At 46.8% G+C, this 68044-nt stretch overlaps 12 protein-coding genes and 1 pseudogene across 14 annotated transcripts; 7 read left to right on the forward strand and 6 right to left on the reverse strand.

Moving 5' to 3' along the window:
* LOC8079533 (peptide-N4-(N-acetyl-beta-glucosaminyl)asparagine amidase A) lies at nt 60–1865 on the forward strand. Its single transcript, XM_002454921.1, has one exon. It carries the CDS (start codon nt 60–62, stop codon nt 1863–1865), a length of 1806 nt encoding a protein of 601 aa, XP_002454966.1.
* Nucleotides 3245–5570, reverse strand: LOC8079534 (peptide-N4-(N-acetyl-beta-glucosaminyl)asparagine amidase A). Its single transcript, XM_002457108.2, has one exon. The coding sequence runs from the start codon at nt 5357–5359 to the stop codon at nt 3545–3547; it is 1815 nt and encodes a 604-aa protein (XP_002457153.1). The 5' UTR covers nt 5360–5570; the 3' UTR covers nt 3245–3544.
* LOC8083092 (peptide-N4-(N-acetyl-beta-glucosaminyl)asparagine amidase A) lies at nt 14390–16870 on the forward strand. The gene has a single exon (XM_002454922.2). The coding sequence runs from the start codon at nt 14742–14744 to the stop codon at nt 16494–16496; it is 1755 nt and encodes a 584-aa protein (XP_002454967.1). The 5' UTR covers nt 14390–14741; the 3' UTR covers nt 16497–16870.
* LOC8079535 (protein ALP1-like) lies at nt 22224–23802 on the reverse strand. The gene has a single exon (XM_021457755.1). It carries the CDS (start codon nt 23769–23771, stop codon nt 22425–22427), a length of 1347 nt encoding a protein of 448 aa, XP_021313430.1. The 5' UTR covers nt 23772–23802; the 3' UTR covers nt 22224–22424.
* LOC8084312 lies at nt 24327–25735 on the reverse strand. The gene has a single exon (XM_002457110.2). The coding sequence runs from the start codon at nt 25638–25640 to the stop codon at nt 24327–24329; it is 1314 nt and encodes a 437-aa protein (XP_002457155.1). The 5' UTR covers nt 25641–25735.
* Nucleotides 26320–28851, forward strand: LOC8084313 (peptide-N4-(N-acetyl-beta-glucosaminyl)asparagine amidase A). Of its 2 annotated transcripts, none has more exons than XM_002454923.2 (2): nt 26320–28326; nt 28693–28851. In XM_002454923.2, the coding sequence occupies exon 1, from the start codon at nt 26408–26410 to the stop codon at nt 28235–28237; it is 1830 nt and encodes a 609-aa protein (XP_002454968.1). In that variant the 5' UTR covers nt 26320–26407; the 3' UTR covers nt 28238–28326; nt 28693–28851. The 2 variants fall into 2 exon arrangements, with proteins under 2 accessions (XP_002454968.1, XP_021313428.1); XM_021457753.1 differs by having other exon boundaries at nt 28703–28851.
* LOC8079536 (protein MALE DISCOVERER 2) lies at nt 28748–33626 on the forward strand. 2 transcript variants are annotated; one of them, XM_021457751.1, is made up of 13 exons: nt 28748–28887; nt 29063–29929; nt 30052–30184; nt 30495–30566; nt 30681–30824; nt 30897–30983; nt 31078–31157; nt 31252–31722; nt 32014–32204; nt 32303–32435; nt 32517–32674; nt 32813–32998; nt 33072–33329. In XM_021457751.1, the coding sequence occupies exons 2-13, from the start codon at nt 29815–29817 to the stop codon at nt 33327–33329; spliced, it is 2028 nt and encodes a 675-aa protein (XP_021313426.1). In that variant the 5' UTR covers nt 28748–28887; nt 29063–29814. The 2 variants fall into 2 exon arrangements, with proteins under 2 accessions (XP_021313426.1, XP_021313427.1); XM_021457752.1 differs by lacking the exon at nt 28748–28887 and having other exon boundaries at nt 29815–29929; nt 33072–33626.
* On the forward strand, nt 34109–37893 carry LOC8079537 (glutathione gamma-glutamylcysteinyltransferase 1). Its single transcript, XM_002454925.2, has 6 exons — nt 34109–34801; nt 35075–35238; nt 35524–35575; nt 35657–35884; nt 35983–36489; nt 37386–37893. The coding sequence occupies exons 1-6, from the start codon at nt 34325–34327 to the stop codon at nt 37479–37481; spliced, it is 1524 nt and encodes a 507-aa protein (XP_002454970.1). The 5' UTR covers nt 34109–34324; the 3' UTR covers nt 37482–37893.
* LOC8080495 (glutathione gamma-glutamylcysteinyltransferase 1) lies at nt 40541–44581 on the forward strand. The gene is made up of 6 exons (XM_021456726.1): nt 40541–41112; nt 41245–41408; nt 42069–42120; nt 42208–42435; nt 42515–43072; nt 44148–44581. Exons 1-6 carry the CDS (start codon nt 40627–40629, stop codon nt 44229–44231), a joined length of 1572 nt encoding a protein of 523 aa, XP_021312401.1. The 5' UTR covers nt 40541–40626; the 3' UTR covers nt 44232–44581.
* On the forward strand, nt 46529–48462 carry LOC8080496 (CBL-interacting protein kinase 5). Its single transcript, XM_002454927.2, has one exon. It carries the CDS (start codon nt 46864–46866, stop codon nt 48229–48231), a length of 1368 nt encoding a protein of 455 aa, XP_002454972.1. The 5' UTR covers nt 46529–46863; the 3' UTR covers nt 48232–48462.
* Nucleotides 50349–50901, reverse strand: LOC8080497 (annotated as a pseudogene).
* Nucleotides 53201–55250, reverse strand: LOC8084314 (putative CBL-interacting protein kinase 13). The gene has a single exon (XM_002457112.2). It carries the CDS (start codon nt 55155–55157, stop codon nt 53613–53615), a length of 1545 nt encoding a protein of 514 aa, XP_002457157.2. The 5' UTR covers nt 55158–55250; the 3' UTR covers nt 53201–53612.
* On the reverse strand, nt 59269–60914 carry LOC8084315 (peroxidase P7). Its single transcript, XM_002457113.2, has 3 exons — nt 60394–60914; nt 60094–60288; nt 59269–60003 (listed from the first exon to the last, which is right to left on the reverse strand). Exons 1-3 carry the CDS (start codon nt 60841–60843, stop codon nt 59428–59430), a joined length of 1221 nt encoding a protein of 406 aa, XP_002457158.2. The 5' UTR covers nt 60844–60914; the 3' UTR covers nt 59269–59427.

Genomic DNA, 68044 nt, shown 5'->3' on the forward strand with positions numbered 1-68044 from the left:
GAAGCGCGCCAAAGCACCTGGGGTCTCTCGGTCTCCTCCACCCTAACGCACCAGCAGCCATGGCCAGCTCCTACGTGCCCTTCCTCCTCGTCTTTCTCATGGCTTCCCTTGTCCCACTCTCCATCGCTTCGCTCCCTCACAAGCTCCGTCTCTCTGCCTCTGACGTCGCCGCGCTCAAAGCTGTGGCGCCGCGCTCGCCGGCGGCGGACCAGCCGACCATCTTCTTCCAGGTGGACCGGCCGCACCGGCCGCCGCCGGGCAGCTCTGGCCCGTGCTCTACGCTGCTCCTCTCGCACTCCTTCGCGTACGCCTACGGCAAGCCCCCCGCCACGGCTGCCTACTCGCCGCCTCCATGCCTGACGGCGGCCGGTGGCCGCGCGTCTGCGATCTCGCTCGCCGTCCTCGAGTGGCGCGCCACGTGCCGCGGCAACCAGTGCGGCCGCGTCTTCGGCGTGTGGCTAGGCGGCGCCGAGCTCCTCCGCGGCTGCACCGCTGAGCCGCCCATCCAGAGCGCCGGCGGCGTCGAGTGGACGGTCTCCAAGAACGTCACCAAGTACGCGTCGCTCCTCGCGGCCCGAGACTCCACCACCCTCGCCGTGTACCTCGGGAACATCGTCGGTCAGGAGTACAACGGCGTCTTAAACGCCAACGTCACGCTGCACCTCTACTTCCGCCACACGCCGCCGCCGCCGCAGCAGCAGCAGCCCGGGCTGGGCCCCGCCGACGCCGTCGTTCCGATATCGCGGAGCCTCCCGTTGAACGACGGCCTCTGGTTCGAGATCCTAAACGACTTCTACGACGCAACCGCGAGCGTCACGGTGCCGACCAACACATACCGTGCCGTTCTCGAGGTGTACCTCTCCTACCAGTCCGGCGACGAGTACTGGTACGGGAACGCCGACGACGGCCCGTTCCGCGAGGTCGTTGTTCAGATCGACGGAGACTTGGTCGGCGTCGTGTGGCCGTTCCCCGTTGTCTACTCCGGCGGCATCGACCCCATGCTCTGGCGACCGATCACCGGCATCGGTTCGTTCAACCTCCCGTCCTACGACATCGAGCTCACGGCCTTTCTCGGCAAGCTCCTGGACGGCGAGAAGCACGAGGTCAGGTTCACGGTGACCAACGCCATTGACACGTGGTTCGTCGACGCCAACCTCCACCTCTGGCTGGACCCCAGGGGCACGGCCACGGCGGCGGGCATGATCAGCTACGACGCGCCGCCGCTGGACACGGCCACGGCGACTCTGCCCGATGGCTCCGGCTACATGACGGCGTTTCGGAACGTCTCCGCCTCCGGATGGGTGCAGACGCGGTCGTACGGCAAGTTCACGGCGACGTGGACGCAGAGGCTCGGGTACGAGAACACCATGCGCTTCCGCGACAGCTACTTGAAGCCGGAGGTGAACCAGACCACCGACGCCTACTCCGCCGCCCACGTCGCGGACCGCGCCGGCGGCGTGCTGTACTCACAGGAGGCGCAGCAGAGCTTCACGCTGTACAAGTTGGTGGACGTGGGGAACGCCGACTTGGAAGCGTACAGCAGGGTGACGAAGGTGCGGCTGGGGTTCCGCGAGGAGCGCGTCGCCGCCGGCCGGTCGGGGTCCTGGGCCCGGTCGCTGAGCAACTCGCAGGAGTGCGCCGGCGTCGTGGACGTCGAGTACGGGGAAACCGTCAGGGAGTCGTGGGACGCGCACCAGACGTACAGGTACGAGGCCTCCGACGCCTGCTACTTCCGGAACGTGACCAGCCATGGAAACGACGTGGTGTCCGACCACTCCGACGAGGCCTGCGTGAAGGGATCGCCCGCCGGTGGCATTGCGGAGCGGGCGGTGGCTGCAGGAACGCCGCAGCTGAGCTCCTACTAGGACTGGAGCTGACTGTCCAGGGATATGCATGGTTGTCCTTTGGTGCTTCACTGAATCACTGAAAGAGCGAGCTACGGACCGTACATGTGTGTATTGGTTTATTTACCCTTTTCGCAAAGTGTAGACTATCATAAAATGTATACATTGGAATAAGAGGTACGGCCGATTTGTAATGTCCTAATATACTGCTATACAGGCTGGTGTAAACTAGATATATACTGAAGTCACACAGTTTTATTATTTATATTTCTCAGGGCACCTGATCTCATACAGTGCGTAATTATAGATACACATTAAGATGTGTGCACAGCATAAGAGTATTGTCTTTCTTCTCCTGTGTATATATCTCTACACGTATCTATTGGGACACAATAGAGCACATAACCTTAAAAGTAAGCATAATAACAAAGGAAAAGGAGTGTGCTGTAGCTTCCGAAAAAGTCGTTGTGAGCTGTGAAAAAGTTGTTGTAGTTTGTGAAATGTGAAAAAGCTGAAAGCCGTTTGGTTGAATAGATTTGAGTTTTGAAAAAGTTGTTGTCCGCAACCCCACACGTCATTCATGGCAAGTGGGTAATTTTTGTGAAAACCTATCCCTAGTTGCCGTGAAAAAATGTACTAGGAGGAAGTTGGTGCCTTTGGTTGGATTTTGAAGCGGTAGACTTAGAAGCCAAACAAATGGATATGCTTAAAGCAACTCTAGTAGGGCACCCAAATCAGGGCTCCTATTTTTGATTTGGGTGTTTTTCCCCATTTTGTTTCAACTCCAGCAGCACACCCCAAACAAAAGTCTCCAAATCCATATGAGTAGACAAAGACATGGATATCCACTCGTCATTGGGTCAAACCTTTCTTCCCAATCCTCCACACACACACAAGGAACAGAGATCCACGGGGAGGAGCATAGGCAGCGGAGGTAAGGGCAGTGGCCTATGGCCCGTGCAGGGGCGGAGCGATGGCAGGGTTTGCTCGTGTTGCTGCGACCAAATCCTATTGGCGCGGCGCCGGAGATCCCAGACAGGCTCACAACCGCGCTCGCATGGCTGGACCATTGGAGCTCGACCTGTCACTTGTCCGCGCGACTACTGGCCACCGGTGACTGACCTTCTCGAGGCAAAGAAGGACCCTGAGCACACACCGCTAGAGGGAGATCCCCGAGGAGTCTCCTGCCGCTTCGAAGGGTAGGGAGGAGGCCAGCGCAGTGGAGGGAGGAGCCACTGTGTTCGTCGCTAGATCCACGATTTTCATACGAGCGCAAGTGAGGAACAACCGGATGAGGGTCCTTTGGTGAGCCCCCATTCTTCCATAGTCCCATAGGAATGAGGTCTGGAGGGTGAATATGGTGCCCACCCCAAATTGAGAGCTTTAGTAGAGGCCATGTTGGAGTGTTTTTTTGTCTGAGCACTCATATTTAGCTATGGGACCTTAAAGATAAGTGGACATAGGAATACTAGGGGTGCTAGCCCTCCTCCCTCCTTCACTAGATAGGGTCACATGGCAATCTAATGACGCTATTTGTACTTTGATTTCGTTTTCTCCTCTCACATTATATCTTGCTATGATTGACAATTAGGTTTTCAATCATATTTTCCAATTTTTCTCAACTCGTCTCCATGGACCCAGAGCTCAGGCAGACTATTTATTTGTTTCAATGAAAATCATGCAGGAGGATCGGGCAACGTTCAGTTCCGGACCAGCCCAGCCTCGTCCGCTCCGGACGCCGCCGTGACGCTGCCGCCGGCAGGGGCCCCGCCACCGCCCTTGGCGCACACCTCATTGGCCTGGTCCGACGCGATGCTGTAACCTCTGCTGGCCACGTTCCTCAGGTAGCACCCGAACCCGTCGGTGGCCTCGTACCTGTACCTCTGCCGCGTGCCCCACGACACTCCCCCCTTCACCTCTTTCACCACGCTGCTCTGCGTGGTGCGCAGCGACCGGTACCGGGGCCCCGACGACCACCGCCCGGAGGACACCGTCGTCTCGTCCAGCCCGTGCGTCACGGTCACGCGGTCCGCTTCCGAGTCCAGGTAGAGCGGGAACTCCTGGCGCGCCTGGACCGAGTAGCACGCGACGCCGGTGCCGTGGTCCGTGGCGAAGACGACGGCGACGCCGGCGTGCGTGACGGTGGTCTGGTTCACCGTCTCCGCGGTGTCGTCGATGACGGCGTTGGTGTTCTGGAACGTGAACGTCCGCGTCGCGTTCGTCGTGACGTTCCCGTACGACGACCTCACCCATCCGGTCGCCGAGATTTGGCGGCTGGCCGTCGTCGTGTGGTACGTCGTGTCGCCGCCGGAGCCGGACTGCATCGACGTCGTCGTGTTCACCACTAACTCCGGCGCGACGTAGGCGATGAGGCCTGCCGTCGTCGCCGCGCTCCCTGGGTCCAGCCAGAGGTGGAGGTTGGCGTCGACGTACCACATGTCCAGCGCGTTGGTGACCGCGAACCCGAACTCGTGCGCCTCGCCGTCCAGCAGCTTGCCCAGCAATGGCGTCAGCTCGACGTCGTAGGTCGGGAGGTTGAACGAGCCGATGGCGGTGATGGGCCGCCACAGGAGAGGGTCGATGCCGCCGGTGTATATGACAGGGAACGGCCACGCGGCGCCAGCGAGAACCCCGTCGACGCGAACGGTGACCTCGCGGAACGGGCCGTTGGCGGCGCCCGGCGTGTTGGTGTACCAGTACCAGAACTCGTCGTCGCCGTGGGACGAGGCGTAGACTTCAAGAACCGCGCGGTAGGTGTTGGGTGGCAAGGTGACGCTCGTGGACTGCACGTCGGTGGCGTTCTGGATCTGGTACCAAAGCCCGTCGTTCAGAGGCAGGCCTCTCGACATGGGCACGATGAGGTCGGCGGGTGCCGTCGCCGGCGGCGGCGGCGTCCTCGTAGCAGGCGCGCGCCGGAAGTAGAGGTGGAGCGTCACGTTGGCGTAGTACACGCCGGTGTACTGGCTGTTGACGAGGTTGCCGAGGTAAACGGCGAGGGTGGAGTTGCCGGCGGCGAGGAGGGACGCGTACTTGGTGATGTCCTTGGAGACGGACCAGACGATGCCGTTCGGCCGCGGCTCCGCGGTGCAGCTGCGTAGCAGCTCGGCGCCGCCGAGCCAGACGCCGAAGATCCTGTCGAACTGCACTCCCTGGCAGGTGGCGCGCCACTCGAGGACGGCGAGCGAGATCGCCGAGGCAGTGCCGCCCGCCGCGGCCAGGCAGGGCGGCGGTGAGTACGCGGCGGTGGCGGGCGGCTTGGTGAAGGTGAACCCGAAGGAGCTGGAGAGCAGGAGCGTGGAGCACGGGCCAGAGCTGCCCGGTGGCGGCCGAAGCGGCCGGTCCACCTCGAAGAAGGTGGTCGGCCCTGACGCGTCGGTCGGGGACGACGGTGTGCCGGCATCGAGCTCGGCCGTGTCGGCTGGGGATACGCGTAGCTTCCGAGGTGAGGCGACGACGGTGGCCGGGATCAAGGAGAGGAGGATGGCAAGGTGAACGCATGAGCATGACACGGCCATGGTTTCTAGAGGAAAGGCAATGCATGCAGTGTATATGTCGCGTGGCAACGCGGCTCTAGCTAGAGTTCGTCTTAAAAGGAGGATTAGGTGGTGAAGCACCGAAGCGTAGCACTCTTTAATTTGCAAGGTAACGGGAGTATCCTCAAAACAGCTTCGACTTCACTGTTTTTAGCTTGTTTTCGACTTTTTAGAAGCTGTTTCGTTCCTTGTATACTCGTGTAAGGGTTTTTAGTAAAGCCGGTAGCCTTTCCTAAAAAGGCCTTGGACTGCGATCAAAGTTCCATATTAACTCTCTCACTGCCTGTTCAAAGTTGGTTGCTTGGCTGGAGGAATGACAGCAGCAGCGGATTGGGATGGCACACCTACAAGGCGAGTTGCTTGGCATGCTGCAACAAGCCGTGGCACGGGACCTTGTTTCTATCTGGTGTGCTGAGGTGTGTGGTCTTGGTTGGTTCTATCTGTTTCTGTTCTCCGCCTTGGATGCCAGGTCTCAGCAAGTCTCCAGCAGTTCATCCAAGGAGTGTCCATACTGCAATAAAAGAAAAAAAAAATAGGTAGGGGGCTTCCCTGCCGTTTGCGTCAAAAAAAAAAAAACACAGGCACATGAGACAGTACAAGAGAAGTGAAAGTTTTGAAGTTTCTAGCAAACGTCTGCAGAGACCACGACGACCTGAACATGGTACAGATTTTAAAGCTGCCTTCCTATGCAATTAGGCAATTAGTGGTGAACTTGTACCTCAGGTCAAGCGGCAAGCGGCGAAGTAGCAATCGGCCAAACAAGGATGAGATTCTGTGTTTTTGTTCACCGAGAGGGGACAAATCAGGATTCAGAAATGGACAAGGTGAATGATCACTATCGTGCAATTATCCAAAATGGAACAATGGAAATCAAGTGGCAGGGTTCGTTCGCTGCGCTCACCCGAATGGTTTCTGTCTGGGCGGCTGGGCCTGCGTCTTCTATAGTCCTGTGGTGGGATTTGATTTCTAATATAACCTACTGCGTACATATGTACTCATTTGTAGTGCTACAATTTGAAAGTAATTGTACGAACTCTCATTTTGCTATACATTAGGGTCATTACTAAATTGTGGAGCAAGAGATGAGAACGCTTGATCTACACGATCGAGAGCAAAAGTTGAACTTAACTCTCTTATAATGAATGCCATCTTGCTATTTCAACAATGTTTTTTAAAAGACCAAATTCTATTTCAATAAGGACCATTTTGCTACACTTTTCTCAGTGATCCATTGGACTGACTGGCCCGCTCCAACGAGTCGTGCAGTTTTTCTAGTTAGAATATTAAAAAAAATCAATTACCCCCCTTAACTATTGCGGTTGTTCAATTTTCCTCTCTAACTACAAAATCACTTTTTTTTAGCTCTCACAACTTTTGAAACCGTTTGTTTTTGCACTTTTAGTGATGATTTTACTGATGTTAGGTCACATTAGAGCAACTCCAAGAGCTTGGCTAAAATTAGTAGTCAAATTCTATTGTTTAGCCATTTTGTAAAGTAGAAAACTTCTTAAAAGAGAAGAGATCCACAACAGTCTTGCTATTTTACAAAATCATATAGCTTGTGTCAGTGGTCGGCTATATATGGCCACCGAAAATCAAGAAATAGCCAACTTTTTATTTTACAAAACTAGATAGCACATCTGTTGGAGTCTATCTTTTATTATGCAAATTCTAAAATAACCTCTATAACAAGAATACCCAACCTGTTGGAGTTGCTCTTAGAGAGGTAAATCGTACTAAGTCGAAAGTTCAGCATAGACAGGAAATATTTTTTACAAAAAATATTGAAAAAAATCATAAAATACTTTTTTAGAAAAATATCTAAGTACTTTTACATGCGAAATAATGCAATTGAAAAATATTAAAATCTAGTTCAATCTTAAAAAATAATAAAAATGACCTCAAAAAATTATGTAACTAGTTTTTTTCCTTCTAAAATCATGCTCTATTTTATGGTGTCTAGCATGAAATTATTTGAATTTTGATGGACACAGTTTCATGTTGATTTGCTAGTAGTAAAATCTTGTTATCTATTTAATTCGTGGATATTGATTATTCGGACTATGTAAAAGCGCTAGCGGAGCATCGTCGTGACCATATGCCAAAAAATGTAAGTTATGGAAATATATTTTGTTAAAAAAATGAAAGTTGCGGGAGGTGAGATTGACCGCTGGATTCCGCCCAGCGATCATTCGCCGAAATGAATTTGGGTGATCGCACCTGCATCCCACTGTCCCTGCAGCAGCGGCATGCAATGGTCATCAGAAAAGGGTCTTTAGATAGTATTTAGTTTGGGATGTTAAAATTTAATAAGTACTATAATATTTTTATTTTATTTAATAATTAGTGTCCACATGATAGAAGTTAAAAAAATAGCACAAATCCATTTCCACGAGCGTTCAATTCTTTCCCTTTGAGCGAACGATTCCGAGACGGATGTGTGCTGTTGTAGGTGCGTCACATTTATTCCTCCACCGAACATGCGCTACCACAAGTGCATTCATCTTTATCTTTTTTATATATTTTCTTATTTTTCCTTTATATTTTTATTCTTTTATATGTTAACCAATTTAATTTTATTTGCACTATTTTGATCTCTTCTTTCACCTTTTCTCTTCTTCCTATTTTACTTAATCTTATGACCATAAATTGTATAAAGTTATGTATATAACCTGTTTTTTCATATGTATGCTATCTAATTTAGTTAATTAACTTATTATACAAAGTTATATATCTAACTTGTGTTTTCATGTGTATGCTATCAAACTATTTGATTAACTTATTGTACAGAGTTATATGTATCTGTCGGTGTTTTCCCCCCGGGGGGTCACACCAACGAGTAAATTTGTATGCGTGCTCCCTTTCCCGGACGGTGATGCAAGAAGACACAGAGATTTATCCTGGTTCGGGCAAGAGAAGGCCCTACGTCCAGCGGGGGGGAGAGAGTTTGTATTATCTTGCACCTAGGTGCTTGTACAGGGGTGAATACAAGCGTGGTATGAAGTGTGGAGCTCTACTATGTGTGAGCGTGGTCTCTCCTGCCGTTCTATTCCTGAGTCCCTCCTTTTATAGTCCCAAGGAGAGACCCAGGGTACATGTATAGGCGTCAGAATAGGAGTCGATAGCAGTATGGAGCGCTGACCTACTCGAGGCTTCCGTACCGGCATGGCCTCGAGTCGTCCCGTCCTAATAGCCTGGTGATGATTACGCGTGCCCTTGCATTCCGTTCTGCACGCCGTCCTGGATTGGTTTGCCTGATGTACGCTCGTACGACCCGACGGCAAATCCGGCGGAGCAGTTGGGATGTGGTCAGTCGACGCCCGACTTGTCTCCTGGATGGGTCTCTATCTGGTCAAGGGTCGGACGCCGTACGACGTCCTGATGTTGAAGCGCTGACTTTGGCCATCTCGAGGGGGTCTTGATTAGACACTCCATCTCTGTTTCCCACTTCCTGACACGTCTTGGGCCGTTTGGTGGGGAAGGCTGCAAAAAGATCGATGGGACAGGTGCCTGTTCCCTATCACGCCCTCCGTGACCCATGTGTTAGGTGGGGAGGCACCAGGCGCATTTAATGCCCCGGCCCGCGTGCGCGCGTTAGGCGGCGGCGGCGTCCTTGCGCTCGACGCCTCCCGATTCGCGGGAGCCTGTTCCGTATTCGACGTTGACCAGAGCTCGACGTCTGATTGATTCGCTCGACGCTATTTCCGTCTTCGAGGTTACGGACGTCGATGGTCGTGCGTACGTGCGGACGGAGCGTCGAATCGAGGCGCTAGTTTTATGTACGGATGGTTTCGTTATACGCGTTGGTGAGGGTACCCCTTGTTGATACCCTCGACAGTATCTAACTTTTGTTTTGTGTGTATGCTATATAACTTAGTTGATTAACTTATATTATACAGAGTTATGTATGTAATCTGTCTTTTTTATGTGTATGCTATCTAAGTTATTTGATTAACTTATTATACAAAGTTATGTATCTAACTTATGTTTTAATTTGTATACTGTCTACTTATTTGATTAACTTATTGTATATAGTTGTGTATGTAACCTATCTTTTCATGTGTATGCTATGTAACTTCTTTGGTTAACTTATTGTTCGAGTTATATGTACTTTTATGTGTATGTATCCTAACTTATTTGATTAACTTACTGTATAGAGTTATGTATGATTAACTTAGTTGATTAACGTAATGTATAGAGTTATGAATGAATAGTTTCTCAAATGAAAAGAAAATGTTGATGAAACCTAAAGAGAATGTTCTATAACTTAGCACATTAAATTTATTCTTTTGAAGTTATGTTGCGTAACTTAGTTTGTATAAGTTATGTGCGAGAGAAAATAGAACGATATGTTCGTGTACACGTGCGTGAAAATAAAACGAGATCAACGCGTCTACACGCGCAACAAATAAAAAAAAATACTTGCTTACCGAATAGGGAAAGTGGTGGGATTTGTTTATTTCTAAAATAAAAATTGCTGTCGCTATCGGATCGTTCGCTTGATTCGAACCGGATGAACGTTCGTGATTTAGTCAGGTAAAAAAAAAAAAAAGCCGGAACCAAACGGGCCCGCAGCTATTGGTTCCTTGGATTGGACTGGAGTCTTGATTCGTGATATGATATATCCAAAAAGAGAAGGAAGCAATGGAAAGATGGAGCGCACACCTCACGCTGACGGCCCTCATCCTGGTATATCCTCGACAAATCCATCCCGCTTAATTAGCCCAAGCCAACAAAAGCCCAAGAGGCTCAGTCTTGAGGACCACGCGTGGTCCCACCTGTCGTGGAGACCACGATCCGATTTCCGTTAGGCGAGCCGTCGCGGTCGAGCTTGCTCTCTTTTGCATGCCTGGGGTCCCGCTCTCCAGGCCACCGCCGGAACCGGAAGCTAAGCTAGAGCGCCATCGAGATCGGGTCCGGGTGGGGCTCGATCGGCCGGGCTGCTGACCCCATCTGATCGTCCAACCACGGCGCGTCGCTGCGGTAGGTGCGCAGCCGCCGTCGGGCCGGGGCCCCGATCCATCGACGCATCTCATCCCGTCTGCGCGCGCGCGACCTGCGGAGCATGGCCGACCAAGAGCTTCTTCTTGGCTCGGCCTCGTCGTCATCGGGGCCGCTTGCGTGGCTGCCCCGGCCAGCTAGCAAAAACTCGGACTCGGGACCGATCCATATTATTATTTATCTTTATTCAGTAGTCATCAGAGAGCAGCAGGAGATGAGAAAACCAAGCCTGGATCTGTTCCAGCCTAGCCTTTTTTTTTTCTTTGGACGCTACGTACGTACGCGAGTAGTGGTCGCCAGCGGATCCATCGATGATTCTGCCGGAGCGACCACGTACGCCTTCGTGATCAGCCTCGAGGCTCTGCGAGTGAGTGGGAAATGATCTGCAGCCATGCACTAACATAATGCATTATGCCTGGGTGCGTAACTGCTAATCTAACTACCCCACTCCAGTGGTGGTTGCACTAGCTAGCTAGCTAGCCTGCTGAGCGTGCATGTGCATGCATGAGTGTATTTATTTCATTGTTTGTGCTAAAAATCCACGGAGGCCGATGCACCATTTCTGCAATGCACAAGCACAACAGTTTTAACCTCGTCCGTACCCATTGTCCTGTCATGTAGTAAAACCAAAAAAAACACCATCCTTATAGTACTACTTCCCGATTCCGCGTGCATATATATATATATATATATATATATATATATATATATATATATATATATATATTTCGAGATCACGACTTCACGTGTTTTTTATTAAGAAGAAGAGCCAAAAGAAACGGCAGGTAACCGAAACAATGAGTTCGCAAGTAATCCAAGGATTACCATAGAAACCTAGAACACAAACAAAAGCAAGAAACATGAGGGGGATCCTCCACCTAACAACCCCAACAGCTAAGCCAAAAACAAGAAGAACAACTCAACACCTAGGTAGCCAGCAGTGTTCGGAGCCGCAACATAAAGGACAACTGACGGCCATGCATCCGTCCCCACATCTTCAACCTCAACGACCAACCCAGCCGGAGACGCGTCCTCAGTGGCAAAGCGAACCAACCGACGGCCAAGCATCCGTCTCCACTTCAGCAACCTCGACGACCAACCCAACCGGAGACGCGTCCTCAGTGGCAAAGCAACCATCCGACGGCCAAGCATCCATCCCCACCTCAGCAACCTCAACGACCCACCTGCCGGAGATGCATCCTTGGTGGCAAAGCAACGCACCTCGGCGACGAAGCATCCGCCGGGAACACCTCGGTGGCAAAGCATCCACCGGAAAGAGCACAACTGCAGCTTCAACAAACACTAGCCAGCAAACCTGAGCGGAGAGCAGCATGAAGCACGAAAAGGCTCGGCACGACGCCCGAGGGACCATACGGGCAGCAGGCCACGCGTAGAAAGAACTTCGGCGGCAACGCCTTCAAGAAGGGAAGCGACGCGGGGAGCGCCGCCGTTGCCGGCCCATACGGGCGAGGCGCCCTAGTTCCTTGCAACCAACAACCCCATAAGGGACGAGCGCTGTCGGCCGAGGAGGGGTACGCAACGACATATGCCTCCAACGAGGAAAACGACGCCCCGAAGGCGTCGCCATAGTCGGCCAGAAGGCACGACTTTCGCCTAGCGCCACCCACTCGTGCACAGACCGCTCCAAAACACCGACCACGCCGCCATGACGCCGAAGGCGAACCGCTCGAACATCTGCCCACATCACCACGATGCAGGGAGCGCACGAGGCGAGCCGGCCGCCGCAGCCGTCCGCCGCCAAGCAGATGACCACCGCAGCCGTGGAGGGAGTGCCGAAGCCTTAGCAGCCGCCCCGAACGAGCCCAACCGTCCTGCACCCCACCCCGACCACGCCGGAGCCCAGACGGACGCCAGGCAGGCCGGCCAACGGAGGGAACAGGGGGAGTCACGCCAGATCAGAGGCCGGAGGCCCAGATCCGACCGTCACACAAGCCGCCGACGCCGGGGACAGGACGGGCAGGCCGGCGACGGAGGAGAACGGTGGGGGTGGCAGTAGCAGCAGAAAAGGGGGGGCCGGGGGCCCAGATCCGGCCGTCCCCCGGCCCAGGCCGCCGACGCCCACCACCACGGAGGAGCCCGTTCGCCGAAGGACGGGTGGCTGGCGACCGAACCCGGAGCCGCTCCAGAAGCCCTCGTTGCCGAGGTGGAGGCCGAGGAAGCCCGGCGAGCGGAAGGAACACCTCCAGGCACAGCCGCGCGCACCCGTCCGTGGCCCTCAGCGCCTCCGCCTTCTCGTCCGTGAGCCGCGCGGCGAAGCCGGTGCTGCAGGCCCCTAGGCCAACGGGGGAGGGGGAGAAGGGGAGGGGGGAGAGGAGCGTGGGGGAGGAGGAGGGGGGAGGGAGGAGCAGGCGAGGGCGGGCCGCCGCCGCCGCCAGGAGGGCGGCGACGGCGGCCGGAGCGTCGCGGCGGGGGTTGGGAGCTCTCGCGTAACGGAGAGAGTTCCGCGTGCATATATGTGACCATCATATAGCTCTTGAACGATTTCTCATTTTTCTCAAAATTTAGACGCACTGCACCGTTTCTCCAGCGTCGCGAGGGAGCATCTCTTAATTAATTCGTGGACCTGAAACACTAGGAAATAAAACACTAGGTTAAAATTTTTGGCCATGTCTATCAGACGTGTCCACATTGAGCCAGGTATATTTCTCAGGTTTTCTGTGTTAATTAGGTAAGGTTTTTTTTAAACCTTTTTCAAGCTATTTCGGTGGGACTGGAGATCAAAAAGTATGATCTGAGCCCTCTTATACATTGGTTGGTTTTTTTTCCTTTGACAAGTCGGATGACCAATGATCAAGTATTCAAGTTTATCATTGACATTAGCTTTACTATACTTGCTAGACTAGCACCAGTACGCCACATGTTCAGACTGATAGATGCTGAGTTGTTCATTGATTTGTGGCCAGCTGGACAGCTGGTGTCTTTGGTCTTCCGACGAGGAGGAGCGACCGACAGTAGTAGCTATCCGGTGGGCCGTGCCGTCCGTCATGAACAGAAACAGGAGCCGATGCCAATCGAGACAGTTTCTGTTTAGGTAGTAGTAGTAGTAGTACAGCAAAATGCAGATTATTTTCCAACCACGAGTTTATTTACACACAATATACACGCACAAGTGTGTGTGTGTGAGAGAGAGAGAGATCCTGCTAATTAATGATGATGATGTCCGACGCAGTATTGACTCATCTTTTGCAAAGTTGCAAATGAGTGGAACCTGGGAGTGCACATGCAGCTGTTTTGGGTCCCTCGCACTCGCGCGCACGGATATTAAATCTTCTCCGAATCGTTTGGTGGCTTTTTATTCCGGATCTAATAAGTGTAACGGAATGTTTTGTTTTAATTTATCAACGGCAGTCTGCAGTACTGCATCGTATTTTTTTTTACCAAAAAAAAACTGAGGCCCCGTTTCAAATACTTGAGTTTTTTATATGTTTAAAATTTCTAAGTTCCAAAAGGTCCTCGACCTGACAGGCTTTATTACTTTAGTGTTTACCATCCAGTGAATTGGACAATCCATATGTTTTGTCAAGTCAGACATGTTAAGCGGCCGAGGCGTCGCGCAAGATAGCGCATCTGATCGCCTGTGACGGCTAAGTAGCATGATTAGTGAGTAATACTCAGTAGCTCACAATCTCCTTATGCTAGGGAGGCTAGAACCGATTGTATCACACTATGCCTCTAGTGTGTCATTTTGTAACGTGTGGTTGTAATTTTTACTTTTTCTCAATCTTAATATAAAGATACACAAACTTTTTATGTATTCGAGAAAAAAAATAAAACATGTTAGAATTCAGATACAGCCTTGAACTAGTGAAGGGAGGGAGCGTCTTTTCTTCTGCACAGCACAAAACGGGGGTACTTTGCTGCATTGTAAAACCTTTGGCTGTGTTTCGTTGGGGGAACATCACCTTCCCGGTGCTTTAAGCACACGATAAAGTCATAAAATTCTGTACTTGCCCTTTTTCTGTTCTTTTTCTATTTATTTTTGTGTTTAATCATAATGGGTTTATACTAGTAGACAAGTCGAAGTGTCCCAAAAGCCGCATGATACATCTACCTACCCAAGTACTTTCCGTTGCCATTATACGCCACTCACAACAACATACATACCATACTACATACACTTTGTTTATGCCGCCTACCCTCCCAAGATTGTAGATAATGACGGATATTATTGCTCCGGGTTTATTTATTTTAATTTAATTTATTCATATATAATTTCGTCGCTGCAATTCGCCGGGTTTAAATCCTCAGCCTTCACGCGGACACTACCACCATGCAACACGCCTCCCATTTCGGGGCTTTTCCCTCCACATCTCAGCCAAGTGAGGACTGAGGTGAGCTAGCCATGCCGACTGCCTCCTCTGCCCACCGCTCACTCCTCCTCTGCCTCTGCGTCGCTCTGCTCTCCAACTCGGCCGCCGCCTTGCCGTCGCCCCGGGACCTCCGCTTCTCCGTCGAGGACATCGCGGCGGTGGAGGCCGCGCTGCCGCGCCACAGCAGGCGGACGTCCTCCAAGACCACCTTCTTCGAGGTGGACCGCCCTCTCCGCCCTCCCAGGGGCAGCTCCGGCCCCTGCTCCACGCTGCTGCTGTCGCACTCCTTCGCCTTCACGCTCACCAAGCCGCCCGTCACGGCGACGTACTCGCCGCCGCCGTGCCTAGCATCCGGCGCGTCGTCGGTGTCGCTCGCGGTGCTCGAGTGGCGCGCCGAGTGCCGCGGCGCGCAGTACGACCGCACCTTCGGCGTGTGGCTCGGCGGCGCCGAGCTCCTGCGTGGCAGCACCGCGGAGCCCCGCCCCGGCGGGGTGGTCTGGTCGGTCTCCAAGGACGTCACCCGCTACGCGGCCCTCCTCGCCGCCGGCGACGCCACGCTCGCCGTGTACCTCGGCAACCTCATCGACGACACCTACAACGGCGTCTACCACGCCAACCTCACGCTCCACCTCTACTTCCGCTCCGGCGCGCGGTCCTCTCCGCCGTCGGCCGCCGCCGACGCCGTCGTCCCCGTCTCCAGGAGCCTGCCGCTCAACGACGGGCTGTGGTTCGTCGTCCAGAACGCCACCGACGTGCAGTCCGCGCGGGTCACCGTGCCGCGCAACGCGTACCGCGCCGTCCTCGAGGTCTACGTCTCGTCCCACGACGCCGACGAGTTCTGGTACATGAACACGCCCGAGCAGAACGGGCCGTTCCGCGAGGTCACCGTGCTGCTCGACGGCGACGTCGTCGGCGCCGTGTGGCCGTTCCCGGTGATCTACACCGGCGGCATTAACCCGCTCATCTGGCGGCCCATCACCAGCATTGGCTCCTTCAACATGCCCACCTACGACATCGAGCTCACGCCATTCCTGGGCAAGCTCCTCGACGGCGAGGACCACGAGCTCGGGTTCGCGGTGACCAACGCGCAGAGGTCGTGGTACGTGGACGCCAACCTCCACCTGTGGCTGGACCCCAAGAGCACCAGGACCACCGGCGGGCTCGTCGCGTACGACGCGCCGAAGCTGGCCGGCAGCATCGTCTCGCACTCCGCGGACGGCATCGACGGCGAGTACGAGGCGGCGGCGAGCCGCAACATCACGGCCACGGGGTGGGTGAGCTCGTCGCGCGGCAACGTCACCACCACGTTCGCGCAGCGGCTGAGCTTCGCCAACACGAACGTGGTCAGCGGTCAGGGCAGCGCGCAGGCGATCAACCAGACGACGGACGCGCTCACGACCGTCACCGGCGGTGCGGCGTCCGCGTCGGCGCAGCAGCAGGTGCACCAGAGCTTCCCGCTCTACATCTTCCTGGGCGGCGACGGCAGCGGCACGTCGTCGCAGCGGCTGATGCGGCGCGTGGAGATCGGGTTCGACGAGACGCGGTCCAAGGGAGGAGGAGGAGGAGGAGGAGGGGCGGCGACGAGCACGCTGCGGAACGCGCAGGCGGCGGCGGCGGAGGTGACGCTCCGGGACGACGCCGTGGTGGGCGCGTCGTGGCGGATGCATCAGACGTACGCGTACGGCGCCAGCGACGGCGGCTGCTACCTCAGGAACGTAAGCAGCGTCGGTTACGACGTGCTTTTCGACCATCATGACGCGTCCTGCGCCGGTACGCTCGGCCGCTGACGCCTGTCGCCGACAGCGCCTTGTCGGCGCCTCCGCCGCGCGGGCCGGTGGATAACGGCCGGGGAAGCGACATGGGTGTAAATGGAACGCTGCACCGGTGGACGAACTGTACTGGCTTTGGCTCGGCATGGCCTGGCCTGGCCCACATCCGGTCTTCAATTATTAAATACTGTCCTAAATGATGGGTCATTTTCATGTGCTAATTAGCTTTTCAATAAGAAAAGATGTGATCTGATGCAGCAAGCAGTAGTAGACCTGTAGTACAGTACAGGTAGCCCAAAATGTAAAGGAAACAGCTGGCTATGTAATTTAATACCACTTGTTTTTATATATAATATAATCTGTAGTAAAATAGGAATTCTTTTGACGAATTATATTTTTATATACTACAGTATGTGCTTTGGATAGTGATATTATGTTATGTTACCTGTATGTAGAGGTAGAATTCTGCGGATTTCAAACATGCTCTTGATGAAAAAGGCTGTTATACCTCCGCCGAAATGAAAATTCAGCACAACGGAGTCTTTAATTATCGGTCCCATGTTGATCTAAATCGGCGTCAACAATACAGAAAGACAGACGTGACATGACTTGGTTACCTTAAGTACTTTTGTAACTCATACATACATTATACGGTCATAAAATCCGTAGGTTTGTTTTAACTTTTAGGACATGTTTGGAGCGCCGGAATTTCATAGATTTGTGCACGAATTTCATAGTAATCAATTTAATTTCACAGGAAAAATACGCAAACAAATTTTTTTCCCCGTGTTTTAAACATGCTCTATTAAGTCAATGTCATTTTTTTTTGTTCCTTCATGACTACGAGTCTATGAACATTGAGAAGAAGTAAATTATATTCCCACTATACTAAGCTTCCATAGCGAGATGCCATAGATGAGAAGGGAACCGACTGACTGCTGAAGAAGGAAATTAAAACCAGCCCCTGGGGCTCTGGCTAAAAGGCTTTACATTTGGCTTGATGAACGTCCTGCAGCCATCAGCACCAGATAAGTGAATTAGTACTTGAAAGTGTCACGCTCACTCGGTCCATTGGTCAGACCAAATATATGGATGAACTTTGGCTGTATATATAAGACACGCTAAGCAAAAAGAGACCTGTACTGCTGCATACGGAAACCAACCCCGTAAGCTCACAAATTCAAGTGCTGCAGGTGGCCGGGACGCACCGACACAGCCGCACAGGAGCGACGCGTCATGCGTAGCGTATGACCGGACACGGACGTGTAGTCGTGTACTACTCCTACAAATCCTACAAGCACAAGCACAAGCACCGCATCGATGCTGCCGGCCGGTGCGGCGGTGGCCACGGTGCCGGACAGTCGCACGGCCCGAAATGCTTCATGGTCGGTCCGGGCCAAAGCTGACTCCCTCTCCCACCGGTGTCCAAATGGCTGCCAGCTGGAGGCGACATCGGCGTGTCTCTTTGTTTTGTTCGCATCCAAACGGGTACAGTTTTCTCTTTCTCTGAACAAATATCGTGTGAGCTAGCACTTCACCAGATTCGCGTCAAATATTGCCGTCTTTGGTGAGTTGGATGGATGGTGATAGCACTGTAGAAGGAAGTCGGGCCTTCTTGTTTACCTTCAGGCCCTGTTTAGTTCACCACCTAAAAATTTTTCATCCATCCCATCAAATCTTTGGACACATACATAGAACATTAAATGTAGATAAAAAAATAAACTAATTACATAGTTTAGTTAAGAATCGCGAGACGAATCTTTTAAGCCTAGTTACTCCATAATTAGCCTTAAGTGCTACAGTAACCCACATATGCTAATGACAGATTAATTATGCTTAATAAATTTGTCTTGCAGTTTCCTGACGAGCTATGTAATTTGTTTTTTAATTAGTTTCTAAAAACCCCTCCAGACATTGACACCCAAAAAATTTTCATTCCCAATCTAAACAGGCCCTTATCCCATCGATGTTTTAACATGTGCATAAATTATTAAATATAGATAAAACATAATTAATTATATAATTTATATATATTTTACGAGACGAATTTTTTAAGCCTAATTAATCTATAATTAGACACCAATTGTTATAATTACATATATGCTACAGTAATTAAAAAACTTTTATGTTCGTAAACTAAACAAAGCCTCAATAATAAGATTATCAATTGAACATGATCCATCGGAACTCACGATTATTATCGCCCGCCTCTTTTTCTATCGTGTGGGAGCAAATTTCAAGGTGGTTAAAAAATCCCCTCGTCGTCGTCCTCGTATCAAACACTAGGGGCTGCAGCTCAATTCTTACTTGGACGACGAAAAGGTCACCATATATGGGATAGGGATAAAGATTCGAGAGTTTTTTGAAAGCTGTGACGGTAGTTTTAATCGCTCCGGTTGATTTTTTTTATTATTGCCCACCTCTTTTTGAGAAGTAAATGTTGCAGCCAGATGCCGTTGCTGCTACAGTGATTAGGGAGGTGGAAAATAAAAGCTGCAGCTGCAGACGCTGTTTAGCAAAAAGCGAACACCCCCGGTTTGGTTGGAGGTGTTAAAGTTTAATAGATACTAATACATTTATAACTATAGCAATTAATATCTAATTATAAATTAATTAAACTTAAAAAAATTTCTCAGAAATTATCTCTAGCTATTTTTAGTTTTATAAATAATATATATTTTTTATTCTATGCATGTGTCCAAATATTTAATGAGATAGTTATTAAAAAAACAGCCTAAACCAAAGAGGACCATAAGGACCAAACGCTGGGAGCCTCCAGTGATTAGGGCCTTGTAGTTCTAAAACTTTTTGTAAAATAGATACTGTAGTATTTTTGTATGTATTTAACAAATATTATTTAATTATGGACTAACTAGTCTTAAAAAAATCGTCTTGCAAATTACGGATAAACTGTATAATTAGTTATTTTTTTATCTATATTTAATGCTTCATATATGCACCACAAAATTTAATATAACGGAGAATCTAAAAAGTTTTGCAAATTTTCTGGAAACTAAACAAGGCCTAGGGTGGACATGCCCGCGACAGTGCAGCGTGTTGCCCCTGGCTCTATATGTTGGTATTGGTGATCTCTATCTAAGATGGTAGTCCCACTGATTCAAAGACTCTTGTAGAGGAGTTGCAGAGGAGTCTGTTGCCTCGTTAGATAAAAAGCTAGAGCAGCACAAGAAAAAAAATACACCAATTCATTGAGATATAGTATGCTACAAGTGAATATTTGAAACAATAAATGAATTCGATTTTTCAAATAATAGATCCTTCTAATCTAGTCTATCTAATGTCTTTTTTAGGAGCTAGAGGAAATACATTTCAGATACATCAATTAGGCCTTGTTTAGTTCACTCCAAAATTCAAAAACTTTCCAAGATTTTTTGTCACATCGAATATTGCGGCACATACATGCTTTTATTAAATATAGATAAAAAATAACTAGTTACACAGTTTATCTGTAAATCGCGAGACAAATCTTTTGAGCTTAGTTAGTCTAGGATTGTACACTAATTACTAAATACAAATAAAAATGCTACAGTAGCAAAATCCAAAAATTTTCACATCTAAACAAGGCCTTATTAGGTATGAGAGGGTTAATGGTGGATCCACAGGGACAAATGATTGTAGTCCCTTAGTCCATAAAAATACCAATTTCTAGAATCCGTATCGGTCAAACTTTTTTAAAGTTTGATTATTTTTTATAGAAAAGAGTAATAATATCTATGACATAAAATACGTATTTTACGAAAATATATTGTGTGATAAATCTATTGATACTAATTTGATATCATAAATTTTAGTGTTTTTTTAGAAATTTGGTCAAAATATAAAAAAATTGACTTAGAACAACTCTAATAATTAATTCTTTCATGGATTGAGAGAGCAGCATCAGATAGAAAGTATTATTTACTAATTTTTATAAAAGAAAAACACTAATAAATAAGTGACAGATTCAGCTGCTCAAACGAACAGTCTGAGGGTAGCCATATTGCTGAAGCTGTTTCATTCGTAAATGACCTGTCTCGCCGTAGTTTGATTCATAAATAACCTGTCTCGCCTGCGTCGCACATGTACCATGGTCCATGGACCATTGGTCCTACATGTAAGTGTTGCTCGATTTAGAATATTACAAATGGAGCAAAAATCTCTGTTAATCTGCCACTGCATGTCTTATTTACCACTTATATTTTCTCAATTCTTATGTCATATGCTATAAATTTTTGCGTTCCAGACACCTCTTTATGTTTTTTCTGTGTTTTTCAATCTCCTGTTTTGACACATCGCTTCTACTCCTTTCCTGTGGTTTTTTATATTTCTGTGTTTTGTATCTCCACGCTCCAAAACAAACCTAGCGACATGTGTTTTAAAGATCTGGATGATGATGTATTGAATGAGTCTATTCTTTTAAAACCGCTACAAAACTAGGTTTGGAGTTTAATCGAATGGTTCAACATTATCTTGCTCCTCAAATCAAATGTGCTAGCTTCAATTGTGACTTATGATCTAGTTCTAACCATATTAGTTCATATTTTAATAGAATAGAGAGAAAAAAATATCTTTTGATCAAGAACTAGGTTTATGTACATATTATAAGATTATGTGAGAATGTCACGTGATGCAATCCATGTTCTTTAAAGGGGAGACTATTGAGTACTGTACTTTGGTGTCAACAGAATAGTTCGGTTGATTATCTGGTTTTTCTGGTACCAATAACACAAAATCATCTATGAAAATTTGTGTGAACAAAGCTATTGTATACAAAAGTAGAGATAATAATGCAGTGTTCTATGAGTGTACAATTTATACATATGATGACACGATCTGTATTAATGGACTACTCCCATCGTCCTATGTTTGGTTTCCTTTGTTTTTCTATCACCCATCAAATCGAATGTTTGGACACATACATAAAGTACTAAACATATACTATTTGCAAAACTAAAACAACAATTAGAGAATAATTTGTGAGACAAATCTTTTGAACCTAATTACTCTATAATTAGACACTATTTGTCCAATAAAACGAAAATGCTACGGTATCTATTTAATTTTATCACCCCAATCAAACACCGGGTAAGATTTTTAGACCTGGACACACTCAAAACTATGGGCATTACTTTAAACATTACTCTATTCCTTGGTTTGCGTGTATAGGTGAGTTGCGCCTTTGTATATTGAGATGAAGGAAATATTGCACAAGACCAGTACATTGTTATAATGTCTTCTCTTGTGGGACAAAATTAGACAACTATACAATCGTACTTTGTGGAATGGAGCCATGGAGGAAGTAGCTGTAAGAGCAACCGCAGTGTATACACCCAGTTGGGGTAGTAACGTGGGACCACGGTACAGGCGAGAGTAGCGAGGCCACCCGCACGCAATGTGTGTCCAGTTTAAGGTGGGGCCTGCAAAGAAAAAATATCGGCCATCCCAACCTCCTACCACCCATTCCCGCGAGAAGCTTCTCAGATCCCCAATTTCCTTCCGCCTTCGTCTTCAGAATCGATCGCCGCCGCCGCCGCCGCAGCAGCCGCATGCTTCCTCGTCAACTCCGTCAGCCGCGGGCGTGGCGAGCTTGAACAGGCCATCAGGTGCCCGTCGCTGGAAGCCAGCTCGTGCGGCATGCCGAGCGATAGCGCTGGGCACAGGCTGCTGGCTTATCGTGAAGCCTGCTCGACATGGTGTGCATGCATCCATTGCGGTCGGGATGAGATCTACAGCGGCCAGGTGAACTCTCGACGCCTGCCCATTTGCTAATTTTAGTAGTTCAGCCATAAAGTACTAGTATGTGCATGTAATCTACGACTGCTGCTACTACACCTCTGGTACAAGTGTACTGAAAGAAACATCAAATTTGAAACTAGCTGGTGATAAATTAATACATTGAATTACAATAACAAGTAGAGTACATGGTGGATCTGAAGCTAGTACAGTCTAATCTTGTTGTCGCTGGCCACTAAATTTCTGCCATATGTGCTCTATTAAATCTTCCTTGAGACGCCGATGTCCTACTCGGTCACGAAGGGTCCTATTTTTCTCTAGGACCTCTGCAAATCCATAGATTGGGCCCTGGTCAAGCCCTGTTATTTGGGCAGAAAATTGGCCTTGCTCATATGTGTTCTCATCTGGGATGTTATAGGAATCTCTCTCATCCTCAACTATCATATTGTGTAAAATAACACATGCATACATTATATCTGCAAGCTCTTTCCTTTCCCAAAGACGTGCTGGGTGACGTATGATGGCCCAACGTTTCTGCAAAACACCAAAAGCCCGTTCGACATCTTTCCTTGCTGATTCTTGACGCTGTGCATATAATTTATGCTTTTCACTTTGGGGTCTGGTGATTGATTTGGCAAATACTGCCCACTCTGGATAGATACCGTCAGCTAGGTAGTATCCCATGTTATATTGTCTTCCATTAACCGTAAACTCAACAGGTGGTGCTCTTCCTTGTAGCACATCAGTGAATAATGGAGACTGATCCAGTACATTGATATCATTGTTTGAGCCAGCAGCCCCAAAAAATGCATGCCAAATCCACAAGTCCAGAGATGCAACTGCTTCAAGCATGATTGTGGGTACTCCATAATCACCACGTGTAAATTGCCCCTTCCATGCAACCGGGCAATTTTGCCATTCCCAGTGCATGCAATCAACACTACCCAACATTCCAGGAAATCCATGCGCCTCACCGAAATGAAGTAAACGTTGAATATCTTCTTCGGTAGGCCTACGCAGATATTGCTGACCAAATAAGTGCCTCACACCTTGAACAAAGTTGATCATGCACTCCATTGCTGTGCTTTCTGCTACCCCAAATGATTCATCCATAAGATCAGCTGGGGTACCATATGCCAACATTCGGATGGCAGCAGTGCATTTCTGCAATGGTGATAGACCCACCTTGCCAAATGCATCTTGCCTAAGACGAAAATATGGAGACCAAACCCCAAGAGCATCTACAATGCGCAAAAATAGATGCTTTCTCATGCGAAATCTTCTACGAAACTGATCATCATTGTATAAAGGATTGCTTGAGAAATACTTAGCAAACAATCTGTCGTGGTCACCTTCATGATCTCTATTGATGTACCTGCGTGTATAGCCCCCACGATGGTTGGAGGTACCACTTAGGTGAGCCAGCAGCTTCTCTTCAAGTTGACCTTCAAGTTGAGCCTCAATAGGATCATTAAATTCTTCCCACATCATCTCTTCAATCTTCTCACTATTGATGGACTCATCAGAATGACTAGAATGATCTTGTGAATCTGTAGACATCGTTTATTTGGTAGTGGGATGCTTTGTTGTGTGGAAGCTGAAGGTAGTGTGTTGCTGCCTTGAACTACCGTGTATTTATAAGCTAGTGTAGCTATGCAAGAAACCAGGGCTGTTGTCTAGTTTTTGTCTATATTCCAACAGCTAGTTTCCAACAGCCATGTTCAGCTTTTTCTGAACATGCCAACAGCTAGTTTCCAACAGCCATGTTCTGCTTTTTGTGAGCATCCCAACGGCTAGTTTTCAACAGCTACTTTCCAACTGCTAGATTTTGTATGGTAGTACTGATCATTGTACCAAGAAGATGGATATTCATTTGATACAGAATATGGGTACAGATGCTCTAAACAAATACGAAAGGATACAAGCTTAGCTCCAAACACTAGGGGTACAGATGCTCTTACAAATACGAAAGGATACAAACTTAGCTCTAAACACTAGGGGTACAGATGCTCTTACAAATACGAAAGGATACAAACTTAGCTCTAAACACTAGGGTTACAGATGCTCTTACATTACACCTACTACAAATGCTTCTGATTAATACTTTCTGCTCATTTATGCTTCAGAAATTTCTTGAGCTAACTTCTCCAGGATATCTTCATGCCTCTTTAGCTGTTTTTCAGTAAAATTAGAAGTGTCTTTGTCCACCAATTTTGCATATGTCTGGTACAGATCTCTTCTAGTCTGTGACTGCTTTGCTTTTGTTGATTCAGATGCTACTTCTGTCCATTTTTGCATTGCTGCTGCTTTCACTTTTATAGCTTCGTTGAAGAGAACAAAGTCTTGAGAAGGCTGATCCCCCAAAGGAGATGATGGCAATTTTTTCCCTTTCCCTTTCAGCTTGGCTTTTGCTTTCTTCTGCCCCTCAGGACGCTTCTCTTTGTGTCTACTTTCATCTTCAGTATCTTGGTTGGATGATGATGTATATGCACCTGATTCTGAAATCTTAGTCCTCTTGCTGTTGGTGTTCTCCTCCTCAACGATTCTTTGCCATTTTGGTAGACCCTTTAGGTCCTTCCACATATACTCTAATGTGAATGGTTTCTCGTTGTTTTGTGACTTAAACCACGCATGAGCCCTCTGTATTATCATATCATCGGACTCTCCACTCCTCCAAGTGCTTGTAACTTGAGAATAGACTCCACACCATTTTGTTACCTCCTTCTTGACACCTTTCCAATGTGACTTGCATTGCACAACTGTCCTTTTGCGGTCATTGCTTGGTGTATTGCTGTTAAACTCTGCAGTTACAGCTCTCCAGTAGTGATCAAACTTCTTGTCATTTCCATCTATGGGATCCACTGAGTTGTTTACCCAAGCACTAAGGAGCCTTATGTTCTCCTCTTCTGTCCAGTTCAGCCTTACACCTCTCCTCCCCCCCTCTTCTCTTCCCCCAGCCTCTTGTATCAAATTTTCCTCTTCACCACCGCTTGAATCTTCTACAGCAATGAAGTTTTTCTCTTGTGTTGCAGGGCATGGAGAGGCTGATTCGGATCCATGAGAAGAAGGAGATCCAACAACTTGATTTGGTGAGTACCCCCAACTTTCTTGCTGCTGAAAACCTTGAGGACGAAATCCTTGAGGACGAAAACCTTGGAAGCTTATTGGTATAGATTGTTGCCAATTTCCTTGCTGCTGAAAACCAAGAAAGCTTGGAGGAGAATTGCCATATACTTGATAGTTGGCTGGCTGCCCAAATGGGTGAAAATTGTGGAAATTAGGTGACAGGGATTGGGAGGAATGGGTAGGATGTGCTTGGGGAAATGTTGAGTGGATTTGAGGAGGGGAGTCCTGTGTACTGCTCCCTGAATGCTGGCTAGAGGAGCCTTGCTTCAAAATGTTCATGTAACCTCTATAGGCAGGATCCATCTCATGTAGAGAAGTTTGGTGGTGTGGTGATGTCTTGAGTTTGCCTCTGTTTGTTTGTGTAGAAAAGTTTGGTGGTGTGGCGACGTCTTGAGTTTGCCTCTGTTTTTGTAGATGAAGCAGCAGCAAAATGGAGAAGATGAGCAACGGCTAGAATAAACATGGAGCAGAGCAGGATGAGCAACGGCAGGAAAATGGATTTGAAGTGGTTGCTACAGGAGGACCAACGGCTAGAACAAAACTGCTAAAATCAGCCAACCGCCCTACATTTTTTTAATGCGGGCACTGTATAAATATCATACTTTATTTCCTTGCTACCAGGAGTAGTACTACTCCCTGGCATTTACTACTCCCCGTTTCCACAATGTATCCACCCGGTACTAAGAGGGCATTAAATGCTTCCTACCCCCTTCTACCCTCCCATTGCGGGTGCTCTAATCGGCAAGCACTTAAAGAAAGAATCCAAATGCGCATGGAATCTTGTGACTCATAGCCAGGCCCACCTGTCAATCACTACGCTTCGCTAGAAATCCTAAAAACCATCACCAAACCCATAGCCAGGCCCACCTGTCAATCACCAGCTGCGAGAACCTTGCGCACCAAAAAAAAAAAAAAAACAAATCACAACCACCACCTGTCCACCTGCCATATACTATTATCACACATCATCACCTAGATCACATCGTTTAAACCCCCGGCAGTTAGCTACTTAGCTTGTCCACTTCCGCTTCCGCCCAGTCCACCCTCCCCTCGTGCCCACCGCTCCGACCATGGCGCCATCCGCCGCCGCCTCGGCCTCGAGCACCCTCCTCGTGCTCCTCGCCCTCCTCCTCTCCCCCGCCGTGTCGCCGGCGGCAGCGGCGCCGCAGAGCAGGCACCGCCTCGGCGCGTCCTTGCAGCAGGTCGCCTCCCCCAACGCGTCGGAGCCGCCGACCACCTTCTTCGAGGTGGACCGCCCGATCCGCCCGCCGCGCGGCAGCGCGGGGCCCTGCTCCACGCTGCTCCTCTCGGCCACCTTCGGCGCCACCTACGGCCGGCCCCCCGTCACGGCAGACTACGTGCCGCCGGCCTGCCTCGGCGCCGCGGGCGGCACCCTCGCGCTCGCCGTGCTCGAGTGGGCCGCCGACTGCCGCGGCCGCCAGTTCGACCGCATCTTCGGCGTATGGCTCTCCGGCGCCGAGCTCCTTCGCAGCTGCACCGCCGAGCCGCGCCCCAACGGCATCCTCTGGTCCGTGTCCCGCGACGTCACCAGGTACGCCGCCCTCCTTGCGGAGCCCGGTGAGGTCGCGGTGTACCTCGGCAACCTCATTGACAAAACATACACCGGCGTCTACCACGCCAACCTCACGCTCCACCTCTACTTCCACGCCGAGCCGCAGCAGCAGCAGCAGCAGCAGCAGCAGGCCGATCTGATTGTGCCCATCTCAAGGAGCTTACCCTTGAACGATGGGCAGTGGTTCGCCATCCAGAACGCTACCGATGTGCAGTCAAAGAAGCTCGCCATTCCGTCGAACACCTACAGGGCGGTTCTTGAGGTGTTCGTTTCCTTCCACTCCAACGACGAGTTCTGGTATACCAATCCACCCGACGATTACATTCAGGCGAATAACTTGTCCAGTGTCCCTGGCAATGGTGCATTCAGGGAAGTCGTAGCTAGGGTGGATGGTGAAGTCGTCGGCGCTGTTTGGCCATTCACTGTGATCTACACTGGTGGTGTGAACCCGCTTCTATGGCGACCAATCACCGGAATCGGCTCATTCAATCTCCCGACATATGACATTGACATCACACCATTCTTGGGCAAGCTCCTGGATGGCAAGGAGCATGATTTTGGGTTTGGTGTGACAAATGCTCTTGATGTGTGGTACATTGATGCCAATTTGCATCTGTGGTTGGATCACAAGAGTGAGAAGACCACTGGGAGCTTGCTCAGCTATGATGCATCTGGATTGGACCTTAATGTGAGCTCAGAATTCACTGGGTTAGATGGGCAATTTGTGACAAGCGCAAGTCGTCATGTCTCTGCCACTGGATGGGTGAAATCGTCATTCGGTGAGGTCACCACAACCTTCTACCAGAGATTCAGCTATGAAAACAGCAATGTGTTTAGAAAGAATGCCACTGTGCAAATTGTGAACCAAACAATCGATGCAAAGTCTGGCATTTTTGCCAAGGATGCTTCTGCTGTGCTGCTCACCAAGGAATTCCATGAGATTTTCCCTCTGTATCTTTATACCGGAACCTCAGATCAAGTGGGTGATGAGTACTCATTGGATTCAATTGTCAAATTTGGTATCAATGCGAAGAAGACCTCTGGTGGGAATCTGGGCTTCTTGTACAGCTCCCTGCGCAATGCACAATCGGCACAAGGCACTATGAAGGTGAAGAAGAATTTGGTGGTCAGTGGATTGGGGAAGACCCATCAGGTGTATAAGTATGTGGGAACTGATGGATGCTACTTCAGGGATGTGAGCAGCAAGAACTACACTGTGCTTTTCGACCGCTCTGATGATTCTTGTTCAAAAGGAGCATATAGAGGTGCCAGCGCGAAGTTGAATGATCAGCCAGCAAGAAGAAAGTTGCTGGCGAACAAATTGTAAAACACGGAAAAGATCTTAATTCATCCACGTTTCAGTTTTTTACTTTGCTTCTTCAATAAAGCTTTGGTAGCTCATGCTTCAGAAAGTAGGTAAGAAACTTGGGCATGACTTTATAAACACGCCAATTCAGATCCAGTGGCATGCTATTGTCATCACTAAACTATCAATCGCATCATCATGTCTACCATTTAGCTGCATAGGATGCTAGTGATGCATGACAGAACGATTGAACGAAGGATGATTTAAACCATCATACTGGCTGTCAATACTAGTACTAGTACTAGTACTAATCAAGATTCTGACACAATCACACTATTAATTTATGCCAGCATTGCTTACTCCACATTAATTGGAATTTCCGATCTCCATCAAGGCATCAGCAGATTCTTGCTTCTCTTGTCTGTCCTCTTTGCAGATATGTATTTTCTGAAAAGCCTTTTTCTTTCTTTGGAAAGCTCTTTGCAGACATGTATGCTGGTACTTATTTTTGAAGTCAAAGACATACTTGGACCTTAGATTGCCATGGTTCGCCAACTCTGATCTTTTTCGCACTGGGAAATCACTGATTTCCCTCCAATAAGAGTAGCAAATAACAGCATCACGCCATGAGTAAAGTTTGGGACCTCGTCATGGTAAAGAGATTACAAGAGGTAAACCTGGTATTGTCTGAGATGGTGTGCTACAATTTTGTCCCTGTTTGTCTCATCTTTACATTTTTATTAAGCTTCTTTTTTTAATCATTCGCCTGATCATCACAGAACCAACTCTGTAATTCATGGAAGTTGTCATAAATTAAAATAGCTAAATTATCACCATCACATGCAGAGTTTTTCCCCCAAATGTCTGAATCCTTTTCTTCAGACGAACTGAATCATTTCAGTAATCTACCTCGAAATTCATAGCGGAAAGAATGAGGGATGGATGAATGCCGAAGAGAGGGATGGACGGCTGTGATGGGTATCGTGCGTGCATAGATGACGGGGGGTGGCCATGCCTTTGCCTTTCCCCACGAGGGCCCACCGAGGCAGTGGCTTGGCGCGCGCGGCGGCGACGGGCACGCTCCCTCGCTTCCCTGTCCCTGGCCACCTCTGAACCGAATCTAACCGCCGCCCGCCACCTTCGCGCGCGAAAACTCCCCCTCCCCTTCGCGCCGCCGCCGCCGACCACCACCCATCCCGGCGACAAGGGTTCTATCCGGCTGCTGCGCCAGGAACCCAATTTTCTCGGCGCGAGATACGCCGGGGGGAAAAGGCCAGGACCCCATTCCGGTGCGGCGGGACCAATGGGCTCCGGCGAATAGCTCGAGCACCTCGAGCTCGCCGGGAAAACCGAGGCGGCGTCTGTTCTCCCCGGCGTAATGGCGACGCAGCAGGGATAGATAACCGATCCCCAAGCTGAGCCAACATTTCCGTGCCCGGCCGTTGAACGCTGCGGTGGCCTCGCTCGCTCTTGTTCTTTCGTTCTCCGTATCAGGAACCCGTATTGGGAACCTGAGAGGCTCGGCCAGCGACGGTGGGTAGCGAACTGGCGCCTGGTTTCCGGGTTGCTATTCTCCGGGAGGAGGCGCTCCCGTTGCCATGGGTGGGCGGCGGTGGCTTCGCCACGGCTCTGGATTCCAGCTGCTGTTTTTCTTCCTCGTGGTGCTGCTCCAGGCACAGGCCAGCCGTGGCGTGGCTTCGATCAACGGTGAAGGTAACAATTACTTAATGCAGATGGCAGTTTTGTTCTGGGACATGACATTGGTGGCGATCGCGTGCGCGTTCTGTGAATTCGGTTTGGTGGTTTGTGACTGTTGAGTCCTGTTTGTGCGTTAGGACTGGCGTTGCTGGAACTGAAGGTGAGGGTGGATGCTGATCCCCATGGTGTCTTCCAGGATTGGGATCCCATGGACAGCAGCCCATGCAGCTGGTCCGGCGTGCGATGCTTTGACGGTAAAGTAGAGATTCTGTAAGTGTGGTTTTCCTTTATTTCCATACAAATTGATGCCATGAACAACCGTTTCTTGAAGTTCGATTTTAATAGTTTGCTACAACCTATTGATGATTTTTGAAGTTCCATTTTTAATAGTTTGCTACAACTGTCTATTAAGAGGATATCGTATTTAGGAAAGAACTAATTATATTGTTTCTTTCTTGTAATTATCATGATTTTTTCACAAAGCTTCTGTGCCGATTCGATTTGCTGCTATTGTTTTATATGTGTCTTGAATTTTTACACAAATCATGTACACTGGATTCTTATTTTCTCTGTCATACAGGAACTTAACAGGCCGAGAATTGGTTGGAACTCTCGCACCTGAGATTGGGAGCCTTCAAGGTCTGAAATTCCTGTGAGTTGGTTTCTACACTCATCTCCACAGTCAAGTCACTTCTTAACTCTAGTGCAATGTATTATGTACCACAAATCCTTATGTGGATGATATTTTCTTACTCCTTTTGTCTAGTTTACTTCCAAAGAATAACTTCCGCGGGAGAATCCCCAGAGAATTTGGAGGGTTGTTTGCTCTAGAAGTGCTAGATTTGAGCAGCAACAAGTTGGATGGAACAATTCCAGAAGAAATAGGGGCTATGCCACTGCTGAAACAACTGTAAGGCTTCTTCTGTCCTCTGTTCTCCGTTCTGTTCATTCCTTTGTATAATGAAGGACTCTTATGTTTCAGATCCCTTCATGATAATCAGTTCCAAGAAGGCGTTCAAGCCATAGCTGATGATCAGGAAGGATGCTTGAGCAGAAAACTAGGGTGCTGGTAAGGGGATATACTTGGTGCTACTTCTGTCTGTGCTCCATATTAGCTTCCAACATTTCTAGTCTTTGTTTCTAAATGTTTCACCTTTTTAAAGGTCTTTGCTGTACAAGTCGGACTTTAAGGATTGGATATCTCTCAATGGTCTCCGAGAGAAATATAACACCAATGTACCAAGTAATTTTGCATTTTTTCATGCAGCAAAATCAGCCCTTGTGCTTTTATGCTATATACACTGCATTTAACATTTGTATCCTTGTACATCTTTCAGATTTCAGTGAGGCACACGTCATGAAGAACTTGCAGTCATTTGCAAGTGCCATGCGCCGCAGGCTTCTTAGTGAAACTGACAACCTGCCTGCTCTTTTGGGAAATGATGCTAAATCTTCTGATCCACAAAATCCAAAAGAAATTCAGAGACCTGTTGATGTGATTTCTCTAGGAAGTGGCTCATTCTCTGCATTTCCGGGCATATATGGCGATGCTCTAACACCTTTGCTTCCCGAAGATATTGATGCTACCGCAGTTCAGCAGTTGTCTACAGAAGTGGCCCAGTCCACTGATGTAGAGACAACTGGTACAAAGAATAGCAAGTGGGCATATATTATCACAATTCCAGCTGTAATATTGCTCATTGGTCTGATAGTTTTGATAATTTTGGTTTTGCGGAAGCGAGGGCGTGCATCAGTAGCCCCTTGGAAAACAGGGCTAAGTGGCCCTATTCAGAAGGCCCTCGTAACAGGTGAAACATTGTTATTGTTCTATTTAATTTTACACTTGGGAAGGGAATGCATGCAAAGTTTGAAAAGAGTGACATTCTGCATTGGCAATTATACAAAGATCACTAGCCTGTGCAACTTTTGTGAGGCTTTGGTCGTTGAGACTCCCAGGTTTTCTTGGTGGGTTAAGATATGGCCAATTCAGGAGTTCTATTTGTGCTTCTAGTTATACTTTTATATCCATAGTTCTTTACCCCTCATAATTACATCTGAGCATCCAGGTGCTTCAATGCATTTCTGTTTCTCGTATTCAGGTGCCCAAAAACTGAACAGACTTGAGCTTGAAGCTGCTTGTGAGGATTTTAGCAACATCACCAATACTTTTCCTACCTGTACTGTATTCAAGGGCATATTATCAAGCGGAGTTGAGATTGGTGTAATCTCCACTGTCATATCATCGAGCAAAGACTGGTCCAGGAGTGCGGAAACATGCTTCAAGAAAAAGGTTTATGACTAGCAACATCTTGTTCTCTACACAAACTACCTGAGAATAGAATATCTTTCAGTACTAATTCTTCGTCGATAATCCTCCCCTCCATGTAGATAGATACACTGTCAAGGGTCAACCACAAGAACTTTATCAATCTCCTCGGCTATTGCCTAGAAAATGAGCCTTTCACAAGAATGATGGTGTTTGAGTTCGCTCCACATGGCAGTCTCTCACAGCATCTTCACGGTAAGTGATTTTACTTGTGCATAACCTCCTAATTCATACGCATATGTGTTCCCGGCAACTTGAATGCACTGTTTTTTGCAGTCAAAGAATTTGAGCATCTGGACTGGCCTGCGAGGATGAGAGTCATCATGGGCATCGCATACTGCCTTCAATACATGCACCATGAGCTCAGTCCACCTGTCGCGATACACGATGTGCGGTCTGACACAACCTTCATTTCAGATGATTATGCTGCCAAGGTACAAGCTTCAGCTAGCGATGCTACTTTCAGTAACAAATATAAATTCCAGTGAAGGAACTGGCGATTTTTTGCTCAATTAATCTGTGGATGGCTATTTTCTTGAGCTAATATAGTGTAATGTGTTCTGCTGGTGCAGATTGCAGATGTTGGTGTATGGAACGAACTTGCTGCCAAAGCAAAGGCTGGAAAGGAGGACGGCAGCAGCCGTTCTGAAGCTCCTCCGGATCTCCCAAGCAACGTCTACTGCTTGGGCGCACTTATGATCGAGATCATATCTGGGAGGGTTCCTGATCCAGATGATCATAAACCCATATGCAGCTGGGTATGAATTTTCCAATCTCACTTCTTCAAATTATTCAGGGTTGCACTTGTAAAGTTCTTTCTCGTCACCACAGGCTTCTGAGTATCTGAAAGACAAGAACTACAGCAAGCTGGTGGACGCGTCGCTGAAGGAGCACAAGGATAGCGAGCTGGAGGCCGTCTGCGAGGTGATCCAAGAGTGCATCGACGCCGACCCAATGCAGCGGCCATCAATGAGAGATGTCGTGGGCAAACTGCAACCACCTCTCGGCATCTCGCCAGAGGCAGCAGCGCCGCGGCTGACGCCGCTCTGGTGGGCGGAGCTGGAGTTGCTGTCGGTGAAGTCAACTTAGTGGAGAACGCTGTATATACTGATACTGTACCAACATGTTCCAACGCCCCTCTCTAACAAGATCACATATTGTATAGGAGGCTCCTGCTGTTGGTGCTACCAACATTTCTACTGACCGTAAGTGGTCATGGTTGATGCAGAGAAGTGTTGTGAAAAATGTGATCGATGTAACTCATGTACATGCTGATCTTTACCAAGGAGGGGAAATACAGTGACTTGTATAAATACCTGTAATTCCAAACTCGTGTGACTGTATAGAAATAAAACAAATAGCTGGCGTTTCCGGTTGCCACTCACTTATCGTCAGTGTGCAAAGCTTTCTGAGCATCCATGGGTGTAAACAAAGGGAGTTGCTATATTCCTGAATTTTCAGGCAACAATCTTGTATAACCAGTTAGTACATTTTTTAAAAAAACTTACAAGAAACAATTTATTATTTTTTATAGCCAAACAATGGTAAAATTACATGTTATCTAAACAACAATAAAAGTCAGGGATCTGAAATATAGGAGAAGTGGTAAAAAAAAGACTGATTCAATGCTGTCAAAATTCAGATCCACTCCAAGATCATGGTCAATAGTAATACAGAATTACAAATCTTCGTTTAAGTTTTGATAAAACTCATGTAGACCTTTTTTTTAAAAAAATAATGCAAAACAGATGGATTATCTATTTATCTGTAAGTTCAGCAGCGCTTTTTTTTTAAAAAAAAAGAAAAATGTGTGGGGTTCGCATTGTTTGACTCCGGGCTCAGCAGCAGTGGACTTTGGGCTTCGTCCATCGTGGCCGTAGTCGTCTTTTTTGGAGAAACGTGTTCGTGGCCGTCGTCGTCTGCAGAGATTCGAAACGAAAGTGAGAGAGCATCGCAGAGGGAAGAAGGCGGCCCCCTTGGCTGGCTCGATCGCCGCTGTGTTCACGCGGAGGAATCAGATCAGCACCGCGAAATCCACCAGCGCAGACGAGGCAGCGAGCAGTCCAGGCCTCTAGGGGACCAGGATGGCGGCGGCCGTGGCGTCGCTGTACAGGCGGGTCCTCCCGTCGCCGCCGGCGGTGGACTTCGCTTCGCCGGAGGGCAAGCGCCTCTTCGCCGAGGCCCTGGCGGCGGGCACCATGGAGGGCTTCTTCCCCCTGGTCTCCGTCTTCCAGACGCAGTCGGAGCCGGCCTTCTGCGGCCTCGCCTCCCTCGCCGTCGTCCTCAACGCGCTCGCCATCGACCCGGGCCGCCGCTGGAAGGGGCCCTGGCGCTGGTTCGACGAGTCCATGCTCGACTGCTGCGAGCCCCTCGACAAGGTCAAGGACCAGGGCATCACCTTCGGCAAGGTCGCCTGCCTCGCGCACTGCTCCGGCGCCGACGTCCAATCCTTCCGCGCCAACCGGGTCACCATCGACGACCTACGGCGGCATCTCATCCGATGCGTCTCCTCCCAGGACTGCCATCTTATTGCTTCCTACCACAGGAAGGCTTTCAAACAGGTTACGGCCCCCCTAAATATCACATTCCCTTGGCGAATTCCCCTAGTCACGCTCTCCGGATCCCTTGCACTACAGTACTACCACCAACTAATCTTCATGTAGGCATTCGGTTAGATTGGATTGGTGAGTACGTCATCCTCCATTGCATATAACTACTATCTTCATGTACCCATTGGTTAGATTGGATTGATGAGTTCCTCAATCCTCCATTGCACATAACTTTATAACTACTGTCTGTGTGTAGACTGATGTACACCTTTTGCGATGATGCAGACTGGAACTGGGCATTTCTCCCCAATCGGTGGCTACCATGCCGGACAGGATATGGCGCTCATCTTGGATGTCGCCCGTTTCAAATATCCTCCACATTGGGTTCCATTGCAACTTCTTTGGGAAGCCATGAATACCACTGATGACTCAACTGGACTTATCAGAGGGTGTCTACTCTTGCCTATCTTCCTCTCACTCACTCTTGATCATTTTCTCTTGGGACAGGCCAACATTAAGATAAGCGTACCTTTCTACCCAACAGCAAGTATAGAAACTGTGTTGTGCATAATACATAGTGTACCTTAATGCCATATTGTTTATATACAGTTCCCATTGCATTCAGAAAATTTCAGTGATGTCTCGGTTTTCTTCAGTTTGATCAAATTAGTCAGTAGTCTGTCTTGACTTTTAATCATGCCATTTTAAGATGCTGGAATCCTTGTGTTTGATAGGTTCATGCTTATATCAAGACAGACTGCAGCTCCTTCATCGCTGTACACAGTGGTAAATACCAATACTCAGTCAATTAAGCGTAAATAAGGCATTTGATGTAGTTTTCTTTGCTCAGCAATTTCATTTCTGCAGAGTTGCAGAGATGAAAACTGGAAAAGCATGGCGAAGTATTGTGTTGAAGATTTACCAAATCTTTTGAAGGCAGAGAATCTAGACAACGTTGCAGCACTTTTGTCCCGTTTAATTGAGTCTCTTCCAGCTGATGCTGAATCTTTGATCAAATGGGTTGTAGAAGTTAGGAGAAAAGAGGAAGGTGGACCAAGCTTAAGCAAAGAGGAGAAAGAAAGGCTTTTCTTGAAGGTGACATTTCCTGATTTCTGTTTCATCGGATGCTTGGTTAGGCTTTTCCTCCCTTATGTAATACACTTACACTGCTGACTGTTTGTGTTAACTTGCAGGAAAATGTACTGCAGCAAGTTCGTGATACCAGGCTATTTGCCATAGTCCATGATCAACAGAATGCTAATAAACCATGTTGTAATTGCTCATCACTGAGCGAAGAAGATTCCCTTACTAGGATTGCAGCCGTTGTGTGCTGTCAGGGAGCTGCAATGCTATCAGGAAACCTTGTGCCAAGAGATGCCTTCTGCTGCAAAGAAACATGTTTGAAATGTGTCCAAGCGAATGGTGATGGGCTCAAGACCGTTATCTCAGGCTCTGTGGTATCTGAAGGCAGTGAGCAAGGTGTTGATATGCTTTTACCAATGTCTTCACCTAGTGCCAGTTCATGCAATTCAAACTTGAGGAACAATGTCATCAAATATCCATCAACCGTGGATGTTCTAACTGTTCTTCTGCTGGCTTTACATCCCAACACGTGGTTGGGCATCAAAGATGAGAAGCTGAAAGCTGAATTTCAGACTCTTATTTCAACTGACAGTCTACCTGATGATCTGAAACGAGAGGTCTGTTGTTAAAATCAAAGCATGCCTATTTGTCTACCTTTTCTCCCATGCATAGTATTTTCATGAAAATATGGTGCACAGCTATTTTCTCTCATGGAAGTCATGTCAAGCTTTAGAGGTCTATAGATGGGGCAGGGCTGTTTTTGATTCACCCTCATCCACCGTAGCCTAGTAGGGGTGGGGTCAGGACTCAGGAGGGTGGACGGTTGGGATTGATTAGTCAATGATGCTTTGGGAGATGGGAGCAGGTTTTAGTTTACAATTTTTAGGTGTAAGGCAGATAATTGCTGCATTGGGAGTTGGGACTGCCCCTGTTGGTATGGAGCAAGATCTAAATCTCTACCAAGTTTTGTGCCAAGTGGATCACATATGCTTTTGGTTATGAAAGCTAATCCCAAACCAATTCCTTCCATCAAACAAAATAACATAGACACAAAGGTAAACTGTAACATAGAAAGATAACAATCAAACATGCTTATATTCATGAAGTTATTTTTAGGTGCACCCTGCAGAATTTGGCAGATTTGTGATGTTGAAACTTTGTGGCTAGTTGAATTGTGATACATATAGATACAGTATGTTTCTTCTAAAGCTCGACATTCTCTTCACACCATATTACACTTGAAACACAGTTCCATATGATACTGATCCCATGAGTTGTATTCACGTCGAAAACCTTTAGAAGCACTATCTCCCTCCACACTGAAGTGTTATTTTTGTAAAATAATCTTTCTACATCTCTTTTGCCTTATCCACCATTCTGTAGGCTTATTGTCTTGTCTCGCTGGAGAGAAATAATTTAGGTGTCATGTTTTCATTTCCTTCTGATAAATGTGAAAGCGTGGAGCTTGTGTTGTAGCAGGTAGAGTAACCAGTGACTATTTATGTGCTGACAGATATTGCATCTAAGGCGGCAACTCTATTATCTAAAGGCCTGTAAAGAAGAGGAATGTGAAGACGCGGAGCCACCATCGCCTAAGCAGCAAAGCTGAAGTGGCAATGTGCCCACGTCATTAATTTACTTACAAGAAATTGATGTCAAGAGAAAAGTTGGCAGAGTCCAGATATCAAATGAGCAGGATTATGATAGTAGTGTAGTGATGGTATCTTATTATTCAGGTCTGAAATTTCAAAAAAAAAAAATCAGGTCTGGTGTTGTTTCCTTCTAAGAGAGGCTATTATCCTCCTTGCTCAAGGAGCTCAAGGAGATGCTATTATTCTTTTTTCTGAATGATGATTAAACCATTTCTCCTTACTTGCTTTTTGATAAACCTTGTCATATTCTCTATACTCTGAATAGATTCCTTGTATCCTATCATTTGTATCTACGAATGTACTGTGTGTGATTAGTTCATAAGCAAAATTTCCCTAAAAATAGAATTGTTGTGACTAATGTATCAGTAAGACCCTGCTCAAACCAACCAAGTTTCTGAATATTATTATCTACATTCCACTGAATTTGGACTGATTCAACATGTCCAGCGCGTGATTCAGTTTTTTTCTCGCAAAAACATAGTTTATTTTCATCATTACATAGGAGTATTGAATGCATATTTATTTATATATAAAATAAAATAAAATAAGAGATGTGCTATAGGTCTGCTAAAAAAGAGAGACTTTTACCTATGTGCCATTATGAAGATTGTAATTATCTATAAGCTATTAAAAAGTTCGAGTGGTCACAGGTGTCACTGCTCTAAACTTATTTACCATCCATGCCATTCCGTCCATTTTGGTGGCTAACGGAGTTGCGAAAAGACTTAAATGCCCTCAGGCTAGAGAATTGAGATAAAGTTCAGTTTTCCTATGTGTCATTCCCTGCAGAGTGTTTTGGCCAAACTGATTGGTGTTGACCGTTCTTCACCACACCAATTTAATTGGTATTTAAATTATTTGCAATAATTTTAAATTTTGAAAATCACAAATTTGAAAATCTCACTACTTTCTTATATTTAACAACCTCCTATTCTGACGACAATATTTTCTGATCTTGCTGGTACCCAAGACTAAATACTTGTCGCAAAAAAAATACCCAAGACTAAATAAAAAATGAAAAAAAAATAATAACAAGCCAAACTATTTTTAAATAATATATTTTTTCTCATCATAGCGCAAGTCAAGGCTGCCAAACTATTTGCAAACTGATTTTTAACACGTATCATAAAAGCAAAACATCACGATTGCAAAGAATTTAAGGTCAGCTGATAGTAGTTAGCTAGCTAATGACATATAGCTAATATTAGCTGGCAAATAATTGATTGACTGGCCGTCGTTGTCAACGAGTAGGGTGGTCAGCCTTGCAAGGTGATGAGCAAACTGGAGTCCTCGTCGCCATGCGATGAAGCAATCTTGGCATGCGGCCACGTACCACCCATCTTAATTTTCAACTTATTTCATTTCAGAAAATATTCTCAGATGCTGAGATTTTGAAAAAAAAAGAGAGGCAATATCACCACTCCTCTTCATATTTCATTAAGTCTACAAGAGAATAAAATATTGTTTCCATTTACCACTCTAATAATCAATTGACACAAAAAAATCCTATCCTTGCACAGTTTATTTGTAAATCGTGAGATAAATCTTTTGAGCCTAATTAGTCTATGATTGGACAATATTTGTCAAGTAAAAACAAAAATGCTACAGTACCTAAAACTAAAAAAATTTCGAACTAAACAAGACCTGCTTTTTTTTTTGAAACCATCCTTTTTATTCTTGGTTGTGCAACTATTTCACTTTTCCTTTCTTAAATCAAAAGTTGATAGACATGTATTTTAGCCTTTTGATTTGAAGACGTTTTATTGTGATATATATTGTGATAATTTTTGTTTTATTATAAAGTTATCTCATCTCTACTGAAGGATTTATACTGTTTTTTTTTCCTTTCTGCAGTGTCATCGGCTTTACTTCGTCTAGATCTAATCACAGTGCTGGTAAAGCTGCTGCTTCGTTTGAGAAAACACAATAAGTTAATAGGTCTTTATTCATTGATTGTTCCAATTAAAAATAGAGCATGATTTCAAATGGAGGCCTTTCAATTCTCGTCCGGCAATATTCCAATTAAATATATAGCCCAGTAAGCTGCTAGATCGGATCAGTACTGTATATGTAACTTTAGTTTATATTCGTATAGAGCTTGATAGTGGTATAGTCCCCATTATATGCTGATAGATTAAGGGCTTGTTTGGCACGGCTCAACTTCACTAGTAAAGCTGTTTTTTTAGAAAATAGCTTCACGAGTGACTTTCTAGATGAAGCTGAGCTGTTTTGGAGAAAGTGTTTGGCAAAATAGCTTCACCAACTACTTCATGCATAGTTGAGAGAGAAATGAGGGAGAAGCTGCAATAAGCTACTTTTTTCTAGCTTCATCCAACTTATGTCTTTGTGAGAGGAGGGGAAAAACAGCTTCACTCATGAAGCTGTTTTGGAAATAAGTGTTTGGCAAAAAAAAAAAACAGCTCACAACAGCTCATAAAGCTGTTGTGAGCTGTACCAAACAGGCCCTAGGTTTGTCTTATTTTGATGTGAAGTCCTTGTAGGAATTCTCACGTCTACATTCTATAAAGATTTCCCAATTCTCAAACATTTTTGTTTATATTTTCTCGTTTTTAGTGTTACCATAGATTTCACTTTTAGTCATACTGCAAATTAGCCAAACAAGTGATATAGCACATTCTAGTCTATTTTTATTTTTTTTACCCACGATAACACATACATTTTAATCTATTTATGTTCCTTCTTTATACTCACGACAAGGCTTGAAAAATCCTCAACGAAGGTGTGTGTCCCGGTGCCGTTGCCGCCGAGGCTTCAACTTCAAACGTGGTGCTAGCTGTTTTAAAAGCATTTAACTTAGGGCGGGGAGATGCAAGTTTACCTTGCCGGTGAAAAGCAGGAGAAAAAAAAAAGGCGCGATGCGAGAATCTTCTAAACCGATATCGAAATGAAGAAAAGCGAGTAGGGCCACCGAATACGAATTTTCTTCTTTTTTGAAAATTCCGAATACGAATTTAAATTCGCATCCGCTGCTTCTGTGGTGTGTGTGCAGGGACGAGAACGAATCAGAGCAGCCTCGACGGAGAGACCAGAGCGATCGATCATCCAGCCACAGCCAGCCAGCAGCCTGGGGGAGGGAGGGGAATGGCGACGGCGGCGCCGTCCCTGTACCGGCGGGCGCTCCCGTCGCCGCCGGCGGTGGACTTCACCTCGGCGGACGGCAAGCGCCTCTTCGCGGAGGCCCTGGCGGCGGGCACCATGGAGGGCTTCTTCGGCCTCGCCTCCTGCTTCCAGACGCAGTCGGAGCCGGCCTTCTGCGGCCTCGCCTCCCTCGCCGTCGTCCTCAACGCGCTCGCCATCGACCCGGGCCGCCGGTGCAAGGGGCAGGGGCCGCACTGGCGCTGGTTCGATGAGTCCATGCTCGACTGCTGCGAGCCCCTCGATGCGGTCAAAGCTAACGGCATCACCTTCGGCAAGGTCGCCTGCCTCGCGCACTGCGCCGGCGCTAAGGTCCAGCCCTTCCGCGCCCACCAGGTCACCGTCGATGACCTCCGCCGCCACCTCGTCCGCTGCGCTTCCTCGACGGATTGCCATCTCATCGCTTCCTACAATAGGAGGCATTTCAAACAGGTGAGATCTTACCGACTCGTTCCTATGATACTTTGGATTCAGATTGGAGTTTACATATGCACAAAATGTTGGACGATTGAGTTCGTCGTCCCCCATTAGTCTCATATATGTGTGCCATGTCCTTTGTTGCAGACCGGAACCGGGCATTTCTCCCCAATCGGTGGCTACCACGCTGGACAGGATATGGCGCTCATCTTGGATGTCGCCCGCTTCAAATACCCACCTCATTGGGTTCCACTGTCACTTCTTTGGGAAGCCATGAACACGACTGATGAATCAACTGGACTTCTCAGGGGGTATCTTCTCTCCTCTGTTTTCCACTCGCCGAACCAAGCTATAAATGCTATTGATCATTCACATTTCCTTAAGTGACCTTTATGGCTTTGTCTAAAAAAACATTTCCTTAACCAACACTTGTACAGTTGGGATTGCTGTCTTGTTATCTAGGCTAGTATCTGGTGCAACTTGGATTAAGCAAATCTAGTTAGAACTTTGGCTATAGGATTTAGTGGAAGCAAATATATATCATAGGATAGAAACATGAAAAATCATTGCTGATTTTGGAGGGCTTCCTTATATTTCCTTGACCTTTTAGCACTAGGCATGATGTGACATTATAAGAACGCCTTGTGTACCTGGTAGGTGTTTTTGTGTTTTGTATTGACCTAGAAGCTGTTGTAATTCGTTGTTGGCACTTGAGGTAGGTAATTGGAGGGAGGAACGTCAGGCAGTTTTTTTTCAGTTACAACTGGTAGTTTATTCTGTATTTGTAGTGCTCATAGACAATGACACTTCTGTACCTGTTCTGCATGCAGTATATCATAGTGTCGCATTGCACATACGCTCTTTCATATGCATTTAAAAAGTTTCAGTGCAATTGAGTTTTCTTCCATATGATCTTACCAGTCACCTTAGGCCTTGCATTTAAAAACATTGGCAATTTTATTATCTGTTAGGTTCATGCTTGTGTCAAGGCATAGTGCAGATCCTTCATCGCTTTACACAGTGGTAAAAGATGCTGATGCTCGCTCTGTTGAATGTAAGTGGACGCATTTGGTGTAGTGTTGTTTTGCTCATTACTTTCAGTTTCTGCAGAGTTGCAGAGATGAAAGCTGGAAAAGCATGGCAAAATATTGCGTCGAAGATTTACCTAATCTTTTGAAGACCGAGAATCTTGACAATGTTCCAACACTTTTGTCCCATTTGATTGGTTCTTTTCCAACTAATGCTGGATCTTTTATTAAATGGGTTGTTGAAGCTAGGAGAAAAGAGGAATGTGGGCAATGCTTAAGCAAAGAGGAGGAAGAAAGGCTTTTAGTGAAGGTCGCCTTTCCCTTTCATTTTCTACTGCTGGATCAAAGCTTTTTCTCCCTTACATAGCACGCCTTGTGCTCATCTGCAGGAAAATGTATTACAGCAAGTACGTGATACCAGGCTATTTATGATAATCCATGATCTGCAATGTGCTAGTATCCAATGCTGTAATTGTTCACCATCAAATGAAGATCCTGTTACAAGGATTGCAGCCTCTGTGTGGTGTCAAGGAGCAGCAATGCTTTCAAGGAACCTTGCATCAAGTGACAGTTTATGCTGCAGTGGAGCAGCAATGCTTTCAAGGAACCTTGCATCAAGTGACAGTTTATGCTGCAGTGAAACATGTTTCAAATGTGTTCCAGCGAATGGTGATGGGCCTAAGACTGCTATCTCAGACTTTGTGGTATCTGAAGGCAATGAACCTGGTGTCAGTATGCTTTTACCAATGTGTCATCACAGTAGGAGTCCATACAATTCAAGCATGAGGGATGAAATCATCAAATATCCATCAAGTGGAGATGTTTTAACTGTTCTGCTGCTGGCTTTGCATCCTGGCACATGGTCGAGCATCATAGATGAGAGGCTGAAAGCTGAATTTCAGACCCTTGTTTCAACAGATGATCTACCTGATGTTCTTAAAAGGGAGGTGTGTTGTCACAATCCAAGCATCCCTATTTGTCTACTTTGCACCCTAGGAAAATGTTTTCTGGGTAAAGAAGATACACACATGTTTTCTTGTGGAAATCATGCCAAATTTTAGAGGTCTAGATGGTGGGGAGCTGTTTCACTTCACCTTGCGGTTGATTATCAATTGGGGCACAGTGAATCAGGGTTCCTTAGTTTAGTGTTTCTTCTATGATTAAAAATACTTTTAACCTAATTTTATATAATTATTATTACGAAGACTGAACTGTTTCAGACCAGCTTCCTACGTTTACAATGCACACTTTTAACATGGCAAATAGTTGTTAAACTTGGCACGACTGTTTCTGACAGTTTCATAAGTATTTGGATATAGCAATATTATGTGTTCAATACGGCCTTCGGCCGCAACCCAATCCCCTCACCCCTATAGCAAAGCAAGGAGGGCATGACCGGATCAGGGGGGGACAGATATCAACATCTCTATATCAAGCTTGTACAAAGTAAAAGCTGCTAGCCTTCTTAGAGGAAACTAGAAACTACCCCAAACCCATCACTGCCATGACAAACAAAAAGACAGACACAATGGTAGAGGTACAGTCAAGAATGTTGGCATTCATAAATTTATTTTTTTATTAGGTATCCACTGCACAGGGTGTGAGTGTGAGGTGTTGATGTTCTCTTGACTCGTTAAAGTCTGACGTCTTAGAAAGCGAATTGATATTTTTTAAAGGAAAAACTGACTCCGGTCCTGCACCTAGTGCCTTTCTTCTAAGGTCGGCACTCAGTCACACCATATTTTGGATACAAGTTTTCTATGCACTGCACCTTGGCATAGAAACTGTAAGCAGCACATTTTCAGCTATGTAAAGGTCATCTCTCTCCAAAAGTAGAACGTTATCACAATAACCTTTCACATGCCTTTTGCTCATTCCATGGCTTGTTCCATTATAATGTCACTGGAAACAAATTTATCATGTGTTATTATTTCCTTGTCACAATTATGAATGTTGAAAACTTTCCTTACAGTAGCAGATTAGCAAGGAGAGTATCTAGTATAACTATTCATGTGCTGACAGATACTGCATCTAAGGCGGCAACTCTATTATCTAAAGGCTTGTAAAGACGAGGAATATGAGGATCCTGTACCACCATCCCCTTAGCAGTTACACTTGATGAGACCATTTATTGGAAACTGAGGTCAAGAGAAAAGTTACAAGAGTGTGATTTCGGGCCAGCACATGAGCATAGTTCTTACAGTTGTTAGGCAAAATTGCATATGTACATCATGAACATGGTTGAAAACATAGTTATTGATCACTATCTTTTTTATCAGTTGTGCGGTTGCTCCAAGAGAGGTGATTCTTTCTCAAATAATGATGTAGTTTTTTTAGTGAAACCTGGTCATGTTAATTGTTATTGTGCTAAGCCATTTTTCTTATTCTAGCTCTTCACTCAAAAAATCTATGAGTGTACTGTAATAATAATTCATAAAGATAAAAGTTGAGACAAATGTGGTCTAACTGAGGTGGAATATTTATAACCTTCGGTCATGCACCTTACAAATGGATTTATCACTAGGACGCAAACATTCACAGAATTCAAGTTTGTGAGTATTTGTGTGCGTTTACACCCAACTGTGGACTTCCTCCCACATTGTTATTTATTTATTTATTTATGCCCAAATTATACATGCATTTGATACCGGCACGACCTTGACATTTAACTGTGAACAAATTAGCACGACACTGACGTTTAACTGTCAACAAATTAACTCTTCTATTTGAATAAAAGATATGAGTTAGTAATATGTAGCCATCAGAGCCATGCTTTTTTTCCTCACAAATAAAAAGTAAATGCATGTCCTCTTGTTTCTAGACGAAAGGAGCACATAAATACATGATCCATAATAAAAACTACACAATCATCATGGTTTAGGACCTGTTTGGTTCCTTGCTAAATTTTAGTCACTTTAGTAGCTAAAGTTCCAAACACACTGACTAAAAAGGTGCTAAAATAGTTTAGTCTCACTAGTCACCCAAGAGTAGCTAAAATTTAGCAAGAGAAACCAAATGGGACCTTAGTCCAGCGAACGAAATTAATGTTTTCATTTCTTTTATTTTTATTAAAAAAAGATGTCAGAAGCTCAGCCAATTTGCCAAAAGTTTTAGGAATTGCCAGATCCCTAGTGGTTCCAAACCATACAGCAGATTTTGATACAAATGCATCTGAATCCTTTTGAATATGAAGTCAAGTTCTTGTTTTATACATCCATGCTGCCGGAGAAAATTGAAATAGGTTGATCTAGTATATGTACCGTGATATGCGAAGAATGTAGTATCTGTCCAACTTGCACTTATATCCATGCATGCCAATCGCCAAGGCATCATTTTGAACTGAAATTGGCAGCTGGTTTTAGTTTGGCTCAGCCTCAACTCACACAAGCAAACATGGCAGCTAAGTTTCTGCTGGATGCGGCTGTGTTCGCACGATGGTTGTCTCATTTTGTAATATCGGATTAGGGTTCAGTATGCTAAGTTGGCTTAGTTGCTAGACCACCTAGCGCGCTATATGTGCGTTGTCTGTACTGCAAATTCTTTTCTTTTTAATAGCAATGATAGGCAAATCTTTTGCGTATTCGAGAAAAAAAAATCTGCTGGATATCACATCTGAATGCTATTTGCCAAAAAAAAATGGGGAGAAAATTCAAAACCAAATCCCCACATGTCATCTACTGGGTGCAAAGTATAGCCATTCAGACTCGGTGTGGTGTGTAGTCCGCGATTGGTAATCCTGCAAAAGTAGATGACGGAACTGGACTCTTCAAAGTTGCAGCCATACGCTCAGATCCAAAAGACCACTTTCGTGCATCATTCAGTCACAGCTTTACACACACACATACTCGCACGCAACGTATACGAATTCAGAAGACCACAAATAAAAGCGATGGAACGCAGAGGAAGAAAGGTTGGTTTGAGCTGCATCCAGAACCTTCCAAGATGGCACCTACCGGACTTCGGATCAACGACGGCCAAACTGTACAAGAACGTACATATACACACATGCATACTCGCCAAACTGTTGTTCAAAGAAAACCTAACATCTTTTTATAGAGGAGAAGCATCAGACACATGGCCACCTGATGGCCACAAGCAGCTCCAAATATCTGACATGTTGTAACTTACAAGCTGCTGTTACACTACACTACACACCATACCATAATCAGTTCCCCACATGGTGGTTCGCCAATTTCATGTCCTCCAGATGAAACAAATCTAGATGCAAATGCAATGACATCTCAAATAATTGATCACCCGGTTTCCATCACGAAAGACACATGCAATAACTACGTAGAAACACCAACATAATAATGCACTCGGCAGTCAGTGTCAGTCAGCCAGTACCATGCAGGGATACAGACCCTACAAATAGCACTCAAACCACAGCCATCCAACACAAATACCAAGCCATCTATTATTAGTCAGCTACTAGGAAGAGCAAATCCTGGCCTCATGTCACAGGGAAAGCTCTGAGCGCCACAAGAGACTCATTCCAGGCCTCCTTTTGTCCTCCCCGTTGGAGGAGGATCCTGAGCACTCACATCAGTCGTGTGTGTGTTAGTTTCCTCCTCTCACAGCGCCCGCTCTGTCGCCCTTCACCTCTCCTTCCTCTCCTCCCTGTCCTGCCAGGGAGAGAGGAAGTCAGAGGCGCGAAGTGGCGCAGAGCAGACGCTCGTGAACCATTATTGTAGCTGTCGTCGCTGCTGCTGTCGTCGTCGTCAACAAATCCACAAGGATGGAGAAGAAGCCGACCATCCTCATGAACAGGTACGAGCTCGGGCGCATGCTCGGGCAGGGCACCTTCGCCAAGGTGTACCATGGCCGGAACCTCGCGTCCAGCCAGAGCGTGGCCATCAAGGTCATTGACAAGGAGAAGGTGCTGCGCGTCGGCATGATCGACCAGATCAAGCGGGAGATCTCCGTGATGCGCCTCGTCCGCCACCCCAACGTCGTGCAGCTGCACGAGGTGATGGCCAGCAAGAGCAAGATATACTTCGCCATGGAGTACGTCCGGGGCGGCGAGCTCTTCGCCCGTGTCGCCCGGGGCCGGCTCAAGGAGGACGTCGCCAGGAGGTACTTCCACCAGCTCATCGGCGCCGTCGACTTCTGCCACAGCCGCGGCGTCTACCACCGGGACCTCAAGCCGGAGAACCTCCTCGTCGACGAGCATGGCAACCTCAAGGTGTCCGACTTTGGCCTCAGCGCCCTCAAGGAGTGCCAGAAGCAGGACGGGCTGCTCCACACCACCTGCGGCACGCCTGCGTACGTTGCGCCGGAGATCATCAGCAAGAAGGGCTACGACGGAGCCAAGGCTGACATCTGGTCCTGCGGCGTCATCCTCTTCGTCCTCCTTGCCGGCTACCTCCCGTTCCATGACTCCAATCTCATGGAGATGTACCGCAGGATCAGCAGGGGTGACGTCAAGTACCCGCAGTGGTTCTCCTCTGATCTGCGGCGGTTCATGTCCAAGCTCCTCGATCCCAACCCAAACACCAGGATCACCATCGAGAAGCTGGTCGAGCACCCGTGGTTCAAGAAGGGGTACAAGCCGGCTGTCATGTTGGCACAGCCGCACGGCTCCAACAGCCTCAAGGATGTTCAGGTTGCCTTCAGCACCGCCGACAATGAAGGTGGCAGCAAGGTGGAGCAGCCGGCGGGCAGCTCCGTGAAGCCGTCGAGCCTGAACGCGTTCGACATCATCTCCCACTCCAAAGGATTTGATCTGTCAGGCCTGTTCGCGGTGGACCAAGAGCAGAAGGCCAGCAACTCACGGTTCATGACCCAGAAGCCGGCGTCAGCGATAGTGTCAAAGCTGGAGCAGATTGCTGAGACAGAGAGCTTCATGGTGAAGAAACAGGACGGCCTGGTGAAGCTGCAGGGGTCCAAAGAAGGGAGGAAGGGACAGCTTGCGATCGACGCCGAGATCTTCGAGGTGACACCGGCCTTTTATGTCGTCGAGGTGAAGAAGTCGGCAGGCGACACCTTGGAGTACGAGAGGTTCTGCAACAAGGGCCTAAGACCTTCACTCAGTGACATCTGCTGGAGCAGCCAATCAGAGGCTCCTTCAGGGGTTCAGTCATCACCATTGAAGCCATCCTCTTAGTCGATCGTAATTTAAGTGCAATCTCTTCAGAGATGTGGTTGCAATCCATCCTCTCCCTCCTTTTTCTTCCCTTTCTCAAAGAGCTAGGACCTTGCTCGGTTGAGCATCAGGCTGTAGGGATCTTTGTGTTCCTTTCTGCCAGCTTTCTTCTTGTAGTAGCAGTTGTTCAGCATGGAACTCCTGTTCCTTTCACCAATAGAAGCACAATGATCAGCACTGTCAACCATTTTTACTGTTGCTTTGCTTTGGGACAGAACTACTATTGCCTTTAAAAAAAAAATCACTGAGGAAAGTATGAAATATTACAACTTAAAAGGTAAGAAAACAAATAATAAATGGATAGCGTGAATGAATTGTTACAGGTGCCAAAAACGAGGGTAATTAAGCAGATTTCATAAGAAAATAATCAGATCTGCTGTGCAGAAAATTGCAGAACTGATTCCTCCTATTAATAACATATTTCTGGGTACAATATTGTCAGCAAGGCATGCCCTACTCACTATGATGTTCAAATAAAAATGTGGATACATTTTGCGTGAAGAAAGTAGTCTCAATGGAAGTATTTTGGACAATTTTTGTGTGTTTGAAATTACCAAGTATATATTATAGCAGATTTAGTAGAATGAAAACATATCAATAATAGTGCTAACAGAAGAAACTAAACACCCGCTCTCGATCTCACGATTGTACACAGATGCACGACCACATATGGATACCTCTTGCTAGACTATTCAGATTAAATTCATATGATAAACAGTTGATGATAAGCTTTTATAGCCTTATAAGTGAGCAGACAATATAAAATATAAAAGGTGTATATCACCAAAGGAATCAGAAACTGTTGGCTTGTTGTATGTAGATGTAAAATGTGATGTCAGATTCTTGCAGTACTAAGTCAGCATTTTTTGTGACAGACAATGAAGCAGAGAATGAGGTGGTACTTCTAAATAACACACGGGCAATGTTATTGCAGAGATGAAATCAAGGTAGGTAATACAAATATTATGCTAAAACAAATGAGCACTGTGCCTTTGTTACACAAATATCTTGCAATTCAGCAACTATTAACAGGATGTGCTGCCCATCATCACTGTCTCATATTGACCCTACTTGCTGAATGAAGTTAACAAAACAAAGATCTTGGCAGTATCTAAATGAAAACCATTCTTTGTCCAAGATGAAAAACAAGCTTTATTCTGTCCAATAACTAAATGAGAATAAATGTCGTTGTCCAATATAAGATCTGACTCAATGAATCTATAAACCACGATTACCTGTTTACTTGACAAAGTTACTGATACTCTGATAGTGAAAAATGTCGCTTCCACTAACACAGAATTTGTTAAAGATAAGCAGAGAGTATAGGTAAAAGGACGTTCAGGGTAATATATGCTGCATAAATCTGCACCAATGACATCAGTGGAATGTTTGGAAAGAAAGAAACCACCGGATCTTCCAAAGTGAAAGCCTCTCATCAGGATCAGATGATGTTGCAGCACAGGCTAAAGAAGACATCAACCAAAGGAGACATAATTGTATTCAGAAACAGCCTGTTTGCTTCTCCTGAACCCCTGTTTTCTAGTGTGGTGTGCATTACTTTTGAGCAATTGAGTTGTAATTGTCTTGCTGTGGTTGGCCTTTGAGCATCTGTTCGACTCACATGGCCTGAACTCTATTTTTTGCCCATTTCTCCAAAAAAACAAAATGTACATCGAATTTGAAGTTTGGGGAAAAAAACAGCAGGCAGCAGCTTCTAAGAACTAAACCTTGTCTGAAACACCAATTCAATCAACACATTGCCTCAATTCTTACTTGTAAATACCTAGCTCTTTTAGCATCTAGCCATCTACCATCTCATACAGACTATAGAAACATAATACATACCTCAATTATAAGTGTAAACTACTTCCTTACTGATTCTCCCCAGTTGACATAGCAACCGAAATAAGATCACAATACCAAAAAAAAAAAATGTGGTTCTTTCCTTGCAGAATTAGCAAAAGGCAAAGCATCGTGGCCACGGATACTCAGCTAACAAATGTGCGATAACAACACTAAGCATCATAGGGAAATTAAGTACTAGTAACAAAATTCAAGCCAGTAGCACCATGATCACGAGACAGGAAATGAAGTATTATTATTGATGATTCATGTCAAGACAACACGATACATGTGACAAAAACATCAGAAACAAAAGATAATATCTATTTCCCCTCTGTAGAGCAACATCCCGAGAACCCTAACCGGCGAATACAGGCCCTCCTCCGCAATCAGGGCTTCGCGGCGGCGGCGGTTGCAGGAGCGGGCTCGGCCGCCGCGGCAGCAGCCAACGCCGATTCGGCGGCGGCGACGGCCGCGGAGGCCTCCTTCTTGTGCTCGTAGTCGCGATAGGTGTTGATGGCCTTGGTGCAGATGACTGGGGAGCAGAGAAGAGGCGTCAGGAGTCGAAGCACACGAGAGGAGCGGGCACGCGTGCACGAGCTGTAGGGGTGAAGGTACGTACCTCCTGCGCCGACGAAGTACATGAAGCGGAGGAGCTTGCTTGAGGCCTCGCCGGCGGCGGCCATGGCGGTGGGGAATCGCCGGAGTCGGGGTCCGGAAAAGTGCCGGCTGCCGGGGGCTCACTGGGCTGCGTTGGCTCTGTTTCACTGGGCTGCGTGGTCGAGGGGAGGGACATGCGGCCTTTCGAATTCCTGATGGGCCGAGGCGGGCTGTGAAGTCAGGAGAAAGCGGCCTTTATGGGCCTCGAAAGAACTATAGGATTCATGTGTTTTTTTAGGGAGGGACTGGTACTGACTGCAATCTGGAATCTGGAAAGAGGAAGTGCTTTGGCAGCTCAACTTTATTAGTAAAACTATTTTTCTAGAAAATAGTTTTATGAATGACCTTTTAGATGAAGTTGCTGTTTTAAAATAGTGTTTGGCAAAATAGCTTCACCGCATAGTTGAGAGAGAGAAATGAGCGAGAGAGCTACAATAAGCTACTTTTTTTTCAGCTTCATCCCAACTTATGCCTTTGCAAGAGGAGAGAGAAAACAGCTTCACCCATAAAACTGTTTTGGAAATAAGTGTTTAGCAAAAAAAACAGCTCAACAGCTTCTGTCATAAGCTCGGTAATCAGCAGTGCCATCTATCCTAAATACGAGTACTCATCAGCAAGTATCAAACTGTCACCTGATGTGTCGGTAACACATGCCTCCGGGCCTTCTAGTCAGTTGCTGAGCTTGGTGCGGTTGGTGTTGGTGTAGATCGAACTCTGACCATAAACTAAAAACGGGGGGGAAATTAAAACTTTGGTGAACCAATACATTCAGTTGGCGAGTTATCCTCGCTCAAACTACCGTGTAACAGCTAAACTTCACAACAGATACAGTGTACTCCGATCTCATTCGTTTAGTTGAAAAACCATGACAAAAAATAAACACCGTTGAATGATAGATAGATTTGGTTGATAAGCTTAAATGAATAGAAGCATGCTAGCACCCAAGGGCACGGTATAGGCCCCACACACACCTACTCTTGCCCTCTTGGCAGATCACCGTATTATTATACTTATTAATACGAGTCCTCCGAAGATCAAATGTCTGACCTCTAGTATGGAGCCTAATGACACGCTTTTTTTTTGCATAAACAAAGGCGATTCAGCTACCTTACCATGCACAGCTGTTCTGTCTAGGATCTCGGTCTCGCATGGCTTCCGTGACCCAGTTCTCCTCCAGCGACGACGTGGGCGAATGGCATCGAGTTCATGCGTCAAATAAACATAAATATAGTGAAGGAATTGAAGCAAAACTCTATCAGCAGACTTTTCGTTGCGATGATAACAATTGTTTATTGCTATCGTCACACACACTCTTGATGAATTGTTTTGTGGATAATTTGAAAGTACAGGGCAGTAATAAAGCTGTGGTTGGTTTGCCAGAATTGTTCAACGACCAAGTGTCCCATTTCTGTGGATGAAAAGCTCTTTTGAGCTTCATATTTGGCATTGATGCAAACATGTGTACTAAATCGAGGGATCTTGTTGGTGCACCTAACAACCGGCATAAAATGAAAGCAAACAGATGTGCCGCAAGCCCACGACCCATAGCGTAGGAGCACAATGCTTGATAAACCCACACACCACGTCTTTTTCCTCAACTCTAGTCTACCTAGTGCCCTTCAAAATGAGATGGCTATGGTCGTTTGGCACACTTGAACACCGCTAAAATGCAAATTCTTTGATTGTCTTGCTTACCAAAACCGGCTATGTATGTATGGACTTGAAATAGCCCACAAACACGAGGTTGGCCTAATCAATGAGGTCTCCTCTCTATCATAACATGGATGAGTTTGCCATTCACTTACTTGCACACATTGCCACTACAACTTGCAGTTTTGGCACGCATGGCAACCTCCTATTCACCTCTCAATGGAGCAACCTCCATTCTACTAATCAATGGTGGCGAGCAATGGGTAGAGCGTCATGGTTGCCGATAATGGGGATGCACACGCTAACCATTCTAGTAGCCTGGAAAATCCAAAAAGAAATAAATGTGAGATTTTACAATTGTCGGGCACATGACGGCGGAAGCACTCATTGCTAAGATAAAGGAAGAGATAAAACTTTGGTGTGTGGCAGGAGGGAAAAAACTTAGTGAGATAACCCTGTCAACCAAGGGCATAGCTTTGAGCTTGTTTTGTTGTTGTTATACTTCAAGTTCACCTTTGTGTAGTGCCTTTACTCTCTCCTATATTAATATAAGTTCAGCATATCTCTTGCATAGGGTTTTAAAAAAACAGAGAGCTGAATTAACTTTGTAGATTTAGACTTTTGGCCTAGTAAATGAATAAAGAACACCAATTGTTGGTACTGTTTTCATCTCGATATAGGAGCAAAACAAGTGTCTTGACACATCAACAAATGTCTGACACCACACATCAATAGGAGCATAGAATCAAGTGTCTGACACGTCAACAAATCTCACAAAACAGTTGCAACACAACAAATCTCCTAGCTGTTACATAATCCCTTTTGGTATTAGATACGCGCACACAAAAATTACATTTCTTTTGAACATTCACCCTATTGATACGTATATGCAATAGTGCTGTCATGTATGGATGCTCCCAAATACCATCCACAAGACCACAGCACTGCCCAAAAAAACCCTGGTGTACCATAGTATTTATACGTATAAAACCCCATCACACGTACGTACTCACAATCCCCTTCTGCATGTATTTGTACTTGTGTGTGTATAGGCGTATAATAACAATCAAGTATGTACGCGGCAGTCATGGACGACGAACGTGCGTGCATGCGCATGCGTTGATACGCGCGTGCACGCATGAGCACGGATGGAACGCGCGCCGGCCACGATCACCACAACACAGGACAGCTCATAGGCTCCGAGAGCGGTCGTCGGATTGGAGCAGTGTCGGCTCGTCGCAGACGAGGTCGCGCAGGTTGGGCTTCAGCTGCGCCCGGAAGAACTCCTCGTACTCGGCGGCACCGCCGGACTTGCGGCGAACCTCCACGACAAGCAGCTCCGGCGTGAGCTCGTAGATCTCCGCGGCGACCGCCAGCGCGCCGTGCTCGCCCTCTCGCGTCCCCTCCATGCTGATGGACCCGTCGTCCCTCTCGCGCACCACCATGCCGGCCGCCGACGCGGCCCCCTCCAGCGTGGCCAGGATCTGCTCCACGGGAGCCGCCGACACGAACCGCGCCGCCGCCGGGTGGGGCGGATGCTCCGGCACACCTCCCCCTTCGCCGTCCTCGAACAGGCCCGAGAGGTCGAATCCCCTCGAGAACGAGATGATGTCGAACGCGTTCAGGCTCGACCGCCGCCGGCTGCTCCCGCCGAGCCCGCTGCTGCGCGATTCCAGCTGCAGCAGCGACGGCGCCGACGCGCACGACGTCAGCCCGGCGGCGCTACCCTTTCTCGGCTTCTTGGGAGCGGCGTCTGCCCGTGGCGTGTCGGGCTCGGGCGGCGAGGTGGACGCGTCGACGTCGTCGTCGTCGTCCAGGTCGAAGCAGGTGAAGGAGCGGTCGTCCTCGATGCGGAAGGAGAAGCGGCGGAAGCCGACCTTGAACCACTCGTCGTCCATGATCTCGTCGGCGGTGGCGCGTCGCTGCGGGTTGGTGTCGAGGACGCGGCGCAGGAGGCGGGTCAGCTCCGGCGAGAACCACTTGGGGCAGCGGAACTCGCCCCTGTGGATCTTGCGGTACATGGCCACGAGGTTGCGGTCCTGGAACGGGAGGTAGCCGGCGGCGAGCACGAAGAGCACGACGCCGCAGGACCAGAGGTCGGCCTTGGCGGCGTCGTAGCCGCGGCGGGAGAGCACCTCCGGCGCCACGTAGGCCGGGGTGCCGCAGAAAGTGTGGAACAGACCGTCGTGTCGCATCTGGTCGGCCACCGCGGAGAGGCCGAAGTCGGAGACCTTGAGGTCGCCGGCGTCGTCGAGGAGGAGGTTCTCGGGCTTGATGTCCCGGTGGTACACCCCGCGCGCGTGGCAGAAGGCGACGGAGGACACCAGCTGCTGGAAGTAGCGCCGGGCGTCGGCGTCCCGGAGCCGGCCCCGCGCGACGCGCGCGAACAGCTCGCCGCCGCGCACGTACTCCATCACGAAGTAGATGCGCAGCTTGGTGGCCATCACCTCGTAGAGCTGCACGATGTGCGGGTGGCGCACCCGCCGGAGCACGGCGATCTCGCGCTTGATGTGCGCCATCAGACCGGACTTGAAGATCTTCTCCTTCTCCATCACCTTGATGGCCACCTCCTCGCCCGTCAGCACGTTGCGCGCGTGGTACACCTTGGCGAAGTTGCCCTGCCCCAGCAGCTTCCCCACCTCGTACCGCCCCAGGAGGAGCGCCGGCTTCTGCTTGGACTCCCGACCGCCGCCGCTGCCATTGCTTCCTCCCTTGCCTGCCATCGTCCTCACCATCGGCGGTCGACACACCAGCAAGAGCTCACTAGCAAGGCTAGCTGCTGCGGCACGGATCGCCGGAGATAGATAGATGACGTGTACCAGAGAGAAACACGGAGGGAGGAAGAGAGAATACGATCCACACTATGAAGTTGAGGTGGCCATATATAGAGAGTGTGCTCTTTGAAAAGTTTGACTTTTGGGGGGATCTTCTATTGTGTACTTTCTTTTCACAATTTGAATTTTCTCGAGAAAAAATTAAGCATTTTTTGGTACAGGTGTAATGTGATGGGAGAGCACTAGTAGTTCAGTCATTGCTGACTCGGATCTCTCCACCGCCGTTCGATGTGGATCGTGATGCTATCTGGGCCGTTGGTTCTGGGTAAGGCAAGCTTTGCCACTGTTGTGCCGCTTGGTCGGTGATCTGGTGAAGGAGTCTCCTTTTTTCTGCACATTTGCATTTTCTGTCATGACACGGATGGATTGGCTGGAAAATGATTTTTCATCTATTTTGGTTTGACATTTCTGTGCCTTTCTATATGCTTAGTTGGAAGGAAATGCTACGGAAAAAGGTCGGTGCACGGTCACAAGTGATTTGTTGCTATCCTCCACGCACGCAGGAAAAAGGTTGGTGGAAACAAGTTAAGTTTATTAGCTCTATATTCTACTCCAAAATGTTCTGGTGCAGATTGAGATGCTTTTGCCACCTGTATGTCCTCATGCGTGGGCATCAACTTCTTTTCAAGGACTGCGATTTTATCATAAAAATATAGGTGGGCAGAAAATGTTAATTAGCTCTTGATATTAAAAAAAGGTTAAATAGAAATTACTCCTGATGAAAACAATGTTAGTTTTAGTCTGTTTGTTTGTGTGTTTCTCGCATATGGCTCCTGATGAAAACAGAAGGGACAGTGTGTAGAAGCAGTACAACTTTTTTTTCTTTTTTTCCAGAGTTGAACAAGAAGCGCTCTCTTCGTTGTCCCAAGGTTATTGGTCTCCAAGAAACAAACAATATGAATGGTATGTTCTACTTCCACATCACGAGGGGACACTTATTTTGCGTCCAAAGTCCAAACACAAATATTTAACCCCTCTGCCTTCATTTTCCCAGAAGAACTGTGTAGCCCTCTATGCTTCATAGAGACATTAAGTACTTTTCCACAGTGCAATTGTCTCCATTTATTTAGTTTGTTCAAAGATGCATGTATTGCACGACGAAATGTTCATGACAAAAGAAAAAGAAAATAATTTTAGTTGCTGTGATGACCAAGTATTGGAATAAAAAATACCCTGGAAACCTTCAATAATTGGGTAACATCTTTTTAAATGCTGTGATAGTAAGGATTATGGAGGAAGGAATGTGATGCCCGGGATTCAGTGTTACCTGTTACACGTTGGATCCAACGCAGTGATCAGAAACTGTATAGTGGAAGCAAAAGAAATTTTCCTGATTGTATTTTAGCCCTTTTTGGGTCAAAGGCAAGTTACAAATAAGCATTAGGTTTCGGCAGAGCAGATTATTCAGTGCGATATTTATATAATTCACTTGCATGCTTGTATAATGTGAACCAGCATGAATTTTAAAAACTAGCTGATACTGGATACTTATTACAGATCAGCTGATACGCCCAACGTATCTTTGGACCTTATACATAATACATCACCATAGATTCATAGTGTACGATGCCATGATGATGAACACTGCTAAACATAAACATAGTGAGAGTCTTCACTCACGGCATCCATCCATGCATGGAAAAAAATCATGCATAATTGCATATATATGCAACACAACAGAAATTACTTAATAATTTGCCTAGCATACATGGATAATACAAGAATTGTACAGTCTCATTTTTGGAACAGTACATTATAAGGAAAACAGGTCGTGTACATATGTGATTGTGCAAATCTTCAGGCCATCATACGGCCTTCATCAACCTGAGTACCTGACAAACTGACAAAGGCAAAACGTACACCAAAGATGCACGTACGCCATATAGAAAAATATACATCAAAGTTATAACAAAGCAGGGTCTCCAACCGGGGATATCCAGGAGAGTGAAGAGGTAATTGTTGAGACAATACTAAGTGACGTCCAGGAAAATGAAGAGAATGAGGAGGTGATCGTTAGGACAATCTCAGGTCGTGTGAATGAAATGGACTGGAGAAGACAGATGGGGCAATCAGTGCTAAAGAGCCAATCAACGGAGGCAGTTTAGAGGTCAGGGGGAGCATGTCAGGCAACCCCGGTCGTAGCAGGCTGACTCAGGCCTTGTTTAGATCCAAAAACTTTTTGGATTTTGACACCGTAGAACTTTAAACTGTGTAATTGGTTATTCTTTTTATCTATATTTAATACTTCATGCATGTGCCGCAAGATTTGATGTGACGGAGAATCTTGTAAAGTTTTAGGTTTTTGAGTGTATCTAAACAAGGCCTCACCAGTCCCAAAATTCCTCCTCGGATCTCTCTTCGTCAAGCTCATCGACTCAACCTGAGTCAAGTGCTAATGTTCAGACATGATTTCGGATCGATGTCACCTTCGAACTAGGAGATATAGAGAGTTTAGAGCATTAACAAAAGTGCCAGTGCATTTGCATTATGGTTATAGACCATGGTAGCATATTCTGCTGGACTTTTGACGATGCTAGTCTAAAAGATGAGTGGAATATGTGTACGTATATTGCAACGGAACCTCAATACATATAGAATCAGACTCTGACTCCATATTGTTACTATCTCTAGACGCTCCGTTGACTAGGTAGTTAGGAGGAGGGGATGGAAAAAAAATAGGTGGAGAGAAATGTTGGCTCTTTAGTCTTTAAAATATTAAAAATATAGATAGAGATAGAGATAGAGATAGAGATAGAGATTATATATATATATATAATAAAATTAAATATAGATATAAATATGAATATATAGATATAGATTGATGGGCTAGGCCGGGCAGGATTACAATGCCAGTTCCATCCTGTACTTCTATTTGGGCTGTAGCCCACCGTTGCCCTGAACGGACTTTTGCACCTATACAAGCTTCATCCGGCCCAACTGAACAATATTCCCTTTCTCCAATCATTCAGTGCTGGCTGAGCCTACTTATCGACTTATCATGTCTGCATGTAGTCCTCGCAAAAGAGTGTTATCATGTCTGCTCTCAATTATGGAGTGCCTGCTTGCCGGCTGCCGCCATGGCTCAGATTCAGAGGCTCAGAGATGCAGGAAAATACTCAGAGCATCACATGACTGACAAATGAAAAGCTGCCAAGGCCAATGCTTAGGCCCCTCGGTCTTGTTTAGTTCACCTCTTCAAGATTTCCCGTCACATCAAATCTTGTAGCACTCGCATGAAGCATTAAATATACACGAAAACAAAAACTAATTACACAGTTTAGGTGTAAATCACGAGACAAATCTTTTAATCCTAGTTAGTCTATAATTAAATAATATTTATCACAAACAAACGAAAGTGCTACATTACCGAAATCCGAAATTTTTTCGAAACTAAACAAAGCCTCGTTACAGCTGTTACTAAAAACTGTTTGCCCTGGGGCCGTGCGCACCTGCAAAGCCAGAGCACATGTTCAGTGTAATAGTGACCAGAGGCGATGCATAGCAGGACGCTGGACGCATACGCCGGCGCCGCCTCTCATCTCAGATCCAGTCAGGAGTAGTGCCTTGGCATGCATCATGCATATCGTGGCACTATGGCAGGGGGTGACAATAATGCGAAGCACTCGTGGAACTACTAGCTAGCAAGCCGATCGACCGATCCTTTTTGCAAGGCTGTGATGCTATAGCGCCTACTAGACGTCAAGACGTGGGCACTGGATCGAACCCCGGCAAAGTGACATGCACAAGGCATGTACTACTCTCATGTACGTATATATGATGGCGTGATCCACGCTACAGCGTCGCGCTACCGAACAACGCCACCTCACGGGGCCCTCGCCGTCTCGCCGGCACGGCACGACGCGCTGCCGTGGACGCCATGTCAGGCCGGCACCACGGCCATCCACGACTCCATCCAGGGTGTCCCCGCGCTCCGTCCATTGCACCCGCACACTTTCGATCGAGATAGAATCATGAGAAGGGATCGAAAATCCGGCGCAGGAACACGGCGGGGTTTGCGATCACATCAAGAACCTCATATATGCATGCTTATCATTCATACTACGTACTTCTGTCATTCTGTGAATCGAAGCAAAAGTGTACACCAAGAAGTAACTGTAATTCCACCGATCAATTAATGCAACGCAGTGGCACCGCGCGCGCAGCAACTGGATCAGTTCACTCGCCGGCAGTTGAGCCGGACCTCGGTGGCGGCGGCGGCGGCGCTCCCGGCAGGCGGTCCCAGGTTCCCCATCCTGACCATGGCGGCGGCGAAGTCGGCGGCGAACGCCGTCCCGTTGGCGGCGTAGGCGCGCACGAGCGCGTCCGTGGTGCCGTTGCCGCCGTCGTACAGCGCCTGGTCGGACCGCAGCAGCACGCGGCGGGTGACCAGGTCCCGGAAGTAGCCGTTGTCGAAGACGTCGGGCGCCTGCAGCTTCAGCGGCGCCAGGTTGGCGTCGCCGCCCGTGTAGGGGCAGACGGTGCTCCGGAGCTCCGCCGCGAAGGTGGCGTTGGTGGTGGCCGTGTCGTTGTAGATGTGGGAGCGGAACACCACGCAGCGGGCGCGCCCCACCGTGTGCGCCCCCGACAGCGCCGTCAGGTCCCGCGCGTCCAGGCCCTTGGCGCCGAACATGGACAGCAGCGTCGGTAGGCTCGCGTCCGGCGGCGGTAGGTTGGCGTTCGCCGCGTTCGCGCTCGTGTTCCGCGCGTCTCGCCGGCCTAGCGGCACCGACCACCTCGGCCCACCGAGCTGCACTCTCGCCACGGCGGTCACGCTCAGTTGTTTGGTTGGTTGTTTAATTTGGAAAGAGAGAGACCGGAGCAGCGGCTGAACACTGACCAGGTTGACGGCGTCGCGCGCGGCGAGGGCGACGATGTCGGCGCAGGAGACGGTGGCGTTGCAGGACGCCTCGACCTGCGCCTTGATGGCGTCGATGACCTCGAACCCGCGCAGCGAGTTGGCGTTGGGACCCGCGTTCTTCTCCCCGACGAAGCTACCGGGCACGTCGTCCAGCAAGACGGAGGCGTCGCAGCCCTGCGAGGGAACCCGGCGGCCGGCACACACCACACGATCACCATCCAGGATTCAGGACCAGGACCAACAGCAACAGCAGCCAAAAACCCCAAGTGTGTGTCTTACATTGACGAAGCAGTCGTGGAAGAAGAGGCGGAGGAGGGACGCCCCCATGCGCGGCTCCATCTGGACGGCCCGCGCCACGACGCGGCGCACGATGGGCTGCAGCCCCGGGCACGTCGCGTCGTAGAACCCCGGCGACAGCGACGCCTGCGCGCCGGCGGCGAGCGCCGCGACGACGGCCGTCGTGAGCCACAGAGCACGGGAGGACGGCAAGGACGAACATCCCATCGCCGACCGCGGACCCATATGGAGTGCAGGTGCTAGCGTTGAATGAATGAGGCGCTCACTCGCACGGGGACACGGGGCTGTATATATGGGCGCCGCGCCGCAGCCGCCGCCGCCGCCGCCTGCCTGCTCTGGGCTCGATCTGCCGCTCTGGCTGCAGGCGGGCGTGCAAAGTGGAATGCGAGCGGCGGGGTGGGATGCGATTGCGATTGCGTCACGGTGCCGCATGCGTCCCGGCTGGCTGGCTGGCAGCCTGCGCCGCTCGTTATCCGCCGCTAGAGCTAGGGGACAACGGGCAGTGCGTCGTGTGCTCACCCCGGCCACCTTCCAGGACTGCTGACCGGCCAGTCCGGCGTGGCCGTGGACGCTAGCGTCCTCCAGGTCAGCGGACAGAGGTCACCCACGGCGGCCGGTGCGGTGCGGTGCCGATGGAGCGGGCTACAGGTGGCCGTGACGTCGTGGAGCCCCCGCGGCCCGCGCCAATCGGCCAATGGCAGGTACGAGTACGAGTCCGATGTCGCAAGGCAGTTGGCGCTGACGCTCACGCATGCCACCGTGCAGCAGCGGTGCAGGTCGCTGACGCTAGTAGAGTAGTGCAGCAGTGCTATCCAGTCCAGCGGCATGTGCCATGTGCGGCCGCACGGGCACGCACAGTCGTCCACGCACCAGAACTGCCTCTGCCTGCATGCCTGCCGGTGCCGGCGTAGGTGGATCGGACTAGCCGGCGTGTGACGGTCACAGCCGCCTCTTTTTCATGTGCAGTGAGCTGCTAAATTCAGAAATCTCCGACCAACTGTGACACCTCGGTCCGTCCATGTATGCGCATTTTTGGGATGGTGTCTAGTTTAGTCGGTTGCAGGTGTCCCCGAATAAATAAACAGAACCCTAGTTCAAGATTTTGTCTATAAATAAATCAATCTCTACAAGGCTGAATGATTTATTATTGGCTCTCATAGTCTTCTCGTATTTACTCCACCCCCTTTAATATCTCAATCTTTGAGTCTCTGCAGTTGGATATGTGTACTAAATGTTGTAATTAGTGTGCAATCACCAACCAGTGTGCAACTACTTCACTAAATGAAGGGTAATATGGTATTTTTTTAATCATAGTACTAATCTATCCTTGAACAGTGTCTAATGTAGTAACATTGCTTGCGGAACTAGGGAGGATCCGAGCGTCCATGAACAATCACTTTTGACACCTTAAGGCGTCACTAATACATGTTGTATTCAACTTTTTTCTACCTTAATACAAACACGCGTATACCTTTTGCGTGTTTAAGAAAAAAAATACTAATCTATTCTTGCTAGAAATTTATTTATTCAGGGGCAGATAGAGTCTGTGTTAGTGCGATGTCACATGTAATTAATCTAATGGCCTATATTTATACAATAGTAACAATCATACGTACTACACCATCAATACATGACCCATCTTATTTTCTTATTAATTTTCTTAGGATTCGTGTCTTATCTAGCCTGCTTATCTTCCCTTTCTCCTCGTCTCTTCTCCATCTCAATACAAATCTAATATGACAACTCCTGCATCTCGCTTATACAGATATGGTTCCTTCCAACTTTAAGTCCATGTTGAGTCATTCACAAGTAGGACTAAGTGCAATCAGACCCACCTATTAGTGATTCAATTACACCTAATTTAGAGTTAGAGAAGTGCCATTTGTTGTTAGGCCATCCTCAATGGGAGTTTCATGTCACACTTTCCAACACATAAATATTTTGGAAACAGTGCATAAGAGTTTCATGGGGATGAAACTCTCTCTACTCCCATGAAACTCTTATCATCTCTCTCTTTATTAATATAGCGCCACATCAGCATATTTAATGTGCATGAAACTCTAATGAAACCCCCATTGAGACTGGACTATCCGGAGGATACATAGACTCTGTTTGGATATGTTAGTTGCTAATAGTTTGCTAGCTAATATCTCATTTATTAGCTGGTTAGTACAAATAGTGATATAGCTATTAGTTGGTTATTAGCTAACAATCAGCTAGACTAATAGCTGGACCGTTTGGATTGAAAGGATCTTATTATTTGCAACACTATTAGCTCTGTGATCAAAACAGGGGCATAGTCGCATAGACATGGACCGGTGGACGTAATGCGGCAATGGGCACTGACTGGTCTACCTTCTGCATGTAATTTAAGTACAGGAACATACTGCTCCTTCATGCTAAGTTGCCATTAAATGGGCAGACCATGGTCATCAGCAATCAATCCAAACGTGCATACATGTCTGTAACTTCGGCATGGCTTCTACGGCAGCTGATGATGCACATCGAGTGGTTTCTTTGCCTGAGAACGATCTATCATACACTCTTTGAAAGTTTCAACTCCTAAAATCCGTATCAATCAAACTTTTTTAGATTTGACCAACTATATAGAAAAGAACATTAATATCTATAACACAAAATAAATATTTTATGAAAATATATTATATGGCAAATCTAATAATATTAATATGGTACTATAAATTATTTTAGTATTTTTTCTAAAAAATTAGTCAAAGTTTTAAAGTTTAACTTAAGATAATTTTAGAAATTGAAGCTTTTATGAGTATAACAAGTTTGGAAACAAACTCCGTGATTGTTACGCCGTGCCAAAGATCTGCACCTGTGCGTTGCCTTGGCGATAGTTCTAGTACTGGCTACCGAGTGCACGCGCCGTATCGACCCACACTGGCCCAGCAGTGAGCATTTCTTGTCAAATGGCAAAGGTACGTCGTACGTGTCCAGACTAGAGTCGTGTCGTGCGGTATAAGGCACGTACCAGATTACAGTGCCATAGTTACATGTATATAGAGAGAACATACGCCTCATCATCATTAGCTTAAGTAGGATGAGTGTAGCGGACATGAGGACATCGATCGATTGTTCAAGAAAAGTCATACTGTATGTTCACTTGAAAAGGTTTGGAAGTTTCTTGTCCTGTTCCTGTTTTCAGTGAATTTTATTGAGTGAAGCTCACATTTTGAATCCATAATTGGTGCTTTCACTCCCAATGTAATATGTTTTGTTTACAGGGATTCACGGACAATGAATAGTTCTTCATAATATTTAGACATAGCATCGAGGATTCGACCCGAGGTCAAGAGGCACAGCACAAGAGATGGTTGTTGATTCATTCTTGACATAAATTTGGGCCCAATAGGACTCAATACGGCCCAAATTTGCGTGCGAACTCTAGTTAAAAAAAAACAGAGGCCCAAAGTGTTGTCTCTGCGTGCGAACTCTAGTTAAAAGAATCAGCCCATAGTTGGTGTGAACTTGGGCTACAACTCAATTAGCCTAACTCCCGCCGACATCGTCCTCCATTTCTCCTCCTCCTTTTTTTACCCGACAAACACAAAGAACCCAATTCATTCACAGGCTAATTTCAGACTGAGATGAGAAAAAAAAATGGAAAGTCCAAAGACTTCAGTGAACCACGCAAATCTTCTCTCCTCACGTGACGTGGCTGCCCTGCATGGCCAAATTAGGCATCGCTGATTTCTCTTCCGTTTTACTACTACTCACCATATCCAAACAGACATTACTTCAAAGACCCTCTAAGTACCTTTTCTCCCTACTTGCAAGAGCCAAGAGTGCCCATAGTCTATACCCCAACACTAACCCCCGCATCGCCGCCCACACGGGAGACTTGAGTGGCCATCGAGCCGCCGCCGCCGGAGCAGGCGTTGGCAAGGCCAGCACGACTCGCCGGTATGGCGGCGGTAGGGCCTTTCTCGCACGACGATTGCGTGGTGGCGCGGGTGACCACAGTCTGGCAGGGCATGACCGAGCTGGGGCAGCGTGGGGCTCGGCTAGGCGGGCTCCTGCGGCTGCGATGGCACCGGCCAAGATCCGAGGTGGTGCGTCTAGGAAAGAGCAACGCAGCGATAGCTTAAGCGGCAACGATGGCAAGGTCTGGCAGCGACCGGGCTTCATAGGGCTGGATCCGGTGCAAATCCAACGAAGGCGTGGAGGGATCGATGTAGGTGGAGGTGGCTGCTTGTCGTCGAGGTCTCTAATCTTCGGATTTGGACTCATGGACAACAAATTCACCTCCGGTGGCCAAATCTAGTCTCATTTGACGTACATCGGTGCTACAGGGATGGCACGTGGAGATCTGGCGTGGGCGCGCTGGCTAGACAGCGACAACGACATACGCTAGAGCAAGCAGCGGCAACTGCAGTGACCTCGATGTGCGATTGTGTTGTGTGGGGCTGGGTCTAGGCTTCACTCATCCATGGTTGCCTGCGCACTGGATATGGGAATTAGCCAATGCCACACATGGGGGTAAAGGAGCCATGGCAAAAAGCTATGTGATTAGACCGATGACGGGGGCTGCATTCTTCCTTGGAAACGTCTATCGATCGGCTATCTTCCTTTATGTAGCGTGTTGATCCTAGGTGTAATGCCTTGACCTTCTAGTTAGACGACGGTGACGCCGGTGACATCACGTCTCTCCTTGGAGGCTTCACTTTGGAATCATGTACCTGTCAATTTGTAATAGTTGTGACCTTTACGGTGAGAAAGGTGAAGGGTTTTAGTCGTCACCGTTGTGGCAATTTAGCTGAAATTTTAAGATAGATGCTATGGTGGTGCGCATGGATCTTGACAAGTTAAGGCTGTTTTGGTGTGCGTGTGAGACATGTGCTCTAGTGTTTGATTGTATTGTTGGTATCTGTAATAAAAAATAGCTATATATATTAGTTAATACTGAGGCTATAATACTTTTAATATATTCCTTTTCAAAAAAAGAGTGCCCATCATTTTTTTTCTAAAAAACAGTGGCCATCTTCAGTTCTCGTAATGAAACGATGTTGTGAACAAAGAACATGGAACCCTCAATGCTCAATAATGGCTTTGTTTAGTTCTCAAAAATTTTCAAGATTCTTCGTCACATTGAATCTTTGTACGCATGCATGGAGCATTAAAAATAGATAAAAATAAAAACTAATTGTACTTTTGTTTATAATTTACGAAACAAATTTTTTGAACATAGTTACTCCGTAATTAGACAATAATTGTCACATACAAACGAAAGTGTTATAGGAGCCAAAGTCAAAAATTTTCACGAACTGAACAAGGCCAATGTATCACAGCATATACATATTCAACATGTGCTATCTGGTTAGAGATTCATGCTACACACTATTCAATATAAAACTCTAAAATTTTAAATTACATATATCTCAATACGATATATATATATATATAAACGGTGAGAAAGTGGCCCTGTTTACTTTCAAATTTTTTTGCAAAATAGAAATAGTAGTATTTTCGTTTGTATTTGACAAATATTGTCCAATTATAGATTAACTAGGCTTAAAAGATTCGTCTCGTCAATTCTGACCAAACTGTGTAATTAGTTTTTATTTTCATCTATATTTAATACTCAATACATACGTTTAAAGATTCGATGTGACGAAGAATTTAAAAAATTTTGCAAAATTTTTAGGAACTAAACAAGGCCCTACTTTCATCGCTTCCATTCCGCTCCACTCGGCTCTCCACTCCTGCACGGACCACTCCCGCCGCAGGGATGGCAGAACGGCAGTACTGCCGCTGAAACATTTCCTCGCGGCTCGCGCGCTGCCGCTGCCCAATTGCGTGCTAGCTGCCGATTCGCGTCCGGATCACGAGCACGGAATGGGGCGCCGAGCCAGCCCGATCCGGCCGGTCGAGGTCGACACATCGGCGCCGAGGGGTCAGGCCCTGTTCCGGTCAATGCGGGATGTGACACCATCTGTCCTGCTCCTGCCGTCTGCGTCTCAGCCCACCACATCTAGGGCTTGTTTAGTTTCAAAATATTTTGCAAAATCGACACTATAGTTTTTTCGTTTGTATTTGATAAATATTATCTAATCATGGATTAACTAGGCTCAAAAGATTCGTCTCGTCAATTTTGACCAAACTGTGCAATTAGTTTTTATTTTTGTCTATATTTAATACTTCATGCATGTGTTTAAAGATTCGATGTGACGGAGAATCTGAAAAATTTTGCAAAATTTTTTGGGAACTAAACAAGACCTAGGCCTTGATTATTTCACGCAAAAATAAAAAAAAATCATTATTCTCTGTTATATCGAATCTTACAGCACATATATAAAAAATTAAATATAAATAAATATAAAATTTAATTGCGTAATTTATCTACAAATTACAAAATGAATTTTTTGAGTCTAGTTAGTTTATAGTTAGACAATAATAATTACTAAATAAAAACAAAAGTACTATAGTAGCCAAAACTTAAAAGTTTTCGAAACTAAATAAAACCTAGTCTATAATTAAATATTAATTACTAAATAAAACAGAAATAATATAATATAATAGCCAAATTTAAAAACTTTTCAAAACTAAATGAGACCTAATCCACCTTCCCTGTCCCGTGATTAACGGTGGCGTCCTGGATGATAAACCCTACGGAGTAGGAGTACTACTCTAGGCCTTGTTTAGTTTATTTTTTCAAAATGAACACCGTAGTATTTTGTTTATATTTAATAAATATTGTTCAATGGATTGCTAGGCTCAAAAGATTTATCTCGTAAATTTTATTAAAACTGTACAATTAGTTATTTCATTTATCTATATTTAACGTTCTATGTATGTACTGTAAAATTTGATGTAACGAGAAATTTAAAAAGTTTGCAAATTTTTTTGAACTGAACAAGGCCGTAGTCATGTTCCCGATCAGATCATGGCCCAGTTTAACACAACAAAAAACTTTTAAAGATTTTCCGTTATATCGAATCTTACAGCATATGCATGGAGCATTAAATATATATGAAAATAATAACTAATTATACAGTTTACCTGTAAATCACGAGATGAATCTTTTGAGCCTAATTAGTCTATGATTGGATAATAATTACCAAATAAAAACAAAAATGCTATAGTATCTCAAAACAAAAATACTACAGTATCTCAAATAAAAAAATAGGAATTGAACAAGGCCCAGATTATCCTACTCCGTATTTGGAGAAAGGAGAAAGGGGAAGGAGAATAATGGAGCAATCAGGCTCGCTGGAGAATTTTTAGTTCGAGGAGAATGTAGTTATGTGATGGTGATGGGAAATTTGTCCGTCTAGCCGGTAGAGTTGATGGGTGGAATGGAACGTGCTCAAATCAGGCTTTTGTTTAGATACACCCAAAAACTCAAAACTTATAAGATCTCACATCACATCGAATCTTCCGGCACTTACATGAAACATTAAATATAAATAAAAAAGATAACTAATTACACAGTTTACCTGTAAATCACGATACGAATCTTTTAAGTCTAGTTACTTCATAATTGGACAATGTTTGTCAAATAAAAACAAAAATAATACAATATCAAAATAAAAAAAATTGGATCTAAACAAGGCGTCAGACGAGTGCTAGCTCCTGCGATAAGTCAAGGACATTACAGCCAAGTAGCTAG

This window comes from Sorghum bicolor, chromosome 3 (genome assembly GCF_000003195.3).
Source record: "Sorghum bicolor cultivar BTx623 chromosome 3, Sorghum_bicolor_NCBIv3, whole genome shotgun sequence".
NCBI classification, from domain to species: domain Eukaryota; kingdom Viridiplantae; phylum Streptophyta; class Magnoliopsida; order Poales; family Poaceae; genus Sorghum; species Sorghum bicolor.

Excerpts from the sequence above, each read along its gene's own strand:
- LOC8079533 (XM_002454921.1), top strand. The coding sequence starts at position 60 with ATGGCCAGCTCCTACGTGCCCTTCCTCCTCGTCTTTCTCATGGCTTCC.
- LOC8079535 (XM_021457755.1), bottom strand. The coding sequence starts at position 23,771 with ATGTCTACAGATTCACAAGATCATTCTAGTCATTCTGATGAGTCCATC.
- LOC8080496 (XM_002454927.2), top strand. The coding sequence starts at position 46,864 with ATGGAGAAGAAGCCGACCATCCTCATGAACAGGTACGAGCTCGGGCGC.
- LOC8084313 (XM_002454923.2), top strand. The coding sequence starts at position 26,408 with ATGGCGCCATCCGCCGCCGCCTCGGCCTCGAGCACCCTCCTCGTGCTC.
- LOC8079536 (XM_021457751.1), top strand. The coding sequence starts at position 29,815 with ATGGGTGGGCGGCGGTGGCTTCGCCACGGCTCTGGATTCCAGCTGCTG. Across the intron at positions 30,567-30,680 it reads CTTCAAGGTCTGAAATTCCT|TTTACTTCCAAAGAATAACT; the intron begins GTGAGTTGGTTT and ends CCTTTTGTCTAG. Across the intron at positions 31,158-31,251 it reads ATATAACACCAATGTACCAA|ATTTCAGTGAGGCACACGTC; the intron begins GTAATTTTGCAT and ends TACATCTTTCAG.
- LOC8079537 (XM_002454925.2), top strand. The coding sequence starts at position 34,325 with ATGGCGGCGGCCGTGGCGTCGCTGTACAGGCGGGTCCTCCCGTCGCCG. Across the intron at positions 35,576-35,656 it reads CTTCATCGCTGTACACAGTG|AGTTGCAGAGATGAAAACTG; the intron begins GTAAATACCAAT and ends TCATTTCTGCAG. Across the intron at positions 36,490-37,385 it reads CTGATGATCTGAAACGAGAG|ATATTGCATCTAAGGCGGCA; the intron begins GTCTGTTGTTAA and ends ATGTGCTGACAG.
- LOC8080495 (XM_021456726.1), top strand. The coding sequence starts at position 40,627 with ATGGCGACGGCGGCGCCGTCCCTGTACCGGCGGGCGCTCCCGTCGCCG. Across the intron at positions 41,113-41,244 it reads ATAGGAGGCATTTCAAACAG|ACCGGAACCGGGCATTTCTC; the intron begins GTGAGATCTTAC and ends CCTTTGTTGCAG. Across the intron at positions 42,121-42,207 it reads CTTCATCGCTTTACACAGTG|AGTTGCAGAGATGAAAGCTG; the intron begins GTAAAAGATGCT and ends CAGTTTCTGCAG.
- LOC8084315 (XM_002457113.2), bottom strand. The coding sequence starts at position 60,843 with ATGCGGCACCGTGACGCAATCGCAATCGCATCCCACCCCGCCGCTCGC. Across the intron at positions 60,289-60,393 it reads TCCACGACTGCTTCGTCAAT|GGCTGCGACGCCTCCGTCTT; the intron begins GTAAGACACACA and ends GTTCCCTCGCAG. Across the intron at positions 60,004-60,093 it reads CGCGCGACGCCGTCAACCTG|CTCGGTGGGCCGAGGTGGTC; the intron begins GTCAGTGTTCAG and ends GCGAGAGTGCAG.
- LOC8084312 (XM_002457110.2), bottom strand. The coding sequence starts at position 25,640 with ATGGATCCTGCCTATAGAGGTTACATGAACATTTTGAAGCAAGGCTCC.
- LOC8084314 (XM_002457112.2), bottom strand. The coding sequence starts at position 55,157 with ATGGTGAGGACGATGGCAGGCAAGGGAGGAAGCAATGGCAGCGGCGGC.
- LOC8083092 (XM_002454922.2), top strand. The coding sequence starts at position 14,742 with ATGCCGACTGCCTCCTCTGCCCACCGCTCACTCCTCCTCTGCCTCTGC.
- LOC8079534 (XM_002457108.2), bottom strand. The coding sequence starts at position 5,359 with ATGGCCGTGTCATGCTCATGCGTTCACCTTGCCATCCTCCTCTCCTTG.